The sequence below is a fragment of the Corylus avellana genome, chromosome 2 (assembly GCF_965113065.1).
Source record: "Corylus avellana chromosome 2, dhCorAvel1.hap1.2, whole genome shotgun sequence".
NCBI lineage: Eukaryota > Viridiplantae > Streptophyta > Magnoliopsida > Fagales > Betulaceae > Corylus > Corylus avellana.
Genome location: NC_142491.1, coordinates 6,517,151 through 6,583,157, shown reverse-complemented (window position 1 = coordinate 6,583,157; position 66,007 = coordinate 6,517,151). Strand labels below are relative to the sequence as shown.

Sequence of the window (66,007 nt, the reverse complement as noted above, 5' to 3'; positions counted from 1 at the left end):
CAACCCTGCCTTCCATGCCCGTACGAAACACATTGAAATCGACTTCCACTTTGTCCGCGATAAAGTCGCCTCTAACACCCTTGTTGTGCGTTTCATCTCTAGCAAAGACAACCTCGCTGACATCTTCACTAAACCCACCGCTTTCTCTCATTTCTCTCTCATGCGAACCAAGCTCAACGTCGTGTGCCACGTGTCTCGCTTGCGGGGGCGTAATGGAACCAACACATTCAACTCCACAAATCCTCCCAAGGCAACGTCCATATTCTCTAGAAGGCAAGTGTGTGACCTGCAAGAACACAATCCTCCCAAGGAATCTCAAGCAACGGCTACATCCAAAATAAGGCAATGAAATCCTACAATTATGGTAAACCCAATCAACCCAACGGCTAGTGCAAGAAAGGAAAACCAAAGCAACTGTCATTTAATTTTGTACAATACTTTCCTTTGTAAATCTCTCAAAGAATGTATATAAATTCATCATGTATCAATGAAAAGGCAAGCAAGCAATTACACAGAAAATACCTATTCTATATTTGTAACATTTCTTCATTAAAAATGTGATTTTCCAAACAATGTGTCAATCTACATGGTACTTACTGTATTAGTAAGTAAAACATGAATTGCCACATAGCAATTTACATGGTACTTATCATATTTACAAACAAACATCAAAATAGCATTTACCATTAGGGGTGAACAAAACCCGCCCAAACCCGCAATACCCAACCCATCTGACCTAACCCACCCTGCAAAGACCGAATTTTAGTGTTAAAATCGCGGATCCAGGTTGGGTACTTGATTACCCGTTCGGGGCAGGGTGGGTCTCGGGTATATTTTTTTACCAACCCGGGTACCCACCCCGCCCCACACCCTTTAACCCTAAAACATTAAAAACCCTAAGCCGCCGCACACTTCACTTTCTTCTTCTTTTTGGTTTTTTTTTTTTTCCTTCTTTCACTTCTCAAACCTTGCAGCCGCACACCTTCACTATCTTTCTTCTTTCTTTTCTTTTTTTCTTTTTTTCTTTTTTCTTCCTTCCTTTTCCACTTCTCATCTGGCCGCCGCACAGCTTTATATATAATATATATATATATTTTTTTTTTCTCTTCTTCTATCTTTCTTCACTTCCTTTTCTTCTTCTCTCTTTCTTTCTTCACTTTCTAACCTTGCCGCCGCTCAGTCAGCCCAACCTGCCCCGCAAAACCCGAGACCCGGCGGATTTTGTTTACTGTATCCGGGTCTCGGGTATGAAAAATCAGACCCACATGTTACGGGTCGGGTGTTCGAAATAGCCAATACCCAACCCAATCCGACCCCCGCCCACTTCTATTTATTCAAATTTCAAAGGAACCATGTGACTTGTGAGAGGCCCTATTTGGTCGATCTGCGTGGCCCGCAGCTTGGGTATTGGAGGCAGCCCAAACTTTTTCTTGATGCGGGCCAATCAATAAAAAACCCAAGTCACGGATGCCTCATTGACAATTGGATCAGGGTCGGGTAATCCAATTTGTTTGGGTATAGTCTTCCAGTTCCAGCTCCAGGGACTGAAAATCGACACTCAAAACTAGTCAAGAACAGTGGACGCGCCACCTTATAAAGGCCAGCAACGACGCCGTTCGGCACTATCTGTAAGGTTTTGCTCCCCAAGCTTTCAATTATATTTTCACTATTGTTGTTAAACAAAAGTTATTTTTTGAAATAGAGAAGTTAAGAGAAAAAAAAAAAAAAAAAAAATCAAAAGAAGGTGTTTTATTCAAATTCATTTCCCTTAATCCTCAAAAAAAGTGTCACTTTGACATGTTATGGCATAGATAAATATATAATATATGCTTGAATATTTGTTAATATGTATAAATATGTGTATTTTTCTCTTTTTGTATATTTAAGCATACACAATGGTGTAATGTGCTAATTGGGTTTTTCTAACTAATCGGTTTTGTCTTTGTAGGTGAGGTTTCTTGCTGTAAGTGTCTCCAAGTATTTGTAGTGACAAATTTTGTTCCTGTTTCATCTCCATGAAATTTGTGAGTTTCTTTCTGCATAGTTAACTTTAATAAACATACACATGTATATTTTTCTTTTTGTATATGTGCTATATGTATGTATGTGCATACACAATGGTGGAATAGGTTAATTGGGTTTTTCTAACTAATGGGTTTTATTTATCTTGATGAACAGAATTTTTTTAGGTAAAGTTTCTTGCTGTTAGAGTCTCTCAAGTATTTGCAGGGACGAATCCTGTTCATCTCTATGAAATTTGTGAGTTTTCTTCTGCACAATTAACGTTAATAAACATACATAAATACCTGTTTGTTGTGTCTGCTTGGTGTGTGTGAATAGATATACATAAGCATATGTATATATAAAGCTTTTATTTTGGGGAATTAATATGTTTCATCTTTTTGCAGACATGTTTGAGCAAAGGTGGGGGTTTCCAATTCCCACCGTGTCACATGCTCAACGTATGTGGGGTTAGGATCTTATTTGATTGTCCATTAGACCTTTCAGCGCTTACAATATTTTCTACTGTTCCCACTGGTTTTGATGTGGCGGTAGATGATCAAAAGGCGGCTTTGTTACAAATTTGTAGTACTTCGGATTCGGAATCTATGACCCAAAAAAGGCAGAAAATCGAGAAGCCCCTCAATGTAAATGATTTGATTTGTGCAGTGCCTTGGTACAAAACTGTTAGGAATTTGCACCTGTGGAATGTGTCCTTCATAGATATCGTATTAATCTCAAGCCCAATGGGTATGCTAGGATTACCGTTTCTTACTCAAATGAAGGGATTTTCTGCTAAGGTATGAAAGAATGAGGTTGTGATATTAATTTATCCTTTCGCAATAATATAGATAGATATGATTATATTAATTTTGGTTTGTAAATTTGCCAGATATACGTGACTGAGGTAACAGCTAGACTTGGGCAGCTTTTGATGGAGGATCTTGTGTCCATGCATATGGAGTTCAGGGAGTTTTATGGACCTGAGGGGTCTAATTTCCCTCACTGGATGGAGCGGGAAGAGCTTGACCTGCAGCCATCTGCACTGAGAGAAGTAGTTTTAGGCAAAGATGGGGCCGAGCTGGGTGGTTGGAAGCCATTGTACAGGTAACTGATGTTTCATTTGATAGTCTATAGAGATGTTTCTTGATAGAACTTTTTCAGTGGCATACTTGCTATCCATCCCTGTCTAGAATCACTAATTATGAATTTTCTAGTACCAAGTCATTGCTAAGCAAAGTGTTGATTGAAAGAGAGAACTTTTTGGTCAATTTTGAACCATGATAACAAAATTTGATTCTGAAACAAAATTCAGACTATCAGATAATTTTACTCTATTCTTTCCTGGTTTTCCATCTCTCATCTTGTAGTAATGTGCTTTACATAACCTTTTTATTTTATTTTTATAAGTAATAATGCATTAAAAGAGCGCAAAGAGGATGCTTTACATAACCTTTTGTACGCAGTAGCCATATCTTCTAGGCTCTTTTATTAGAAAAATGTGTTCTGAAGGTCAATTTCTTTTATTTATTTTTTAAAATTTTTGCTTGTGTGCAAATCATGTTGTATTGAGGAACGGTTAAACGGAAGCCAAGTTTGCTGGGATTAGAGCGTTGCAGTTAACTATCTTTTCGGTATGCTCTGTAGCATGTTCTTTTCCTAGAAGATTATATATATATATATATATATATATATATATATATATATATATATATATGGAGCTTAATTGGCATAGACACATGAAATATGCACAAAGTGGATATGATTGTTACCATAAATCAGGGCAATTCTATTCTCAACTATCAATCGAAGTTAAGATCCTGTATTTGAGGATGTAATAAGTGGACCTTCTCAGTGCAGCTGACGTGAAGGATTGCTTGCAGAAGGTTCAGACACTTAGATATGCTGAAGAGGTCTGCTACAATGGCACATTGGTCATAAAGGCATTCAGCTCTGGTTTAGAAATAGGCGCCTGTAATTGGTCCATAAATGGTCCAAAAAGAGACATTGCTTTTATTTCAAGCTCTATCTTTGCTCCTGCTCATGCGATGAGTTTCGATTACCGTGCTCTTCAAGGGAATGACATCATATTATATTCAGATTTTTCATCCCTTGATGCTGTGGAAGAGGTTGAGGATGATGATGGTTACTCTGTTCTAACAACTAACAGTTTGTCATCTCTCAGGTATTATCACTTCCATGATATTGACAGTTTTCTTGTAAGGTTCTATGCTTTTCACTGGATGCTGTATTTCAGCTATTATATTTTCAGATTTTATTTTTTTACAAGCTTACAGCTGTCTTATAAATGCTCAAATGGTAATATCGAAACTTTCTGCCTTTGTGATTAACTTCTGTAGCAATGATAATAAAATTTGGGAAGAGTCTGCCGAATCCATACTTAATTCTGATGAGCATTTAGAAGAAAGGGAGAAACTATCTTATCTGTGCTCCTGCGCTACAGATTCTCTTAAAGCTGGTGGCTCAGTCCTTATTTCCATCAATCGAGTTGGAGTTGTTCTACAACTTTTGGAGCAGATATCAGCTTCACTAGAATCTTTGAATCCGAAGGTAGATATTTACTCTTTTTGCTTTGGCTAATGTAATTTTTGGTTCCTCCAACTTTGAGTTCACTGTCAATGTAGTCCATGAAGTCCTTCGAGAATTTAATCCTTAAAGTTTTGATTTGTTGTCGATTTAACACTTTTGTTTAAACCTGTTAACAGATATGCTGTTAATTTTCACATGTTACTCATGTGTTCGTCATTTAGAGAAAAAGAAAATAATAATAATAAAAAAACTTTAAAAAGAAGAAAGAAGAAGAGAAAGGGAGGAAGGTGGAAAGATACCTTATTAGAGGAGGAATTAAACTGAAAAATAAAAAATAAAAAAAAATGGCCCCAGATCAAGAAATCCCAAAATTAAGCATGGTTCAAAATCAAGACTTGAAACAAACAAATTAAGGAAGAAAAAAAAAAAAAAAGCATCATCTCATGCGATGAAGATACATTCCATGACTATGAAGGAAAAGTAGAAGAAGAATCAAACCCAACTCAATCTCACTCTCTGAATGTCCTAGAATTATCTCCACAAGCATTTATCATGTCAAAATAGCATATGATTACAGGTTTCAGAAATTTCTAAAACAACTGACTCAAAAGTAATTGGGCTTGAAGAAGAAGATACTTTGTTTGCTGTATGGGAAGCCAACTGTATGATCGAGGCTGTAAACTGAAGCCTTTGCTACTTGCAAGCAGTGTCATTCCTTTGATGATTCAGCACCAAAGTAAGGTGAAGGAGATATAAAACTTCACTAATAACTAAAGAGGTATAATTGACAAAAGAAGTTATTACAGCAAAAACTAGAAGACTTAAATTTACTTCAGAAATAACCCTCTCCAATCAACCACAGTGAAATGTGCAATACTGATGTCAAAGCCTTGGCTTACTGCTTTAGTGGGACACACTTCTTAATTCGATAAACAGTTTGTTAACTCATCTTGTAGGTTCCTATATATGTTATTTCTTCTGTGGCTGAAGAACTCTTGGCATTCACAAATGTCATTCCAGAATGGCTATGCAAAGAGCGGCAAGAAAAGGTAAAACAGATTTTTGGCTTATTGTTTCCAGCTTGCTGAAGCTTATCTTGATGTACAAAATTCTAGAGTTAGGCATCATACTTACTATCTTGATTGGTGTCGCAGCTGTTTTCTGGTAAGCCATTATTTGCACATGTTGAGCTCATAAAAGAGAACAAGCTTCATGTGTTTCCTGCTGTTCATTCACCAAAACTGTTGTAAGATCTATCCTTCTTTCTTTTTTTCTCATTTAAATGCTTGCGATGAACTTCCTGGCTAGCAATTGTCAAAGTTTTCTCATTCACATTACTTTCAACGGTATTTTTTTTTTATCCTTGTTGTAGCCTAACAATTTCTTGGTATTGAATATCTTCACAAGATTTTATCAAACAAACTTGAATTTTTAGCTTGTATTATAATGTTTTTGTTCACCGCCTCAAAATTGTTTTCTCTAAAATTGTTGATATTATTACTATAATACTTCTTATAGCATATTATAAGCAACACTGAAATTACCTATAAGAGAATAAACATTTCAAACTATTTCCTTATGGTGTTACTTAAATTTGATTTGAAACCAAAACATACATGTTATTCTGGATGCTTCTTTGAAACTTTTTACAGCCTTAACTTCATATTTAATTGTTATAATGCTCATAGGTGTCAGTTTCTGGGATATGTTTGCTGGAAATGTAACAACATTAACCCAAAAACCCCTCAGAAACCTTATCTTCTAACTTGAAAAGGTGTGAAGTCGAGAGTCTTCCCTAATAAAATTCGAAGGTTAGAGAAAATTCCAATGACCTGTTTGCAGAGGTTTTGTGTGTGTTTTCTTTGTTTCTTTTTTTCCTCTTCTATATCTTCAGCCATCTGTCTGTCTTATTATCTATCTCTCTCTCTCTCTCTTCTCTCTCTCTCTCTCTCTCTCTCTCTCTCTCTCTATTTTTGTTCTACTCTTCCTGGTTCATCATTTTCTCTTTGTGGAACATTGTTTACACACCTTTTAGGTAACAACGCATCAAAAGACAAGATATACCTGTGATAAGAAAATAATCTGCAGTTAAACACTACTGAATGATCATGTTGGCCTTATTACCAACCTGTACCATATGTAATCTGTTTTCACTACTCAAAACTGACATTTTGTACATAGAACTAATTGGCAGGAACCATGCATTGTATTTTGTCCTCACTGGAGTCTGCGACTTGGTCCAGTTGTTCATTTACTTCGACGTTGGCTTGGGGATGCAAACTCTTTGCTTATTCTAGAGGTGCTAATTTATTTTAAGAATAATTTCACTGACTTGCATGCTTGCTTATCTAGTTATATTTCACCAAGATAATCAATTGCATGTTTTATTTGAAACTTATCACCATATGATATAATTGGGATGGCTTTATTAAAAAGCATAAGATGAATGTAAATATGCAGAGTGGACTGGATGCTGAGCTGGCACTCTTGCCTTTCCAGCCAATGGTAATGAAGGTTCTTCAATGCTCATTTCTCTCTGGAATAAAGTAAGAGTTACTTTTTTCCATCCTTTATTTGTGGTTCTGTGTTAATAAAATTGACATTACTTTGCTCAAATACACTCAGTTGCCTATCTCTTTTTGTCTCCTTGATCCTTCCTCTCTCTCTCTCACATTCTCTCATATATGCACTTCTTTTTTTTCTTTTTGTCGGTAAAATTCTTAAATCTGAAGACAGCCTACTAAGTAGTAAGCACACAACACCTGGTGCCACCTAAGGGATCAACCAGGTTTGAAGTCTAGAATGTTGAAATAACTCTGCACAATTGACCCTTCATATGTGTCCACGTTCTTCAAGAATTCTGACACAAGAACAGATCTCTTGAATGGAGTCTGTATTATTTGGATATGCGGATTTTTGTCATTAACAACATCGAGTGGAAGAAATATATTGTTTGGCCCTTGCACCACCAAACATAAGTTACTTGTGTAGCTGTTTGCATTTTAAAAATACGTCATCCTGATTGAATACTCATTATCGGCAAAAGGGCTATTAGGATAATGTTATCTTGCATTATTTTCCAAAAAGAAAAAAAGAAAAAGTGCTTCTGTACAAAAATTTGAAGTGCCATAAGACTCTTTTGCACCTAGCAAACTGTTCAGTTTTAAGGGCCAAAAGGTTTCTACTTTTTCTTAAAACACCACTGAACTTAATTGTTCAATTTACTACTTTATTTTGACCTTTATCTCCTTTTTGTAGATTGAGAAAAGTTCTGCCTTTGCTGAAGATATTGCAGCCAAAAATAACTCTGGTAATTTTTTCAACTTGTCGTGTTATGCCTGTATTTTTTGGGTTAATAGCATTTTTCCTATTTTCCAGTTAATAGCACTTTTCTACCTTGTACTTTCAAACATTTGCAATTTCTTCCCTAAAATAGAAAATACTGTAATAAAATCCATAATTTCAAATCAATTTAGTTAAAAGTAACCATATAGGGATCATGTGCTTATCACGTGAGCTCTTTCCCTTCCAAATCCATAAAAAAGAAAAAAAAAAAAAAAAAAAAAAAAAAAAGATGCTGGAAAAAATTCATTCAAAAAATAATGTCTTTAAGGATCCTTATCCTTAAAACAGTGTGGGGGACATTGCAGAACGATTTGAAATAAGGGGATGGATTGAAAAAAAATTTAGTTTAGGAAAGGTATCACAAATGTCCTGGTAGTTTATGGTATAAAATTTCTTAATTTGGAATGAGATTTTATTGAGCTAATTAGTTCTCTCTCCTTTTCTATGCTCCTTTATATAGTTGCCTGAGGATTTGAGGAAGCATATCAGTTTTACAAATGCGGATTCATTCTCAGTCTTTAACTATTCTGAAAATGAAACTTTACGTATACCAAGCTTGAAGGACAGTTCAGAACTAGAAATTGCAACAGACTTGGCTTTCCAGTTCCAGTGGAGAAGGTTGAAGCACGAAAACATGAACATAACAAGATTAGAGGGCGAGCTCTTCGTAGATCATGGCAAGCACCAGTTACTTTCTGAGAAAGAGCCTGCAAAGTCCTCCAAAAGTAGGCCACTTCTACACTGGGGTTCACCTGATTTGGAAGCACTTCTGAATACGTTATCAAAGATGGGCATTAATGCATCTATAGAACAAGGTGGGGGTAGTTGTGGATCACAAAAAACTTGTATAGTACATGTACATGATCCTAAGAAGGCTTTAATAGAAATCGGAACAACGGGGACTGTTATTAGTGCTGTTGATGAGAATTTGGCCTCCCTGATTTTTGAAGCCATCGATAGTGTTTTGGATGGCATTTAAAAGAACAGAATTTCTAGATCTTTTGTGGGATTGAGGAAAAGAAGATAGTGAAAATGAACAGAAATCATTTTTTTGGTCTGTATATGAATACCATTGTGCACAAGACTGTTGTAAATGGTTATTTATCAGTAAAATGATTCATTTAGTTGCATACTTTCTGCTGTTTCTTTTCTTTGTGGAATTGAATTTTTCTTGGAGACATGAATTATAAAGAAAAGCACATGTTTTGTTGAGTCTGAACTCTTTCCCCACGCATGGACAATTATGTGAAGGGAAGACATTTTATCATTTCAATCTTAAATGTGTTGGGTTAGGGTTGACTTATATAGTTCCATATTCATATTTCGATACGGCTACAACAACTTTTATTCCAATGATGCTTGGTATAAAACGAAGGTTGGTAGAATGATTCAGATTCTTGCTCCAAGCAAAGTCATCAAGAAGTTTTTGTAGTCTCCTGAAGTGTCACCAATAACTGCATTGTCGAGGCTGGTTTTGTACTTGTTGTAATACTCCCCTCTGATTTTCATTGTGTCGATTTCAGCTCGAGTAACAATTGCTCTTGTTAGAGAATCTTCATCTGTTCCAAGCCCAATAATGGAATTTCCTATTACCTGGTACAGTTCAAGCAACAGAGAATAGCATTAAAGATAGCTGCTAATTCCAAAACAGTCAAGAACTTTCTTCATATCAAGAAATCAAGGCTAACATTTGGATACCGGCCGCTTCAAAGATGAGCAGCATTAAAAACATAATTTTCAATCAAACTTCTATGGAAGTTCAAAGATCATGCTCCACTTCAATGACTATATTCAAAATAACAGCTAAGTTATTTGAAAGAGGAAAACTTCTGCTGAAGTCGCAGCCAAGGAACTTCACTTTCACTTTTTTAACATTTATTGAAGGAACTGATATTTGTATGACCTGTTATGGAAGCTGCAGAGTTTGGCTAGCTAACCCTAAATTTGAGTCGACATCCATCATACTTTCTGGTCAGAATCTATCTGCAGCCTCAAGCTGCCCAAAAGGTGGACACTTGAAGCCAATTTTAAACTGAGAAGCATGATTTTGATGGCCTGTTTCAGACACTTTCTATGGTGACTGGGGACTTTGTCCATTTGAATTCAATATTATGTGTCTTCAACCTTCAAAATCGTTGATTCGGCTTCTCACAAAAAGTCATGTTCAACATTCAAAGTAATCCTGGTACTAAATTGGGCATGATTCAAGAAAACCAGCATTAAAACTTCCAAAAAGGAAAACAAAGCTTTAGAAAAATGTTGTTACCATTTAGCTACCATCTCTTGCATTGAAAAGAAAACCTTGTCTATATGAAGAAGAAAACTTTGGAAATGATAACCAAAACAACATCTTGGTTGTTATAGAATTTAGGTAAGAGTTCTTCCTCTACCCATTATCTCTTATCTATAGCAAGTCAGGGATGAGAAACAGTATGGATGAAAGAATTTACCTCTGCAAAATGCTTCTCAGGGGAATCGATGCACCAAATTACCATTTTCAAAAGAGCCTCCAAATCTCCATTCACATAGCCCTTAATATCCTGTCAAGAAAATCTACAAATGATATTCTAAAAGAAATCAGAATAACAATATTTATAGATTAACCAATAGAAAATCTAAACCTGGTCAATGGGATTTCCATAGTTCTGCTTGTAACAGTCAAAAGTTGCTTTGACCTGAAAGACATTCCTTGTGCAGAGTATCCACACAACACTATCACAATCTAATTGCTTTGTTCTGATGGCTTCATGTAGTGTAGCTGCTTCTGATTTAGCAACTACCATATCCACCACTTCTCTGTCATACCTGTAGCAGCTCACTAGACCCACTAGAAGCTGCACAAAACTAACATTAAGAACCACAGACAGATTTCAAATTTCAGACTACTACTGCATGCAAATTGTGCAGCACAAAGCTAAACTAGTCAGTTTAGTATCAACCTGTTTAGGATTGCGTTAGGAAATCGAACTTTTATTTATAAAAAGAGTCTTAAAGAGCTTTTTAGAAAAAACCTCATTTTTAAGCTTCTTCCAAAACGCAGTTTTAGGCTTTTTTAGAGCAAAAGAGTCAAAGAGATGCTTTCTAAGTAATTTACTAAATGGATCCATTTTTGCTTGGCAAAAACTTTTTATGTATTAGAAACACTTTTTAAGCTTTTTAACACAATCTAAAATAGGCTCTAAGTTGATGCTTTACCATTTCGTCCAATGTTTGCATCTTATGTAAATGACTTGAGGTTGCTTTACCTTTCTGAGTGGCATATCAACAGCAGATGTAATATCCTCTTCAAGTGAGCAATCAAAGAGAGAACAGTAGGCCTGCCTGACAGCCATCAGATGGTGAGGAGATGATGCACATGCTATCTCAACTATCACTTCTAGGTGTTTGATTCCTTTCTTCTTTTCCTTCAATGCATCTTTTGCCAGTTTAGCATCCCTTTCTGGGGGATCTTGTGTCCACAAAATCACTGCTTTCTATTACACATCAGATGACTGAGTTGTCACATATAGACATATATATGCAATAACATATTTCCAGAGGCAAAGCCCATATAACAATAAGAAGTACTATGTAGTAAAATATGAATATTTTTTTCTACCATTCTCAATTAATTCTCTTTAGTTAAAAAGAAAATCCCAATTAATTGCTGATTCAGAAAAAAAAAAGTTATCCTCTACTTTGTCATTTAAACAAGTCCAAATATGCAGATATTTGCATAAATTGAAAACATGCAGACAAATTATATCCAAAAAGGGCAAGAGAAAACATACTGCAAAATCACCAGAGAGTTCAGAATGGAGACGATCAATGAGGGATTCATTGTAAAGCTGCTGATATCTGTCTTTAATTCTCCTCCTTTGGCTTGCATTCCTGCGGCCTAATACCCAAATTACAGCCTCCTCATCGGTTCCCAGTCCTGGATTCGTTTACAAATATACATCAAGAAACTGATCCATGAACAAAAACAAGAAAAGATGAATGCTCTCATTGAATTACAGCCATCTCACATTCTAGGAGGGAATAACAGGAAATCCATAAAGGAAATAGAAAATAAACTGATGCACAGACAACTAATTTACTAAATTCGAATACCCCATGAACAGAAATTCAAAAAATAGACAGAACATGCAAAAAAATCGTTATAAAATTACCATAATCCAATATCAGTGTTCTTAGTTAGTTGAGATTAAGGCTTCCTTGATTTGAATTCAAGTTGAGTCATCCCATATATATATACCATATACATTAAATTAACAAAAAAAAAATTAATTTTTCATGAGCAAAAATTTAAATTTTATTGGGAACTAGAAAATATAAAATAATAATTATCATGTCATATTGCTAGGAGAAATGACACCCACAAACACAACATAACGAAAAAATAATTTTTTTTTTTTTATATAGATAATCACATTTCAATCTCAGTCATCCCTGATGATCACTGCAACGAATACAAGCACAAATAGAAAAGCAAAAGATTAACCCTTGGGTTGGCTTGCGCGGTAAGTCACTTGGTTAGCATCCGGTCTAAAGTTCGACTACTCGAACACAAATAATTTCTTGGTGTCACGCTTGCAGACAGAGGGACCACTTTACACGGTGTCCTAAAGATCTAATCAAGGCGGAGCCCCAAATACCCCAGTTAAAAAAACACAAAAAAACAAAACAAAAGATCCCCAGAAATGAGTAACAAAAGGAGAACATCATATGGCACTCACTAACATTCAGACAGAGAGAAAGACACACCATCAAAAGCTTTGTTGAGCCTTTCACAATCTTGGTCTGCAGAAGGAAGCACATCAGGCACTCTCAACGTGCCCATTTTTTCCCTCTCTCTGTCGGACTCTTTCTCCGCAACTTTTAGATTATAATTCAGTTTAGTTTCCCTCCTCGTAGGCTGGAATAATGGACTTCTCATGCATCTTTTCATTGGACGAAACTACCCTTCATCTTTGATAGAAATCGTTTTGGAATTTATTTAACTCGTGGGGCTTATATATTGATATATTCCATTTATTATTTGCTTCTCCATGTTCATGATATTTTTCTTTGGAGCACTATTTTGCTGTATTTCTATCAACTCCCCTGCCTTTTGTTTTGTTTTCTTTGTTTTTGTTTTTGTTTTTTTTTTTTTTTTTTTAATTTCTCAACACACGACATGAATCGTAAGACTACTCTTCACACTTATTTTATAGTAATTGACTTGGTATTTTAAGTTTTTATTATTATTGTTATTATTATTATTTTTAAGTAGTTAATACGAGAAGTCATGACTTAAAACAATGTGAAGAGTACTATTACTATTAATTTCATTACAATTTACAACAATTATTCATGAATGACGAGTTTCTTTTCTTTCAACAAAATTTTCCTCCAAAATGTAATGAAGGAAATCAGTCTAGCAAATCATAAATTCTAAATGTAACGTCTAACATAAACACATCAGTTTCAATGCATGAATTAAATTTTCTATCTGCGTATGATTTATTTCCAGAGTAGGAAACGTCTAACATATATGGAAGGTCTTTTGGTTTTAGGTATTTATAAGTAGTAATAAATCTATAATATTTTGGAAATAAATCAAGTAGGAAACGTTTTTCTTATATAGGAATCTTATAAAAGTGTCATTCAGATTTCAGAGTAAGTGCCTCGCAATTTCGCAGGTTAAGGGGGTATTTTTAAACAAATTAAAACTGCAAAAAGTGTACGTCCTATATGCGGAAAAAAAAAAAAACAAAAACAAAAAAATTACAATTGGAAAATGTAAAAAAATGCACGTTTTTGCTCAACATGCAATTGGATGCATTTTTTAAAACACATAATTTTAAAGGCCGAATCATGTTTTATATAGTAAGAGAAGAATTGAGTTTTTAAAAACACTCTTTTACCAATTTTATTCAGATAACATGTTTAAACTTTATGTCCTACAAATGTTGAGTTGAAGAAATTCATGTCGAGCCGGACCTTTTTTGGGTAAATAAGAAAAACAAGAGCGGAGACATAGACATTTTAAGATATATAGTTCGGTCTTAGAGACCTATGACCCCACTAAGAAAGCCGGTTAGGGCTACATCTTTATCAATGAATGACTTGATTTGTTTGTGCCATAGATAACTATTTATAAGAAAAATGCTTTGTTGGGCTAGCTTAGAAAAAGGTTATCCAACCTTAGAAATTTGATTATAGACATCTCTCACTTTTTTTATGTTGTTTTACAATTATTATTGGATGAAATTTAAAGATAATTTATCTCAAATCAAATAATAATTTTAAAAGTCACGTTAGGGAGTGTGAGGAGTATCGTGCATAGCATTACTCAATTGTAGTACCTCTAGCAGCACAAGTGAACATGTGTACAACATTAACACTACTAGTTACTCCAATAACTGTAAAATGACAATTTGTGTTTGCGTGTCGGATTTAAATTATGTCAAGGCATAGATATATATATAAAACTATATATGTTAACTCCAATCTGACCCATTTAATTAAATGGATTAAACCCTTTAATCTTAATCTACTAATTTTGTCTCAAGTTTACAAGTCGTGTTAAAAATTGTCAATCTTAATTAACACTACTTGTTAGTTATTACTCCAATGGCCCTATAACATTCCAAACTAGTTAACCAAGAAATTAAAGGAAAAATGAACTTCTGTTTTTTAAGCCTTGATAAGACCTATAATTATAATGAACATATAATTATAAAGGGATCAAGACCCCCGGCTATTCCTTATATATATATATATATATATATATATATATATATATATATATATATATTAATGCACATGTCCAATATGCATTAACACATATATATTAGAAAAACAAACAAATCCACCAAGAACATGAAATGATAGCTCACTTATCTGTTCAACTTGAGGGAGAGAGAGAGAGAGACGGGTCAATGGCTGTGTATCACGCAGAGGCCACGGACTATAAGTTAGAAAACAAGACAGAATGTGGAAGATAGAAAACAGAGCATAAGAGGTGGATAACCATAGACGTGTGTAAAGTTTAGAAAAACAGAGGAAATCGTTTTTTTTTTTTTTTTTTTTTTAACAAGTAATAAATCAATCTCAAAGTATACAAAAGAAATTACCTAACTAGAAATAGAAAAACGACTATCAAAATTATCAAAACTAAGTGACAAAGGTGACACACAAGCCGCGGTCCAAAGATACAATGTATGGTAAAAAGATGATAAAAATATCCTCAAATGTCTTCTCCAAGTCCTCAAAGTCAGACTAAAACAGAATAAACAAAATGAACAAAATAAGTTCAAACTGAAACTAACTGAAAACTGAAGTTAAGCTAAGGTTTAATACACGTGCAGCCAACTCTAACTAACTCTGAGTTGTCTGATTGAGAAAGGAATGGGTTTTAAGGTTGATGATAGTACTCTAGTGGCCTTTTCTAGCAATCACTGAATATTTTATTTTTGGGTAACTTCATTTTAGAGTTCTGAATTACCACGCGATTTGACATATCCTGACCTTTGAAAGCTCTAAATTTAGACCCCTGAACTTTCAATTGCAATCAATTTGAATCCCTCCATCAATTTTTGATGTTAAAACCCCAAAAATGATAAAATTACCCTTCAATTTTCTTTTTATTAAAAAAATGAAGAAAAAAAAATGGTCACAAGGTGGCCCAACCGTGGGTCACCTTGTGATTTTTTTTTTTATAATAGTTTTTTTAAAAAAAAAAATTAAGGGCAAATTTGGGGTTCAAAGTGATTGACAAGTAGTGATTTTTGTTGTGATCACTGATTATTACGTGATTCAAATTCTAAGAATCTTAAACTATTGTTTTTGGCTGTTGGGAAAACCTTATTAACAAGATCATAAGAAAAATGAACTACAAAACTTGGTCTTAGGCAGCCTTGGTTCGTAGGTCCTAAGTTTCTGGTTTTTAAATTCTGGTTAGTTTTTGTCTATTGTAGGACATGTGTGTCCCCACCCCAATAATTTAGAGAATTGCTACAATTACATACGCGTACAAAGCCTTACGTACTGACATGGCAAGAAAAAAGACAAAAACAATTTAGGACCGGGCTGCCCATGTGTGGCCTGGGTCTGGCCAAGACCCAACCGTCTGAGCTCTTGGACTCCCCTGTTCTTCTCAACAGTTGTAACGTAAGTGTTCCGTAAGAAAGTTTATGTTTTTGTTTGCTTTCTATGATCAAAAGCTGTTTGGTTGTTGAGAATGTTAAATAGGAAGACAAACTACTTAGATTTCTCTTTCCGAACCCAAAACAGCCCCCTTTATCATCATCAACAACAAATTTCCCATCTTCTAAATACAACAATTCAAACTATCAACGTAAAATGGTTTCTGTCGGAAAATATTTTTAGGGAAATCATTTTTTCTAAAAATACTTTCTGTCAAGAACATTTTACGGTGTTTACCATGTGCACAAAATATAATTAATTAATTTTTTTTTTCCAATAAGGTCCCTGTCGGGACCTACCCGAGACCCACCGGGACTTGCCCGAGACCAGCCCAGGACTTGCCCGAGACCCGCAAGGGACTTGTTCGGGACTCCGCTGGGACTCACCCAAGACTAGACTAGGACCCACCCAAGACTTGTCCGGGACCTCACTGGGACCTGATCGAGACCTGCCTGTGACCCCGCCGGGACCCACCCAGGACTTCAACTAGACTTGATCGAGACACACCCAGGACCTCGCTGGGGCTTGCCCAGGACCCGCCAAGGATGCCGCCAGGAATTGCCAGGGACTTGCCCAGGACCCCGCCGAGACCTGCCCGGGACTTAACCGAGACCCACCCGAGACTTGACCGGACCAGCTCAAGACTTGCCCGGGACTTGCTGGGACCTCGCCGAGACTTGCCCGGGACTTGCTTGGGACCCCGCTGGGACCTGCCTGGAACTCGCCCGTGACTTGCCTGGGACCTACTTAAGACTTGACCGGGAACTGTCTGGGACTTGCCCGGGACCCCGTTGGGACCTGCCTGGGACCCACCCTTGACTTGCCCAGGACCTACCCGAGACTTGACCGAGACTCACCCAGGACCCCGCTAGGACTTGACTAGGACCCACCCTGGACTTGCCCAGGACCCCGTCGGGACCTGGCCGGGAGCCGCTCGGGACTTTATTGGAAAACGCCAAAAAATGTTTTCGAAATGACTTCCCTGGAAATATTTTCCGCCTGGACCTCCCCGGCTCTCAGTCAAGTCCTAGTTGGGTCCCGGTTGACTCCTGGTCAAATCCCAGCGAGTCCTGATCGAGTCCTGGGCAAGTCCTAGGCGGGTCCTGGTCAAGTCCTAGGCGGGTCCCGAGAAAGTCCCAGGGGGGTCTTGGTCAAGTCTTGGGCAGGTCCTGGCAGGGTCCCGATTATGTCTCGGTCAAGTCCCAGGCGGGTCCCGATCATGTCCCGAGCAGGTCCCGGGGAAGTCTTGTGCAGGTCCCAGGTCAAGTCCCGGGCGGGTCCCAAGGTGGTCCGATCATGTCCCGGTTAAGTCCCGGGGGGTCCCGGTGGGGTCTCGGGCAAGTCCTGGGCAGGTCCCGGTTGAGTCTTGGGCAGGTCTTGGGCAAGTCCCGAGCGGGTCCTGGGCAGGTCCAGGCGGGTCCCGTTTAAGTCTTGTCGGGTCCCGGGTAAGTCCTCGCAAGGTCCCGAGCGGGTCTTGGGCGAGTCCCGGTTAAGTCCCGAGCGGATTCTAGGTAAGTCTCAGCGAGGTTTTGGATAGGTTTTGGCAAGGTCCATTGATTTGAGAACCTTAAACCATTTTTCGAAAATTAAAGAAGAATTTTCGGTCAAAATGAAAATATTTTTCGTTGACCATTATTTTACGTCGATGTAAATACCGTAAAATGCGGAAATCATTTTCTAAAAACTATTTTACGTCGAAGTAAAAGGAGCCTAACAATATTTTCATTTGTTAAAACTTTTTTCGGTCACCGCAACAACCATGGACTTTCTAAGAACCCACCAAGCCGGATGAATTTTCCTCAGGGATGAATATGGTAAAAACAGAATTCGATTCTATGCAGAGCTATTCCCCTGAGTTTGCCACCATACAGACCAACACTCAACAGAAGGACTGATGATTACAATTGGAGAAAATGAAGATCTATGTCCTCCTAGTGTTCTTTCAAAATGTGATTTTTAAGATCAACATTGAATTTGTGATAAGATAACTATTTAATTTTGATCCAATATATCTATAGTAATTTTAAAAACCACATAAATTTTGTGAGGACACAAAGAGGACATGGGTCCTCTTATATTACTCTTTACAATAATACCTTATTCAATAATGTTGTTGGTCATCCACTTGTGTTCAGATTCGAGCTTTGTTCCACCTCTTGTTTATATATGCTTTTATGGGTAGCTCGAGACATATTGCCATAGGACCAGTGGCTGTGGTGTCTCTCCAGCTACTTGGGACTCTTCTACACATATACATGATGTATTGTCGCTTTCTTCATAAATTAAACGACACCCATTTAAGCATTTATTAATTAGGTTCACCATTTGATAGCAAGATTAACTAAAGTTTTCAACTTCATAAATTAAATAATGATAATAATAATAATAACAATAAAAAGGCCTACATTAATTAGAGAGGCTTTGAGGATGTCTTCACTGAATGCCCTTAAATATGATTCACGATTTTGAGCGCCGGCTTCAAGTAGTAATTCTCATTTACTTTTCCCTACTAGCTAGGATTATGTGTTTACTTTTCCTACTAGGAGTACTAAGTTTATTTTCTCTACTAGAAGTAGGTTTACTTTATTACAAGGATTTTTACTTTTCCCTACTAGCTAAGATTATGTTTACTTTTCCTACTAGGAGTACTAAGTTTACTTTCTCTACTAGGAGTATGTTTACTTTATTACAAGGATTTCTCTTCTATAAATAGGCTAGCTTATTATGTAAAATTTAATCATTCAATTATTATCAAATTAAAGAATTCACTCTCAAATACTCTGTAGGCGTTGCTCTTTGATTAATTACGTCATTGTTGCTTTATGACGATGTTCACGGAAGGCCTTGATGGTGATGCCTGTAAAGGGGTTCAAGGGGTAAGCCTTAAGCCAGTTCTAATATATATATATTTTTTTAATCGTAGCGTTCTACTTGTTGTCTGCACTTTGTACGTAGATTACTTCTTGTTTAGATCAATATGCATTGGGACACGAAAAAAGTTTGTGCCTTTCAATTTGTTAATTAGTTGATGTTTCATATTCAATGTCCGACTGCTTAATAAGATAAGATTGGACAGAACTAAGAATTTAACTTTAAAATAAAAATGACCAAATTGCATCAATTTTTTTTTTTTTTTTTTAAAAGGGCCATCATAATAAAGTTAATAAAAATAGACCATAAATAAGGTAAAACGTCTTTTTTAACAAATGTGTTTGACTCAATAAACATATACATTATCATTTCCTCGATAAAATGTGTTGCATTAATTTTTCCATTTTCTTTAGGGACACAAATTCATTTTCTCATAAATTGAGGAGAGTGAAAACTAAATTCCTAGGAATTCTATTGATATGTTTGTATGCTTATCAGGACATGGAATCTATGAGCAGACATTGATATCAATGCTAGGAAAATGGCATCCAGAGCAAAGGAAATCCCAACCTTTTCATAAAGGATGAACGTAACTTTGAACGGTGGGCTGATCACCGTGTCAGACTTCTCAAGCATGAATTCATGCGTTTTAAGGTTGTTTTCTTTTTTAACTTCTGCTATAATTTATTTAATTACCTAATTACTATAGTTAACATCTAATTAGGTTAGTGAAGTTTTTAATCATTATTGGTAAAGGATTGTATTTATTTTAGAATAAAGTCCTATTTTATATATATATATATATATATATATATATATATATATATATATATATATATATATATATATATCACATAGTGATTGAATCCAGTAATTTTCATTAACATTGCAAAAAATCTATCTAGGTTAACTTTAGCATTTTTTTTACCGCCGCTAAAACCCTAAAAAAAACCCGACAAAAATTTTCCGGTCGAAATAAAACCATTCGAAAAGTTAATATTAGCGTTTAGAGTGATCGTCAGTGAAAATTTGACAAATAACAATGTCTTTTTCTTGTTGTGACGGCATGGTGACCTAAAATGTGGTGAAAGCAAGAAAAATTATAGTTCTGAGATCTTAATTTTTTTTTTTTTTTTTTTTTTTGAGTGTCGTTAAAAATTGTTATTAAAAGGGTTTTGTACACATAATTATAATGAGATGTGGGTGATCACTTTGAATGATAATCAGAATGCTATGGTGCTTTGGACCATGCATCTATGGGAAGGGGATGCTCAATTGGCAAAGGATGCATTGAAGAAGGGGCCACAATCGTATGGTATCATCATAGAGATTGCATGCACCAGATCAGCAGATCAGCCGAGGAGCTCTTAGGAGCAAGGCAGGCCTACCATTCCCTCTTATATGGTATCAGAGCTAAAATGAGATCTGAGATCTTATATGATATTATGAGATCTTATATGGTATCCGAGCTAACAAGTTAACGACAATTGTTAGATCTTGGATCGCAATTTTTTTTAACTTCATTTTTCTCCTCTAATAATTTTTTTCTCTAATTTTAACATGCATCAGATAAAGAAAACAACGATCTGTTAGGAAATTAATCCTATTTTCCAAGACCCGTGAGATACAAAAATAAGAAGAATGCGGAATAACAAAAATAAGCAATCACACACGATACAAAGATTTAAGTGGTTCGGCTTAACAAGCCTACATCCACTGGCGGAGACGACTCGGAGAATATTCACTATCAAAAGATGCAGTACAAAAATAGTAGAGAGAAAATCATTCAGATCCCAAACCTCTAATACACCAAAATCTCACTATCACACAAGAGAGATTATTCCCAAAATAGAATACAAAAGACAAACGTACAAACTCTTCTTTTGCTGGAACAGATGGCGGCTGATCTCTATTTTCTTCTGTCACTCTGCAGCATCTTTTTCTTTTAATCACTTGTTTTTGGCTCCTCCAAAAATCGTCAAGAAGAAAACACCGTGGCAGCCCTTGTACCTCCTTCTCTCAAATGCTCTCTTTTTCTCCTCCCTTTGGTGCTCACAAATACTCACGTTTGGCACGCACCCAAAGGCTCATGCTACATGCCTTTTATAAGGCACTAAAGTCGGTGAAACAATCACATTCCAACTTGGAGAAATAAACTCAATAAGTGTCTGGCAAGGAATTCTTCTCCTACTCCAAGTAGGATATGTAAGACCAAAGAAAGTAAGAGGAAAAAGCAGTGGGGCTCACTCTAGATTCAAGTCACACTCAACACGATCTATATAAGATCTCAGGTCTCATAATGTGATGAGTATAAAATGCAGAATAATATAAAATGAAAGAAATAGATAAAGACACAAAGATTAAGGTGCATATTCCTTGATTATATGATCGAAGTATATAGCTCTATTTATAGAGCTTCACACGTGATTTGAAATATTTCAAATACACACATATCTATTAAATCAGGGTTAACAAATATTATCTAAATCCTTTGATTTAAGGAATACAGAATCAACATTTATTCCAAAGTGTTTAAATCCTTAACATACCATGATAACTGGTAATTTAACATGGTATCAGAGCCAAAGGTCCTGTGATCGAACCTTGACCCCGTCAATTCACCAAATTTAAATTAAATATTTCACGTTTTAAGCCTCATCTATTAAAAGAGAGTTTGAACGTACGTGAGGGGAGTGTTAAACTAATGATTAAGTGATTAAATTTACCTCTTCCTATCAAAATGGAGATGAATGTATTTTTTGTTTTGCTTCTAACTTTGTGGATGTTTTGTAAAATATCAACCAGAATCGTATGCTAGGGGAAATTGTGGATAAAGTTCAGCGATGATTACATTGGTTTTTGAGAACTACAAGTCGTTAGATGAATCTTTACCATCAGGGATGATGGATGTTTTGAAGCCTACTATTGGGATGGTAGCTCCTATTTTGGTGTCTGTCCCAAAGTTATACAGCCTTTTGCATGATATTTCAAGTGCTGAGGCAAAATCAAAATTATGCAGATATTTTCAGGTTTTAGAAACTAACTTATTCATGCTTACGCTTCCTTTTAATATCTTTCCATTCTTTTAATGAATTACTATTGATTGTATAGGCTACTACAAAAAAGAGGTCAAGAGGGTTCTTAATAGAAACAAATGAACTTATCTTGAGTAGTGACAGGAGCTCATTGATGGATCCTGTGACTATTTCAACTCCTTATCGCAAGATGAATTCTCTTATTTGTAATATCAGAAATGAAATTTTTACGGACATTGAAATCGATAATCAGCATGTGCTTCCAAGGTAAATGTTTTTCGTCATAACATTATCTAGTGTTTGAGTTCTCCTCAATTGCTCTTATACTTATGAGCAATTTTTCATTTGGCAGTTGTTACATCAGCCTTCCTTTCCTTTTTCTTTTTTTCATTGAAATCTTAATTCTTACTAGTATTCCATATTTTGACTTTTGTGCAGTTTTATAGACCTTCCAAATATTTCTTCAGCCATTTATGGGATCTCTGCCATAGATTGCGTGCTTTCCTTGTTGCACGTCCTCCTCCTAGCCTTTCACCTCTGGTTGCAAAACTTGTTATTGCCATAGCAGACTTCTAGACGGATCTTGCTTGCTGGAACATCAAGTAATTATTATCTTTCTTTAACACCATACTGATGATAAGCGTCAAAGTTTATGTCTCTATGTCAGATCTAGTCACTAATTAAGATTATTTTCAGTCCTATCAAAGGTGGGGTTGATGCAAAAGAGCTGTTTCAGGAATACATAAACATTTGAATTCAAGAATCGCGTGGGTTTTGCAAATTATACAAGGCATTTATTTTGGGTAGCATAGTTTTGTAATGGTGAACTCATGTTTGGTAGACTTTATTTGATTATTTTAAAGCAAATTCTTAGTTATTCACATGACAATTAGCTAGATATTTGATTATTTTCCTGGTAAATTGGTCAGGTGTCAGAAACCAACACTCAACAAGTGCTTTTGTTTAAGATATGTATGATCGGATGAAGGAGATGATGGATGAATATGAAGTCATTATTTTTCGCTAGCCATAATATATACATCATTTGGAGAAGGTATGTCCAACTAGGGTCTTCATTTCTTGGCTTTCTTGTTTTGTTTCATTTTGTTTTTGGCTTTCTCTTTTTTTTTTTTTTTTTTTTGAATAAAGGACTCATCTCATTCAAAAATTATCTGGGGAAATACAACATCTAGAGCATATAGCTCTAAATACCAAGAGCTAAAACAGCTCTAAACAATAAGAGCAGATTGCTCTAAAACAACTATATCATGAACAACCTCCGGGACTTCTTCCATCCAAATTTTATCAACCCCCGTAATTTCAGCTGCCCTTGCCAATCCATGAGCTGCTTCGTTTGCGGCACGGCGTACATGTTCCGTTCTCCAGCTCCTAAAACCCGGCAAAATAGCATGGATATCTTCAATAATTTGGCCAAAATTACACCAACTTGCCCCTCCTCTAATTGCTTGGACCACTGCTTTGGAATCACCTTCCAACATAATATTGTGGAGGCCCAAATCTCGACAAAATTCCACAGCGCAAAGAGCCCCCATCGCCTCCGCCACTATAGGGTCCGGACGTCCTTCGAAGGCAAAACATGCGGCTGCACACACTTGGCCCATGTAGTCCCGAACGATGATGCCCACACCATACCGCCTGGAAACTGGTTTCACAAGTTTTTGGCTTTCTCAAGTTTTGTTTATTGATCGATTATGGAAAGGCATGGCATGGAAGATATAAGCCTGAAGTTTTAAAAGATATCTATTTTTCTTTTCCCTTAATCTTCAAATCTAAACTTGAGGTTGCTTCTCCTTATATGTGTTTTTGTATCCTTATAAAAGGCTGTAGCAGATATTGAAAAGGCAATTGTTAAAGGCTTGGAGAGGCAGTATGCTGATGTGAAAAATCTAAAACGACACCTATTCAAATGTCTAGGTGATTCACAAATATTAAGGTCTAGATGTTTCACAAAGATTATGCAGAAATAAGATCTTACCTAACAATCAATAATCAACCAAATACAAATATGTAATGAAAATTAAGAACACAGATATTTGGTTACGAAGAGAAAACCATTTAAAGAACTCTCTAAATGTAAAACCTCTCTGGGGCAGCCAAACCTAGAAAATCAATCCACTATAAGAAGAATAAGGAATACAAGACGAATTACAAAACCTTTGCAATTTACTCTTCCTTGTACACGACAAGCGACCCACTTGACTTCTACCGCAGTAGCCCTTTCTAGAACATCTGGCACAATTCTTCTATAAGATTTCCTTTCATCGGAACTCCGATTGGCTTCACGTATTTAACCTTTTCTCAAACAAATGTAGAACAAAATCTCTCTATCTAAGCTCTCTAATTTTGCTCTCCAAAAAATACGTACAAATAAATGGCAAATTAGTTTGCTTAAATAGAAAATAAAACATAACAAAGCTGCCGTGTCCGGACATGGCTAATCTAGGGTCCGGACATGGCTAGGGTTACATATGCGTAACCTAGTGATGTCTGGACCTCCAAATCTTGTGTCCGGACATCTCAGAAAAATAACGCTTTCTGGAAATGAGGTCTGGACCCAGCTTCTGGCGGTTTAGACCTCTCCTTCAAAATCCAGTTTCTGGAAATCAGGTCCGGACCCAGATTCTAGCGGTCCGGACCTGCCCATCAAAACAGGCTTGCTGGTTTTTGTGTCCGGACTCGGCTTCTGGCAGTCCGGACATGCCCTTCAACAGGTATTCTCTGGAAATTGGGTCCGGACCTGGCTTCTGGGGGTCCGGACCTGACTTCTAGAATCTGTTTTCTGGACATGTTAAGATGCTTCATTTTCACCAACTTTACACGCAAACCGAATGAGCCAAAACATAACCTAACATGATGTTTTAACACCATTATTGATGGACAATCTGACATCTAAAATATATGGCCTCAAATATGTCCAAAAAATTGCCAAACGAAGTGCAACCTATGTGATCCCAGGCGAGCTGACTTTGCTTTCCTAATTTGTATCGCTGCACAGACCTAGTATTTTTCTTTTTCTGTTGGTAATTATAGCATATATATCATTTTCAATTGGCAAAATTTTAAATTCCATAAGAAGGATGCTGGAAATATTGAGGCCGTAAATAGAAACAAAGTTGAATTCGTGGAGTTTTTGCATCCCCAATTACAGAGATACCACTAGAGAAGATTGTTTCGGTAAAGTAACTGTGATGCTTAGAGCCAAATTTAGAAGTTACCTACATGCAATTGTGGAGAAACTTGCAGAGAATGTAAGTACCCATTGGAAGAACACAAGATCTTTTGTAAGAATTGTTAAAGAATTTTGTCAAAGTATAAATTTACTAAAAAGTATATGGTTAACTACGATTGGAGTTTGACAAATCAAAAACTTAAGTCCATAAATTAATGGTTTTCTGTGTGTGCAGACGAGATTGCAGCACGCAACAAAATTGAAGAATATTATTCAAGATTTAAGGGAAAATGTGGTAGAATCAGATGTACAAATTAGAATACAGCCTTTGAGGAATATGCTAATATGGACAATGGATCACCTCCATACCATCGTTGAACCTCACGTATTGATAGCAATATGCTAAGGTTTCTGGGACTGGATGGGACAGGTAAGACTATTTTTGGAGCATATATTTTAAAACTATTTTTGGAGCATATATTTTCAATTTTTTTTCTTGGTTTTTGAATTTGAGTTAGTTTTCATTCTCTCCTTTCTCCACAGGACATATTACGTTTTATAGAAAACAGGAGAGAGAGCAAGTCATATAAAGGCTTGAGATTTACAATTTCTGTAAGTTGCTATACATCCATTAAAATCTTATTAAATTTTAATTTCGAATTAGGTTGTGAAGCAATGAAGATTTTAAATCAAACCCTTTTCTATGTGACATTGATAAACTATATGCCAATTTGTCTTTGGCTGATCTGAGTATGATTCTGACAGCTAAACTGTTAGTAGTTCAAGAATATCTTTTTCCTAATCACCACTGTTGTTGAATACACAGATTTTGGATGATGTATTTGCAATGGAGATGCAGAAATTGCTTGAAAATGCGCTGCAAGAGAATGATTTGGAGCCGCCACCAAATATTAGGGAAGTGCACTCATTGCTCTATAAGAATGCATCTAACAACAATGACTGCTACTATTAATTCTATCTTTCTGTAAATACAAAATTGATTAGGGTGCTCAGTTTTGATTCTATACAGTGGAGAATAGATGAAAAACAGATTCATAGAAGACAACATAGTTAGAGAGAAGCCTGCACAACAAGTTTTGGTAATTTTGAATTACTTCTCTCATTTTTTTCACAGGTTAACCACCATAGCCTCTATGGTGATTTTTCTTTTCCTTTTGGAACATGTAAAATTTTGGGAACTTAATTGGTAGTTTCATAGGGTTTTTTTTGGTAGTGTTAGTTGTTTGGTGAAATATTGTAAAGGTTTTAGCATCAAATATTTTGCTGAAGTTATTATTTTCTTGTTGTTTCTTTAAATCGCATGTTATAAAGAATAATGTCAGCTTAATAGGCTGGATACCGATACAAAATAAATGCCTATGCCAAAAACGATGTCTCCCACCTGGAAAAGATTGCTATGTAACAAATGTTCCACTGTAAAATGCAAACCCCATTTGATGAAACCCAACAAATGTTGCAGAAAACATCGGAACATGGTCCCTAAAGGACAATGTTAATCCATATTCAGTGAATGCACATATTCGGTGGGACCCATCGACCACGTGTAGGGTTGGAAATCGTATCTGAAAATGAAGGAGCCATTGATATAGCGCAATCTCCTCCATGCATGGCTCTGCTCAACAGCAAGCCATAACAAGAAATTAGGAATTATGCTGGTTTAGAGGAATAGTGCTGCTTCCAATATGGGAATTTTTCATATTAGGATAAATTTGTTTTCATTCTCTTGCATATCTCTCATCCATATCCGTACAAGAGATGTGAAAATTTATTATTAAATCCATGAGACTCGCATAGTCACATATGAATTCTACATATTCAATGGTAGATTTGTAAGAGAGATTTGACAATAAATGTACAAGAGAATGACACCATGCAACACACTTCTCTTTATTTATTGAATCAATTACCATAGCTGAATGTGTATTATAACTCATAACTTGAATAAAAGCACATTCTAGTTCTTAGGATAATTATACTTTACTCCCTAAAGTTTGAGCCCACTTTACCCTTTAAACCGAACCACCCAGGGGCCAAATAAATAAATAAATAAACAAATATATATATATATATATATATAGGATTGGGATTTGGGGGTGGCCCAAGCCCAATTTAAAGAAATTGGAAAAATTTCACCCATTCAATTTAGAGAAAAAGTTCTGTCCCTTTCTTTTTCTTTTCGATCTTTTCGATCAGCTGCTGAGGATAACCTTTGTTTTTTTCTTTACTTAGGACAGATCATTTTGGTCATTGACAACTAATAAGTCTAGCAAATCATAAATTCTAAATATGTAACGTCTAACATAAACACATCAGTTTCAATGCATGAATTAAATTTTCTACCTGCCAGACGTAAATGTATGCATTGATTGCTTTGACTGGATACTCCACTATACATGGGAGGTCTTTTGGTTTTAGATATTAAGTAGGAATAAATTTATGATATTTTGGAAATAAATCAGATAGGAAACGTTTTTCTTATATAGGAATCTTATAAAAGTGTCATTCAGTAAGTTTGGCCTTGCAATTTCACAGGTTAAGTGGGTATTTTTAAACAAAACCGCAAAAAGTGTTCTACATGCAAAAAAATAAATAAATAAAAAAAGATTACAATTTGAAAATGTAAAAAAAAAAAAAACACTGTTTTGCTCAACATGCAATTCGATGCATTTTTAAAAACGCATTTAAATACCGAATCGTATTTTCATGTAATAAGGGATGAGTTGAGTTTTTAAAAACACTCTTTTACAAATTTTATTCACCTAACATGTTTCAATTCAACGATATGTCCTACAAATGTTTAGTTAAAGGCATTCATGTCGAGCTGGACCTTTTTTGGGTAAATAAGAAAAACAAGAGCAGAGACATAGACATTTTAGGATAGTTCGTTCTTAGAGACATGATGCAGCGTGACATTGTGGGATTCAAAGAATAACAGTAAGAAGAATGGATAAATATTTTTAGATCTTGAGTCTATCAAAGATTTGTACATGCACGAGTCTTCCTTATGAAATTCCAAACACTCCGATCTACATCAAGACCTATGACCCCACTAAGAAGAGCCGGTTAGGGGCTACATCTTTATCAATGAATGACTTGATTTATTTGTGCTATATATAACTATTTATAAGAAAAATGCTTTGTTGGGGTTGCTTAGAAAAGATTATCCAACCTTAGAAATTTGATTATAGACATCTCTCACTTTTTTTATGTTGTTTTTAAAATTATTATTGGATCAAAATTCAAAGATAATTTATCTCAGATCCAATAATAATTTTAAAAGTCACGTTAGGAAGTGTTAGAGTAACAGTATCATGTGTAGCATTACTCAATCGTAGTACCTCTAGCAGCACAAGTGAACATGTGTACAACATTAACGTACACTACTAGTTACTCCAATAACTGCAAAATGACAATTTGTGTTCACGTGTCGGGTTCAAATTGTGTCAAATTATAAATATAAGACTATATATGTTAGCTTCAATCTGACCCATTTAATTAAACAAATTAAACCCCTTAATCCTAATCCACTAATTTCGTCTTCTCATATTTACAAGTCATGTTAAAAAATTTCAACCTTCATTATAACTACTTGTTACTCCAATGGCCCTATAACTTTCCAAATTAACTAGTTAACAAAGAAAAAGGAAAAAATTAACTTCTTCTGTTTGTTTCCCCCTTTCTCGTGCTTGGATATTAAAGCTGAGCTACCTAAGATATTGCTATCTAATAACGCAGAAAGCATTCTTATATGAAATGTTTATCATATGGTGTAATGATCACGTACATTTATGACAATAAGATATTTGCAACATATATAGTATACTTGGACCTCTCCAATATAAAAATATATAGCTCTCCCTGCTGATATATATGTGTTGGGGTTGGGGATCAGTTTAATATTAAAAAAATTAACTCTTACAATTTAAAAGAAACTTTGTCCCAAAAAGAACAGAACTCTAGCCACGTACTAAAACATTTGCGAGAGACCTAATAAAATAGAAGTTATATATATGTTGAAACAATGCAAATATTAAATATATGTTATTTAAGTCTTAATTTTGTTTCATTTCCGTTTTAACCAATCCCGTTATTAACTTGGTAATGATTTAAGATGCTCAAAAATGCCGTTCTAACTAGTGAATGACGAAATTGACCTTTTGGGTTTATATAAATATGTCTAATTGGCTTTAGAAGTTCGTCATCCTAGCTAGCTCTGATTGCCTCATCAACACAAAAGAATATATATGGCTCTCCCTGATGAATTGGAAGCTCTCAACAAGGCTTTCTCAGGTTCTTTTAATTGTCTTCCGATCCTCCCTTTTACTCAAATTATTAAAAATTCCAACTTAATTTCTTCAATGAAAATATCTTATATATATAATCACACATCAAGTGTACATTGTTATCTTGATTTAAAGTGTAATTTTATGCCATAAACTTGGATTAATTAATCATATAAACTGATTCTTGTGATTTTTTAATAATTTTTTTGCCTCACATTAATTTCCAGTAATTCACTATTCAATTTTCCTTTTTGGCTAGGAATTGAATTACTATGCTGCTGCAATATTCTCTCTCTTTTTGTTTTTGGTTTTTATGCTGAATTTACTCAACAGCATACCATTGTAAATATTATAAGTTAACTTTTCTACATTTTTTTTTTCTTTGTTCCCCATTTTTTAACTCCTACGTCTTAGTTTGATGGGCCCCTTTGTAAAGCGGTTGGTCAAACTTTTCTATATTAATGGAACAGAACTAAGAATTTAAAATGACCAAATTGCATCAATTTATTTTTTAAAAAGGGCCATCATAATAAAGTTAACAAAAATAGACCCTAAATATGGAAAAAGGTCTTTTTTAACAAATGTGTTTAACATTACATTATCATTTCCTCCATAAAATGTGTTGCATTTTTCCATATTCTTTAGGGAAATGAATTCATAATTCTCTCTTAAATTGAAGCGAGGGAAAACTAATTCCTAAGAATTCTATGATATGTTTGTATGCTTACGCAGGACATGGAATCCACGAGCAAACGTTGATATCAATACTGGGAAAATGGCATCCGGAGCAAAGGAAATCCTTCCGGAAAGAAAATCCCAACCTCTTCATAGAGGATGAACGTAACTTTGAGCGGTGGGATGATCACCGTGTCAGGCTTCTCAAGCATGAATTCATGCGTTTTAAGGTTGTTTTCTTTTTTGACTTCTACTATATTTTATTTAATTACTTAATTGCTATAGTTATAAAGATCGACTTTTTAATCATTATTCGTAAAGGATTGTATTTATTTTAGAATAAAGTCCAGTTTTATATATATATATATATATATATATATATATATATATATATAACAATTAGTATTGTTAGAATAAAATAGTGATTGAATCCACTAATTTTCATTAACACTTCAAAAAATCTAGCTAGGTTAATTTTAACATTTTTTTACTGCCACTAAAACCAAAAAAAAAAAGGGGCAAAAATTTTCCGGTTGGAATAAAACCGTCCGAAAAGTTAATATCGGCGTTTAGAGTGATAATTGGTGAAAATTTGACAAATAAAAATGTCCTTTTCTTGTTGTGACATCATGGCGACCTAAAAATGCCACGAAAGCAAGAAAAATTATAGTGTCTAGATCTTAAAAGAAATTGTTTTTTTTTTTTTTTTTTGAGTGGTTAAAAATTGTTATTTAAAGAGTTTTGTACACATAATTATAATGAGACGTGGGTGATCACTTTGAATGATAATCAGAATGCTGTGGTGCTTTGGACCATGCATCCATGGGAAAGGGATGCTCGGTTGGCAAAGGAGGCATTGAAGAAGGGGCCACAATCGTATGGTATCATCATAGAGATTGCATGCACCAGATCAGCCGAGGAGCTCTTGGGAGCAAGGCGGGCCTACCATTCCCTCTTTGATCAATCAATGGAGGAAGATGTTGCTCAGCACATCAACGGCTGTGAACGTAAGGTGAGTATCATTAACTTAATTCATAACCTAGAAAGCTAGAAACCCAAAATTTACAAAGCTTTTCTGTGTTTGTTTGTTTTTACCGTTGCAAAACGTGCGGTTTGAAAAGATAGCGAGTTAAACTACTTTTTAAAAAACATACCCTTTTGTCTAATGCGCGAAATGCAAATTTTTTTCACGTTTTGAGCTTAAATGGCATATATATATCTGACTAATTTTGTGCTTTGAACAGCTCTTGGTTGCTCTTGTGAGTGCCTATAGGTATGAAGGATCAAAGCTTAGGGATGATGCAGCAAAATCTGAGGCCAAGACACTTTTTGATGCCATCACAAATGACAAGCCCATTGAAGACGATGAGGTAATAAGGATACTAACAACAAGGAGCAAGCCCCATCTCCAAGCAATATATAAGCACTACAAGGAGATTTCTGGCATGAATATTGAGGAGGTAATAAATTCTTTTTGTTTTTTTGTAAATTAGGAACTAAAAAACCCTAGGGGTTTAGCTCGGATTTCCATTGAGATAGATTGGTACATGTGTCCTATAACTGAAAATAAGAAACAGGTATCTTAATTTCAACAGGTTCAATTTCAATTGAAACCAGACCCTATATGAATCTAAACTGTTGATTATGTAGCACAACATTTTCGATATTAAATTCTTTTTGTTTTTGGTATCTTAATTATAAAATTCTTGACTTTATCAAGTTCAATGTTTTATTACTCATTTTGAATTTTTATCCATATGCAATTTTTCTTTAGGATCTTGATGCTGATTTGAGGCTAAAAGAGACTGTGCAATGCCTATGCACTCCCCAACAATATTTTAGCCAGGTAATATGAATTGTAACTAGATTATAAGGACAGGTTTGGCTTAGACTCAATTTCAGTTGAAACAAGATTCATCGGGATTAAGAGGGACACATGTCCTAATCCCAATGAGTCCTCTAGTTCTAACTGGAGTTTGACCCAAGCCGAATCCAAGCTATCCAGTTGTAAATTTACTCAATTGTCCTTCCAAATTCTTATTTATATTTTGTTTTCTTAAAAGGTCTTGGACATGGCTCTGCAAAAGGATGTAGACAAGAGTACCAAGAAAGCACTGACTCGAGTGATTGTAACCCGAGCTGACACAGATATGAAGGAGATCAAAGATGATTACCATAACCAATATGGGGTTTCTCTATCCAAGAAAGTTGAAGACACAGCTCATGGGAACTACAAAGATTTCTTGCTCACTTTGATTGCAAGAGGTGGATAATTGAGAAGATGGGATTTGAAAAAGGGTTTTCTGGGATGATATAAAGATTTATTGGGATATTACTATATCCTCTTCGGATTGATTCTTGATCTTTTTTTCATTTTGAGGCATGTGTTCTTGGGCTAGCTAGTATGAGTATTTTGTTAGCAAAACAAATTGTTAGCTACCATTTAATAATTTTCTTTTTATGGTTAGTTGATTGTCCACTTTGACACAATAATAAGACAGTTCAAATTTCTTAACTCTTCTACTACTTTAAACAGATCTGCTAAACCGCCGATTTTGGCAGCCCCTTTCTTGGCCAATGGGTCAGGTCATTCATTGGGCTCATTCCCAATAAATTCCAGGATTTTATTGCACTGTTTCAATTGTATTTGAGTTTTCGTTGGGCTGCCACACCCATCTTTTTTGCTCTTTCTTTGATGTACTAAATCTCTTTCCCCTTTCCCTTGTATTTGCTTAGGAAAAAACAAAAATTGTTAAGGCCTTAGATCATAGGTATATTTGCCATATCATGCACCTTTGTATAGATGCCCTTCTAGACAGAACTGGGGGGGCCGTAGGGCCATGCTCCCTCCCCCGGTTTTAAAAAATATCCTTTGTATATATATATATGGACTTAAAAATTAAAATGGACTCTCATTCATACTTTAACCCTTTAGATAAAAATTTTAATTCCGTCCCTTTGTCCAAAACAACCAAGTACTCCTTATGAAAAACACTTGACACAAATCAAGGTAAACATACATTGTCACACTCAATGAAAATTCAAGACAAGACTGCAAGGAAAGTAAAGACCCCAACAACAACAAAGGCCAACTGAGAACACCACCATTGATAACATAAAATTCTAAAAGGTTCCCCCATATATATATAGGAAAGAATGATCTCAATCAATCTTCCTTCCCTAGCAAAGTAAGGAGGAAGGCCTTGTAATCCCCTGAAGTTTCCTTGGCCACAGCATGATCAAGGGAAACACTGTTCCTCTGGTAGTAAAGCTCCTTGATGCCATTCAAATCTCTCTCTGCCCTTGTAACTATCACTCGAGTGAGTGCCTCCTCATCTGTTCCAACCCCTTTGATTGCATTGCGCACCAACTGCACCATCAAGGAAAACTATATATCACATGTTCTTCGATTCAATTTGAAGGAAAACTTTGTCAAAGAAATTTACCTTTTCAAAATACTTCTTTGGATCATTGATGCAGCGAATTGCAGTGCGCAATGCCTTTTGTAAATCACTATGAGGATCACCCGACAAATTCTTGGTGATGGAAGTGTCATGTTCATCTTTGTAGCGGTTGAAAATAGCCCTGAGCTGTGTCTTGCTCCTTGTGCTCAGGATCCTGGTGACTTCTTCATGATTAAATGCTTTGTCTTTGATAGCATCGTGAAGAATATCAGCTTCAGATTTTGATAATCTTTCATTTACCTCATGCCCATCATACCGATAAGCACTTACTAGGGCAACCAAGAGCTGTGACAATGACCAAAAACCACCAAGTCCAATGATTAATCATATATGATCATCAACTTGTAATAGTTAAAATTGAATCATCTTAACTTCATATATTGGGCATACTTAAAATTTAAGAGAACGTTTAGAGTGCTACAACTTTTACTATAATTCTTTACAAATTCGGGTGTCAGTCCACCGTTTATGAAAAATTAGTATCACCTAATATTACACATTTTAATGGTTAATGTGATAAGTGTCACGTAGACTGTTACGTCAGTTTGTAAAAGTGATATGTGTCATGTGACTATCACCAGAGATGGAAGTAGAGTTTAGTATGGATAGAGGCCAAGGGCCAATAAATTGTGTTGCTAGGGGCCGATATACCAAAAAAAAAAAAAAATTATAAATTTTTTTTTTCCCTTATGAGTTGAGCCCCCCCCCCCCCTTCAATTCCTCTGTCCCCAACTATCACGTTGCGTCAAACCACATTTTGTAAGAGACTTGTAATACCCATCACAATACTCTAAACTTTATTCTATGAACTCTCAACATTTTTTCTCTTAGACCAACTTGAGCTCTTATAAGTGTCCATCTGGTTTAGAGATTTCAATACGTGTTATTTGACCCAAAAAAAATATATATATAGCAATTTCAAAATGCAAGTATGAAAATATGATTTTTAAAAACGTAATCAAGCGTTTCGTAAAATCTTTAAAAAGCGCACCCCTTAGCTTGCCCGTTCCACGAAAAAATGATTTTTCTACATTTTCAAACCTATGTACTCCTAAACATGACACTTTTTTCTGCAATGTAGGTATTTTTTAGTATACTTTATATAAATCTCTCACAAAATGAGGGTGATAATTAATTAAGTTAAAATCAAGGGCAAGAAGCTAAACATATATGCATGCCTGGCGCAAATCCCCGGTGGTATGGGCAGCCACATCTTCTTCCAAGGAACGCTTGTAGCGGCTTTGGTAGGCTCGTCTCACCACCAAGAGCTCTTCAGGAGAAAGGATGCATGAAATTTCAATTATCACATGATAATTTGACTCAGCTTTCCTAACGGCTACATTTGCCAAAACTGCATCTCTATCTGCTGGATCCAATATCCACCGGTACACCGCTTTCTATCATCACAAAAATGTCCAAAACAATTGCAACAAATTTGTTAAATATGAAGGAAAATGTTAATTATATGAACAATTATTTAATTGTTTTCTCCAAACTAGATTCGAGGAAACTCAGCTATTAAACCGACATCTGTTTTTAAAGCATGTTAATACTTAGCAGACTAGCCGGATTAGATGAATTTTCTCCGACCCAATTAAAAAATAATAATAATAATAATAAAAATAATAAAAATAAAAATAAAATTGTATCCATGTGTTTCAATCACATGTTAACACGTGTCAAAAAGTTGTAAAATAGCATGATGATGTTACCTCAAAGTCTCCGGACAGCTCATTCTCAAGACGCTTGACAAGATCTTCTTCATAAAGCTCCTCATAAGCTTGCCTGATTTGCTTCCTTTGAGTTGCATTTCTATGTCCGAGTATCTTGATTATTGCCTTCTCATCAGTTCCCCATCCTAACAAGTCATCCACACACAAATTATAAATAAAGGAATACTAGAAGGGTCAATACTGTCTACTAGCACTATTCAATTAATTTGCCTTTTCATAAATAACATATAAGCAGCCATTCAGAAAGTTCACATAATCCAATCACAAAGTGCACTTAAGACTCGTCAAACGGCCACTATAGTCGTCAAAAGGTGTAGTTCGGGTGATCAAACTATCTCCAATGGCCACCCCGATCATTTATACGCCACTTCTTAGTTTGCAAGCCTTTTTTTCTCTACAGTCGGGCGACCCAAATCATAGTTATTGCATCCCGTGGAGTATCTAGGTATTGCTTCAAATCCAAATCCAAATTCACATAAACCCTAATATGTGTGTGTATTTCATAAGACAAAACTACACATATATATACAGCATATATATTATGATGCTATTAAAGGCATAAAGATACTTGATTATATATTCATTAGAGCCCATCAAAATATACATGTTCTATGCACTTAATACACAAAATGAAAAAGTAAACCAACTAGTAATCTCACTCAACAAATGGAAAAATAATTTACTAATTAATAATTAAATGAACAGAAAAATTAAATAGCAAACAATTAATTTAACCTTGACAAGCGTTTCGGAGAGCTTGTGCATCTTCGTGAACAGAAGCATCTTCAGCAACAATGATGGTTGCCATTGTTAATGTGAAGGAGATTTCTCTGTAACCCCACTATTTATGTTTTGAAATCAGTGCCAACTAAGGAAATTTCCTGCCTCCTTGTCTAATTAACTTAGGAATCAAACATGTGTTGGCACTTATTCATAGTACTTAATACCGTACGCTTTAGTTGGCTTTGGTTATGATATAACTAATATGTAGTGTACCTTTCTGGTTTTGCTTGGCACCATTATATTCTTTACCATAAACAGCCATTGATTAAATGAGTCTCTAACCTGGCCTATGTGAACTGGCTTGGCGTCGGATTCGTTGGGATTGAGACACATGTCTTTTGTGTCTTCTTGTGAGACGTGTCCTAATCTTAGCTGATCCAATTTCAATTGGAACTGGACTTAAGCCAAACTTAACCGGACTCGACTCAACTAGCAGTGTTGAGCAAATGAACAACTCATGATTATAAATAAAATGCAGAGTAATGTTAGAAATCACGTACACTTTAATCTTATGCTACTATCACACAATGCTGATGTGACATTATCAATCAGTCGTTGAATATATATATATATATATATATATATATATATATATATATATATATATATATATTTTTATCAAGAATTGGTCTAAGAAATAATCATAGTAAGATAATTGTGGAATAAAAATGTATTTATAACCGTACTCGTCAAATGCAAAGCCCTTTCGCGCTTCTTGGCTTGATGATCATTAAGATTGGTTAATTAAACATATGCACATGCTTGAATCAAGGACAATTAACTAAAACAAAACATGCTATGGAATTTTCAAGGCAAAGTGAAAACGTCGATCACCCCATATCTATCATCAATGTATCGATCAGTAAATGACTAAATTAACCTTGAAAAGCCTTCCGGAGAGCTTCTGCGTCATTTGGGATTGATATGTTTTCTGGAGCAATTAGGGTAGCCATCGATGCTTCTTTTCTCTCTAGTGAAAAAAGTTCTCTATAATTCACCTATTTATAATATCATTCATGCATGTTCCTTCAACACCTCAACAAGCTAAATGGCTAATTAATAATAATATCATGTATTTTATAATATCATGTCCAGATTAACTTAATCAAAATCTGACCTTCACCCACTTCCCTTTGTAAAGTACTAGTGCTTAGGTGTGCTTAAGTTGGCTTTAATTCATCTATAATTAATGTATTAGGTCTTGGCAATTTCTTGATAGGATAACGTTAGGGACCGTTTCTTTATTCTTTTTTTATTCTCCCAAATTGATGTGATTTTTGAAATTCCCATTGAATTTGTCCAACGGTGATTTTAAAGGTTACATCAATTTTAAAATGATTAAAAAATGGTCCATAGCATTACTCGGATACAATACTCTTGACAATTGGCCCTGCCTTAGTTAATTGGCCCCTAGTTAATTTTATCATAGATGCCAGGCCACCTCATTTTTCAAGAACAAAATTTTCCTTGCAAATTTTGGTAGCACAGTTTTTTCAATATTAGCATTCTATCCAATTTTAACATCTTAAATTTTTTTCGAAAATGTTAGATGAATCAATGAAGAACATTAAAGCATTAAGTAAATTGATAAAGAAAAAATACTAATTAATTAATTAATTAAAATATTCAGATCATCCACGTACATCTTTCTCGAACTTCCTTTCTTTTTTTTTTTCCTACCATTCCACAACTACCTGGCCACTTTCATCCCCTGCAGGCACGTAGCATAAAGATGGCTCTAGGTTGTTCAACTATATATATATATATATATATATACACTTCCAAGTTCTTTTTCTTTTGTTTTTATTTTTTTTAATCTTTGCTCAATTCTGATACTAAACATTTTAAAAGAGTAATTAATGCTCTAAAGAGGACTAGAATGCTCTCAAATATGATGTAGCTTTTAAAATTTCTATTGAATTTGTGATAATCATTACTGAATTTTAATCTAGAGAAATGCTTGGCTTCATTAAAAAGTTCATCTTTTGGCCATTTTAATCCTAGGTGGCATGACCCATTTTAAAATTAATAGATTTCTGAAAAATAGGCCATATATGCCACCTAGGATTAAAATGACCAAAATATGGACTTTTTAATGAAGCCAAGCATTTCTCTTTAATCTATTAGTGATTTTAAAAGTCACATTAACAAGTAAAACTAAATTTTCTCTTATATTTCTTTGATTTTATTATTATTATTATTATTAAAAATGTCGATAATAAAAACAACACTGCGCGTAGTTTAGAAAATACAAAGGTGTTTTTTTTCAGTTTTTTGTTAGTTAGAACAATAATATATAAACGTTAATTTTATGTGTCGACCCTCGGAGATTAAGAAAGACAAGGGATGATTCAAGCTTCTAAACCACCGCTTCATGAGATGTAATCTGGTTGATTAGATTTGGAACTCGAGCCGTTGAGATAAAAAACATGTCTTATAACATGGGACATAAAGAATATATGTTCTCAACATATCGATTCAATAGTTTCAATTAGAATCGAACCTGAGCCAAACACGAAAGAATACATTTAAAGTCAAGCCAAAAACAAACCTATATATATATACATGCAAAAGTTTACGTGAGTATATATATATACAGATTACCTTTGCAAGCCTTTTGGAGAGCTTCAGCATCTTCAACAGGAGAAAACTGGTCAGGAGCAATGAGGGTAGCCATTAATGTTAAGCTTTTGATGGATTTTCTTATGATCTAGAAGAGATGATAAATGTGAAGGAGTCCCTGTCAATGGCCCTCCTATTTATACTACCATATATGATATATGCTTAACATCAAAATTAACGCCGGGTCACGATGTTCATGTTTGGACTTTTCTTTCCATGTGAAGAACAGGCATTCATCAACACCCCTTCATCATTTTTTATTCCTTCCAATTATATATTATTAAAAATTAAACACGTTTCTGACACTTTTGTAATTATACCTTCAAAGTTTAAAAAGTTGCAATATTAAGTTTCCATGTTTTAAAAGTTTAAGGTTAAATTTAAAAGGTAAACCGGTTAAATGTCCTCTATACCCATGTAAAACTAATAAAAATATAAAATTATCCTTAACTAAAAATAATTAAAAAAAAAAAAAAAAAAAGAACCTGCGGCTTGGCTGTGGTCATGGGTCACCAGAAGTCACCATGCATTGCAATTTTTTTAACAAAAAAAAGAAATAAAAACATGAGTATTTTGGATATTTTAATGTTCTCCATTAGAATTTAACAAAACAATCTTAACAGATGAATGATATCGTAGACTTTTAAAACATTGGAACCCAATATTGCGACTTTTTAAACTTTAAAAATATGATCGCAAAAGTATCAAAACATCCGAGAATAAGTCATAAGTCATGAAGTTTTCTTAAAGAAAAAAGAAATCAAAGTATATATATGCATTGTACTTTTATTTTGGTAGAGAATTCGTAATCAATTTGCTAAGTGTTGGCATTTTCTGTTTGTGAGGTTTGGAATATGATCCTGTTACTACTTTAGCTTTATTTTACTTCACACTTTTTTTTTTAATTAATTAAAGAAAAAAAAGCTAGTACTATGCATTTGTTTATGTTGCTCAAAATCCAATATGATCTTTGAGTTCACATTTGATATATGATGAAGGAAATCAATTTATTATATAAACTGCATATTAATTATATATGTATATAGGACGTCCAATATATATTCACATTGTACTATGAATCAAGACAATCGTGCATATTTATTAGAATATTAATTCAATTATTAAATTGATATTTTTTTATCAATTTAAATTTTTGAGATAAGTGTTAATTAATTATACTGTTAATTCTGTTCACACTGAAAATAGTTGATTCGATGGCAAAATTAACTAATTAATTACATTTAGTTGTGAATCAACAACTCTACGGATGGATCGGAACAAGCAATAGAAATTAAGCATCAAAGCATTGTTTTTCCCAACATCGTAACGAGGAAAAGAAAATTGAAAGAGACAAGATGGTCTTGAGACCACCCAATGTCTTTTTCAAAGTATTATTTAAAAACTCACCGTTTTGAGCAGTCTGTTCTTTCTTTTCTTTTTTCTTTTTTAATTAATGTACTTTCGAAGGTCCTAGGTTTTATAATAAATGTCACAGTTTTAACCTAGGAAGGTATAGAGTGCTGAGTCATCACAATTTTATATGGTAGAAAATAAATAAAATGAATATATATATATACACCCACCTCTTTGTCCTCTTCTAAATCCAGACCACCAAAGAGATCGAGCCAGTAGGGAGATGTCACTTGGGTTGGTTTGAAATTAGTGACAAGAGACTTTTGTGATTAAGTGTCGGATTGGTGATAAGTCGTTGAAAAACCGACGGCCTTTGAGAGATTTGGGACACTTTCATACTCAAGTATTAGAGTGTTTGAAAGAATAAGTGAATAGAGAGACTTTGAGAGAGCGTAATGGATATAATTTTTTTTCATTTTTTTTTTTTTTTTCAAATAAGGGAAACCAAGGCACGGGAAAGCGTAATTAGGCATTTGATAAAGTTTTTTTTTCAAATTAAGTTATTAAAGTTTTTTTTTTTTTTTTTTTTTTGATGTAGGTTATTAAATTGGTATTTATTTTTAGAATATGTAATTCTTACATATATTTTTAATAGGATTAAGGGACATGCGATTATCACGTGCATATTAAAGATGCAAGTAAGAATCGTATGCTCTAAGAATATATGTTAATTTAATTTTTTTTTCAACCCAGTTTTTTTTTTAAAAAAAAAAAAAAATTGTCCTTAAACATTTAGGTTTGCTTAATTACAATGAAATTGGAATATTAATTAAAAATAAAAGGGGATCTTTGAAGATGATCATCCATAAAGGTTCATTTATGGTGCTTGATGACACACTTACACTACAACAAAACTGGGGATTTAGTGACATGTCTATAGTGTATGTGTTTTTTTTATTATTATTTTTTTTTTATTTTTATCAAATGGATTTAGTGACATGTCTACAATGTAGATTTTTTTCAAATGTCATCAATTGGTGACGTGTTAAACTTGGCACGTCACCAAAAAAAAAAAAAGTGACAACGTGTCAAAAACATCACGTCACCAATTCAAATTATTCAATTTCACACATCACTAAAGTCCTTTTCTAATCGCATGATTTTTGACCTGCCAATCACGTCGCTATTGATACGTCACCACCCCATTAGTGATGTTTTTGGGCCTTAACAAGTCACTAATGGGTAGTCATTAAAAATCAAATTTTTTGTATTGTTAATAATATTTTGAATAAGTAATGCTATATAGCACACCATCATTTCATCACTATTTCACTATGGTTATGTAGTCTTGTCAATTCACTCTTAGATTAGTCATCTTTAAAAGAAAATGAAAAAATAAAAATAATCAATGATGGATTGACAATGCAACGTCGGCATAGTGACACTACAAAAAAATGCTCAAATAGTGACACCTTAATAGTGTCACTATTTGAGCGTCATGTTTTTTTTTTTTTTTTTTCTAACCAAAAAAAGTCACTTTTTAAAAGGCAACGCCTAGAATGCGATGCTTCAACGTCATCAAAATATAGGGGGTCGCATGAGATAGTAGTGTGGTATATATCATTACTTATATTGAATTATTTTTTAACTCAATATCCTAACCAACTCAAATGGGAAGAAGCATCTTTTTCTTAATTGTGCAGCTAACATAAGAGACGAGGTTTTCTTTTTAAATTGGATTTGAGAAATTTATTTATTCTATTAAATTAATATTTGTCTCTAGAACACGTGATTATCACATATATTTTCTAAAAATGAATGAGTGAAATACATGTTACGTTAATCTTATTAAAAATATATATAAAAATCACGTTCTCTAAGAACAAATATCAATTTAGTAAATTAAACATTAGAGACATCAATCATTCAATTGTTTACAAACTCCATTAGTGAGATGGGTGTGAATAAGTGAAAAGAAAATTATTTGATAATCGTGGTTTCATCAATACAATTGGCCCAGCTGCTCGTTATATGCAGGCCGTATTTGGTGCTCTCTGCTTGGTGTTTTTTCGGCCTAATAATATTGGGTAGGTCAAAGGTTGGTAAAGCTGGTTTATGGATTTCATCACTTTTTTTTTTTTTTTTTTTAAAGGCGAAATCATGATTTTTTTTATTGGGGAAAGCCAAAACATGAACGAAGGCCAAGCTTAATTTTTACTAGCCAAAATATATATATATATATATATATATATAAGAAAATTTTCATACCGTATGCCCTAGAAGTATTGACTTTGTTTGATAAAAGAATTTCCCTTCTCTCTTTTGTTTCTTTTATCAAAACATAAAACGTTCAAAAACTACTTTCATTTTTATATTACATTGAAACGTTTTTTCAAATAAAAAATAAAAAGTATGTTCTAAAAAGCATGAACAAACGTGAGAATATCACTAGAAATTGGCTTAAAAACAAACATATAATTAGGAGTTCACAAAATTCTTACTGATCTTGGCTGAAGGCCTGAGACTGGTTGTATAATCGGATGTAGACAAATAAGGCAGAATTAGATTATAAATGGATTTGATCAAAAAATTTAAGTTATTGTCACAACAGCGACTCCATGGCCCAATGGATAAGGCGCTGGTCTACGAAACCAGAGATTCTGGGTTCGATCCCCAGTGGAGTCGTCTCCTTTTTTGTTTTTTTTTTTCCTTGCACCAAACAATCTGTAAAGTGTCACAGACTAATAGCCCAAAAAGAGCCTGAGAAAAAAAAAAAAAAGTGGGCCGAGCCCAAAAGAAAAACCACATTGAATAAAATATATATATTTTTGTTTTGATTTAATTAAAATATATATTTAAATGTTCCTCCTGCTGCAAAGTGTTCACTACATTTTTTTTTTTTTTGGAACCAAAGTGTTCACTACCTAATAATTAAAGTATGTAAACATTGAATACTCATATTTTACCCTATGATGTAGGTGCATCTATGCTTTATCATAAAAAGAAAAAGAACACTCCATCAGTCCATCATTATGAAGTATGATAATGTATTGAGGTGTAAAGCTTTCTAGTTCTCAAATTCTCTCCCGTTCAAGTAAAATAGTTATTTTATAGCTTAATTTAGATTTCACAGATTTAAAAGTATAAATATTGTCACATCATTTAAAATTTTAAAATAATTTAGATGCGACAAAACAAAATCTTAACCGTAAAATAGATTTTCTTATTTGAGGCTATACAAAATTAGAAGTTAACACTTACATAATTGCCAAGTGCCCTCAGTTTAAAAAATCCTCACCTCCCACCCCTTGAAGTTGTTTGGTAGCAATGACTTTTTAAAATTTTTGGAGAAAATGTAAATACATTAGGACAATTTTTTCTCCTAATTTAGTCTACAAAATTGTATTGTGTCTTTTAACTTAGACCACGTGAGAAACACTTCTTTTTTTTTTTCTTTTTTTTTAATAATAATAAAATATATTAAAAATGCTTGAATTTTTTATATTTTTCTCCAAACTAGGTCTAAAGAAATTGAATTTTATATAATATATTATATTTGTCTTTTGATATTTTTATAGAAAAATGTTACACAGAATCCTAAATGCTTACTATAAAGTACTGATTAAGTGATGAGACTGAAAATAATAGAAAATAATAAGCATAAAGTACATATGTCATTATGATTAGAATCACAATAGTCTCTTTTACTCTTTTTGTCTAATCTCTCACTTTCTTTTCCCATCAAGATTTCTATAACAATTTTCATTTGATTTGATTTTTTTAATCCTTCCGTGAAAAATGAGTAGAAAGGAAATATTTGAGGTTCACTAAGAAAAACACCCTTTTGGCCTCGGTCAATAGAATATGATCATTTTCGTTTCAAGTGAAAATATAGAAAATTTATTTCACGGTCAAGATTTTGTTTTGTTACATCATTCATTCAAAATTTTAAAATGACATAACAACATATATAACATTAAATTTGTAAAATATAATTTGGACCATAACATGAATCATTTCCATTTCATTTGAAATTGAGAGAATCATGATTATTGGATGGCCAATTTTTTTCATTTGAATTTGCTTAACTAAATGTTAAATCAATTATGATTGAGAAAAAAGAATATGAGTAATGCTACACACTGCACTTTTATTCTACTTTACTAATATGACATTGTTAATCAGTATTTGATTTCTAATCCAAGAGCTGATTGCAATATCATATGATTCATAATTTCATATCAACATTAAAAAAAAAAAAAAAAAAAAAAAAAAAAAAAAAAACAATTGTGTCAATATATAATATTTCTCAAAGAAAGAATAAAGGTAGGATTATAGGGTCTAAGCCAAAGTCAAAAGAAAAATCACGAGCATGGGCACAAAGGCACAATCACCCACATAAATAATCACAAAAAACCAACCCTAGTGTCCAAACAACTTGGATAAACATTGCACTCAACGCAGCACTCTCGGCCCACTATCGGCCCACCTGAGAGCGACCTCCAAAACCACCTCCACCACGATCGAGATCCACCCATGGGGCCCACCACCCAAATGAAACCCAAATGAAATGAAATTCAAATCTGTGTTCGCCCAATCACGTTTAAGCATTAGATCGCCTTCTCCTAACCACAAATTCAGATACGCATTAACACGTGTCGCACAGTCGACCAATCACGACGCACGTGACATCACGTGCTCGGTGGCCCCACCACTACCATTTTTTCTGACTCTGTGACTCTTTGGAAAACTCCATTTTACTGTGAAAAAACATCTTAGCTTGCCGTTTGAAAGAACAACAAATTTACAGAAAGTACAAGGCAAGTTCTTTGCCTGTTGTTGGTTGCCTGTGTTCGGTTTCTGTAGGCTCTGCACGTGGCTTTGGTCTGGAAATTTGATGCTATCTCTGTAATTTTCTTTCTGGGGGACTTGGCAAATGTGCAAGACAATCAACGTGCGAGGCTATGAATTGGGTATTGGAATAGAGATTTTCTCCGGGATTTTCAGCAATGTTTGATTGGAACGACGAAGAGGTAACCCAATTCTTTTTTTCTTTTTTCTTTTTTTTTTTTTAAAAAAAAAAAAAGAAAAAAGAAAATTTCAAAGTCCCAGATTTTTTATTTGTTTATCTATGCACATGTGTTGGTTCTTCTTGTGTGAGTGTTGAAATGACTGTATGTATGAGAATTTGAGCTTGAGATGTGAACTTTCTCTCTGGGTTATGTTCAGATTGTTGTGTTCTTGTTGTGGAATGGTCTCTTTCTTTTTTTTTTTTTTTTCTTTTTTTTTTTTTTTTTTAATTTTCCTAATATTTGTGAATTTGTGTGGTACTGCTGAAATAGATTTGGTTGTTGTTTGTTCAACGAATTAACACAAAGTTCTAAATGCGTTTATGTTCTATTAAAAAGTTCATTGTTTGCTAAAAGGAATTAGAAAATTTGCAGAATTATGCCCCTTTTAGCTACTGCCGAAAACTTTGAATAGTAAATAGTCAAGCAAAAATCCATTGGATTTTTTTTTTTTTTTTTTTTTCATTTTTAGATTTTTCTTTATATTTAGTAAAATTTTAAACGAAAGAATCCACATAGATGTTCACCAAATTAATAGGGCGAGAAGCCGAGAATAGCGTCAGAAACTAAAACATTAGGTGGTGCTGCTTGTTGAAGAGATTGAATGTGGGGAATGTTACAATGGTGTGAACTTGTCCGTCTCTTGGAAATAGAATCGCGATTTCACTTGACTTTAAGACAGTAATGAGTTTCTCTTAGGTTTAAATGGTATTTCAATGTGAAAAATAGGAGTTGAAGTTAGTTTGTATGGTGCAGGGAAGAGTCCTTTGATGGAGTGAAAGCGTCATGAAAGAACAAGGATTGGCTGGACTGGAGAAATAGAATTTCTGAAAGTGATATTCCAATAAAAAAAGAAATTTATTAATTATCAGAAGAAATCTCATATGGAATATTGCACTAAGTGGAATCATAGGGAACATATTGAGCTTTGGTGTTTTTAGGGACAAAAAGACTTGACCAAGACGCACCCGATGGTGTAATAGAATATTCTTGCATCAGTACTGACATCACTGTCTCCACAACCACTGCCATTCCTTAAGGAAGTTCATTGTATCTTCAGATCAGACTCTGAGGTTGTGTTTTTTCCTTCTTTCTTTGTTTATTTGATGGATTCCAAGGATTCAACACGTTGATCTAAGGGAAAAAGAGACAGGAAGAGAGGAGGGTCCTAAAAAGCAACTGGGAAGAGATAATGAACAGAAGAGGGGCGGGAAGAAAGGAGGGTGATATCTTCTTCTCCATTTACTTTTCCCTACAGTTTCCCAACTTGGTGTCTTTCCATTTTCCACAACAATGGCTTTAGCCATTTGTATGCTTTATTGCTTCCCACTATGTCTAACCTCCAAGCCTTTAACCCATCTTTTCTCGCATCAGTTTCATTGGGATTTGCAGCCACATCTGTCTCTTTTATCTCTTTACTATTGATTCACTTGTTGTGTTCTTAAGGCATTTGACATCTCTATGCCTAAGTTCAATACAGCAAATGCACATATAGGTCTCCATTGTATGCTCAAAAACTTCCCCCAAATTTCACACTAGAGCATATCTCTAGTTTTGATTGCATTAAAGATCTCTTCTATTTCCTATACATAAATTGCTTCCATGGCTGTCCATTGGTTATTCAAGATTCATGCCACTGTTTTCTTTCTTCCTGTTGTCTTTGGAAAATCTTACCTAATTTTGAATAAAGCTAGTGTCATCAGTTCTTCTAAGTAAAAAAGTTTATCACACCTTTATCCTGTTCGTCTGAATAACAAATTTCATCAAACCTTTATCCTGTTCATCCGAACGGCAAATTTTCCTTAAACCCCTCCATACAACCACTTTTACCCTAGACACCATCTATCTTCAATTTCTTATGTTGTTGAACAAAGTTCTCTAATACATGCTGATGAGGTTTATCATTAAAATGAATCCCAGATTAGCAATTTTCTGGTCTATCTAGCCACGGGGCACCATGGGGTCTTCCATAGGTTGGGGAGCATTGCGTCTAATGTGAAGCATACAGTAGGAGAGGAATGATAGGGTCTTCCAACTTCCAAGGCAAGGGCAAGTTGACAGGGTCATCATAATGAGTTTCATTGAGACCTTATTTGATTAGGACTTGGTTCATCTTTCTTTTGGAGTTTTGGTTCTTTTTCAGATTCATTGACATCCTCAATTTCAGGACAAGATTTGTTGTTATTCTTCTTCTATTTTCTTTCTTTTTACTTTCTTTAGTGGTTCCCTTTTGTATCTGTCCTATGTACTTATGCCCGTCTGGCGCTTATAAATTTATTTATGAAAAAAAAAAATGGAAAGTTACCTTCCAACAACCCAAATTCACCAAATGCTAATTTTTTTTTTTCCTGATACTTATACAGATAAGTTTGGCTTGAATCATGGTGAATATTAAGACTTTATTAATGTCCACAATGTTTTACAGAAATAATTCCATACGATATGTGAAATTGCTCTTCCGTTCCCTTAATATTAATTATTGTAAAAAGATCCAATTCTTCAGTTAATACTATTTTCTTTGGTTTTGCTAGGCTCTTCAGTTAATACTATCTTTATAAAATGTGTTTTCACCACCATAGTCAATGGCCCATGGGGATGATTTTTTAGTGCAGGGTCCTCTCTCACCTTGGTAGTAGCTTGGATCGTACTTTTTTAAGTATGCTTAAAAAGTGCTCCTTCAAACAGCATGCAATATCACACTTTTGAACCATGCCTTTCTGGAGGTTTTTGAATTTTGATCTTTGAAAACATAAACAACTTTTAACACCAGCCATGTTTTTTCAATGTCCAACTAAAAATTTGAGGTCCACATTTTTAGTTACGATTATTATTTAAGTTCCTGTTGGTACCCACTGAGAAAGATTAGAACTCCAGAGGGTTTTATGATACTTAATCTGAACCAATAGATAGGTTATAGAAAATCTTGCCCTAAAGATTTTTTTTATTATTAATATTTTATAAGTGAGAATGCCCTAAAGAAATTATTTTCTGAGAGACGCCAAAGGTGAAAGATGTGTTACTCTTGTATCTGGCATATATCGTAAAATACATTTGTCACTGAAAAATGAGATCATTGCAAAAACTGGGGCACCATCATCATCATTCCCATTTCGTACTAAAAGTCGAACTGCCACTTCACATGTAATCTTAAAAGTGACACTGTTGGTGTCATGACTCTTTTTAGATATAGCCCCATTTGGCATGATCGAGTTGCAGCTTCACTCGTCATGTAATACGAAGTGGACCTATTAATTCTAGATATGACAACACAGCATAAGTATTTTAGATCCTGTCACCATCTTCTACTTTGTTGGTCGTGAAGTATTGTATACTTATGCTCTAGTATAGCCTTTTGCTGCACTTTTTGTTTTTGCTTGCACAAATACAGCACTGCTCGCATAAAGTTTTGTTTACTCTTCAATTATTTATTCTATAAACTGCTCAAATAATTTGTATCTGTTTAGATGACATTGTTATTCTTGTCATGGTGATGCTTAAACTACGTATAATTTCAGCTTTCAAATATAATATGGGGTGAGGGTGCTGAGAGTGGTGACCATATTGTGCCTTATCCTGAGGCAAGTGAAGATTATCGCAACAAGAAAGAATGGAACCAAGACGCTGCTAACATCAAGCCTACTGAGCAGAGGACAGCGGGGTCTAAAATTGGTTTACATGGAAGGAAGCTGGAGAGCAGCTCTGACCTTGACAACAATGAAGATATTACTACTTCAGGATTTGGCATGGATTCGTGGCCTGATTTGTCCTTATCTAGTGCTGCCAAAACTGATCAGGATTCCATGGGTACTGAAGTATCTAACAACTTAACTGAAAGTAGCAAATATAATTCATCGAGAGGTAGTAAAAATATCAATTATTGGAATAAATTCTATGCGTGTGTGTGTGTACCCAACCGACAGACGGGGCATAGTTTGTAATTTGATCTTATCATTTCTAATGTAATTTATTTTGAAAGCAGGGACAGCTCAACATGATAAAGATGCTGAAATTTTTCAAAATACCCATGAAGGTAAAGAACAAGGTGATTTGGTTGACTATGACTGGGTTAACATTGGAAGCTTTGATGATCTCGATCGAATTTTTAGGTAATTGAAGATATCTGTTTCTTTCTTATCAAGACATTGTCTTGAAAATGTCCTGATAAGAGGATTTTTATTTTCCTCTCTTTTTTCTTTTCCGAACTTGACAAATGACCATGCTGCAGAAAATTATGTTACTAACGTTATCTAACAAAACGTGAGAATTTTCCAAATGTCATGGCCCCCTCATTTGCCTCAAATCATCCAAGTTCTTTAGCCGTAGAAATGAAAACAATAGAAGTTGAAATATAGAAATTAATGTGACAGTTTTTCTTGCTTGGATTCTTTTTTTCTTCCAAAAAGTGGAACTATTGTTAAAAGTTCATTCAACTGATTCAATATCGATTTTTTTTTTTTTTCAATTTTATAATTGGTGTTTTCTGTTTCTTGGAGTTTGTAACATAATGGCTTAAGCTAAAAGTGCAACTGATCAATAAAAACATTTGACGGAAGAGCATGGAGAGCTTGGTTAACTGTGAAAAGATTCATAATGTTCCTTTACTTATTTTTCCTTTATTATTTTCCTCTTTCACTTGTATTCTATCCATCTGACTCAATATCCTCACAAGTGATGATTTTGCAGCAATGAAGACCCAATTTTTGGCAATGTGAGTCTTGGTGGTGCTGATGAGCTATGGTCTTCTTCTAAAGATGTAGCTAACTGCCCAGTAAAAATCTTCCCCACATCTGCGGATTCACCAAGTCTGGTGTCAGGAGAACTAAGGAATGCATCTGAGCAATTGGAAAATAAAACAGAATATTTGCAACACGATGACCTGTCATTTACTATTGACCACGGGGAAATCAATGATCTGGCACTTCATGATATGCAGAATGCACATGCAATCTCAGGTCATATGGAATATGCTGGAGGTAAAAGTAAGCCTATTGATAAGGAGCAGGTAATACAAGTTATTTTGCAGTGCAAAATGCTTTTCACTTAAACAAGTGAACCATAGAAATCACATTACTTTTGTTTGTCTCTTGCAGACAGATATCAACATGGTGGGGAAAATCTCTGCAACAACCTCTCGCCCAGCTGTTGAAAATGTTGTGAACACCAATGAGTTTATAAATAAGGTAAAGTTTCTTTTGAACTTCCAATTCAGCCTCATAATAGTATAGTACTTAACACCTAATCGAGCCTGCAATCCGCATTCAAGATTACTACTCAATTAATGTTCTCATAGGGTGGGCCTGCAAAATAATGTCAACTGACAATAGGCTTCCTAGTGAATATATTATATCATTTATGCTGCTTTACTAAATGTATTATCCAAGTGTTTTCTGAAACTAAGTGGAGATCTAGCATGGTGATTATAGTCGTCGAATTAGGTCCAAAGTTTCCTTTAGTTTGAATAAAAATCTGCATCTTCATGTAGCTTCAGCCAAATATGTGCTATATGATGATATTGCACGTTTGAGAAAGAACTGTTACCTGACTTAGTAGAATTTGGGTATTTGTGCAGTTTGAAAACATTCTGATGTAAAACAACCTAGAGTAGGCTGCCAAGTGCATGATGTTCATGATGTAGAGTGCCTGAAGTAGAGTCTTCATTTGGTTTCTTGTTAAGACTGGAAAAGTGCTATTAATTAGTACAGTAGGAACAGTAGTGCAATTTAGCTTGTAATATCCCCATGCTGGATTTTTTTTTTTTTTGTGGCTCAAACTAATTATTTCCATCTTAGGAAGGTGTATTCCTAATGTATAAGAATCGTGTTTTAATGCATGTCTTTATTTTTTTTTCTTTCTGCATGCCTGACATCATACGTTTTGATGACTGCAAGTTTTGTTTACATTTATGTTACTCAGATTAATTTCCAATTCTGTAATCCTTTTTTACCCGAAATGTCTGTCTACTGTTCTCATTTCTTATTCATATAACAGGCTTCTAAGCAAACAAAATTGTCGAAAGGTCGGAAAAAGCCAGAGGCGAAGAGTGAGCAGAAGACATTGCCACATTTGTATGGTACCTGGTCTCCATCAGGAAACTCGTCTAGACAATTTGAGAACCAAGTGGCTTCCTCCATGCTACAGTCTCCTCCCTCTTCAATGCTCAATCAACAGAGGCAGATTCCAGGACCCAGGTCTTTGCAATACCAGCATGTTGCCAATCCATTTGTGGCTCCAGCAGCATACGGGAATGTCACAAATACATATCCTACCATGCCTGTGCTTGCCCACATTCAGTCTGCTGAGCGTAAGCATCAACCTTTGCTTTCTGCTTATGAAGGTTCTCCAGGTGGTGCAAATCCTGTTAGCAAGTCAGTGAAAACTCCTGTGCAACGTCTGACCATGACACCTCAAGAAAAAATTGAAAAACTAAGGAGGCGGCAACAAATGCAGGCAATGTTTGCCATTCAGAAACAACAGAAACAATTCAGTAATCAAGTCCCATCTAGCAGTCATGCCATCACTCAAATAGGTCCCACAGATAGCCAAAATCAGCACTTTGAGGAGGCTGATCTTGAAGTTGAAGATATAAACGCTCTTCCTCCTCTGGATCCTAACTCACCTATCGAACAAGATGATTCCAATACAGTCCCTGTGGCAATTGATGATTATTCAGTGGAGGACACAATACTTTACAGGCTTCAAGATATTATTTCAAAGGTATGCTTGACTTGCAAGGGGATTGGTTTCCTCACAGAGTAAGTTGGACTAGTTACAAACTTATGATAACAATGTTTTGCTACAGTTGGACATGAAATTAAGACTTTGTATACGGGATAGCTTGTTCCGGTTGGCTCAAAGTGCAATGCAAAGGCATTATGCTAGTGATACAAGCAGTACCAACAAAAGTAGCAGGGATGAACATGAAGTCCTTGCAAAAGAAGAAATCAATAGTTGTAACAGGTTAGTACACCTAATACAGTTATCATGGTCTATATCTTCAAATTGGACACCTCTTTTTCCTTTTCTATACATAGAAACAGTTCAATTTAACTATCATGTACTTATGTTGTTGATGATTTTTTTAAAAAAAAAAAAAAAAAAAACAAAACAAAACAAAACAAAAAAACTAAAACTAAATTGGCTTATGAAATAAATATTATGAACCAAAGAATTCGATTTAGTGAACGTTACTGCTGCATTACTAACTAGGGTCAAAAGGAAAGGTAGACATCTGATGGAAAGGTGGTTGGTAATTTGACTTTGCTAAGAATGAGAAAAACTGTATATTCGCTAAGAGAAACTGTATATTCTTATTTCTCCCACTTTTGTTTTTCATTTGAATCTTTATTTCCCTTTATAGATAATTAGAATGATGATTACATAATGAAATTATTTAAGTCCTGATAAGATATCCTGATAACTCACCTACAGACAATGAGAAGTCTTGCCAATTTGCAGTTAATGAGAACTATTGGTATCTTGCATGCTCCTACCCCCATTGTTTATTAAAAACAATCATATTCTCATACTCATTCTATGTACCTCACCAATCCACATTTTAGGTGACATTTTTTATGGCCGGGTAGAAGAATTAGTCTTTTGATTACCTTATTAGAATGGAGAGAAAGTGATTGATATTGGAAGAAAATAAATGTACCAGTTTTAACTAAAACTATGGGCAAGATTTGTTAGATAATACAAAATTATTATTCAAGAAAGAGAAATTGAAAGAGAGCCATAGGCTTTATGTGCGTGTGTGAGTTTGGAGAGAGAGGGAGAGATGACTTATATGACCCATCAGTTATGTGCCCAAAAGTCAAGAAGCCTTGAGGCAGGAGACAAGCTTAGTCAGTATAAAAGTACAAGTTTGAATGATATTTACAAGAACACTTTAAGACGTTTTTTTAACTCGTTTTTTGTAGAAGTTGAATGTGACATATTCTGTACCTGGTTCCCCCACCAGTTTTCTGAAATAAACGCTTTAATGAATTCATTAATTGATTCCATCGTCTGCATCCTATGGTTCTTGCTCAAACACCTATTCTAAACTTTTGGTGAATCACATCTCTTTATTTACACTTGAGAGTTAAAATCTCCATTAAGTTTATGTTATTTGAGCATTGAAGAAGGTATTTGATAGAGAAGGTCCCACACTGGCTACTCGTGGACCCTAATACTTGTTCATGTACTAGTTGAATCTCTCCACCTTTTAGCTTAAATTCTTGGGTTGGATGCTCTAGAACAAAATTAGAGCCCAGTTTGTTTGTTACTGGACTCCATGTGCTTGGCTCATTTGCATCCATGTTTCTATATCTGTTGGATTACCACGTGGGATAAAGTGCTAGAGAAGGTACCATACTGGTGAGGTTATACCTTTGTACAAGTTCATTTACTAACTGGGCCTCTCCACCTTCCAGCTTAAGCTTTTTGGGTTGAATGCTTAAGAGTATCAACATTGCAGATTAGTTATGGTGTAGTTACAACCTTTTTGTGTTAGATGCCAAACTTATAATTATTTTGATATTTTCCTTACCTGAACCATATGGTATTGCAGGTATTCAGGGATGCCTGAGATAGAAACAGAGACCAATCCCATAGACCGAACTGTGGCTCATTTGCTCTTTCATAGGCCTTTGGAGTCGCCAGGAAAACATCCCGATACCCCTGAATCACCTATTTCCGCAAAGCTTCCGTGCGAACGCAAAGCAGCAGGCTTAGCGAACTTGCCAATGGGGTACTTGCTAGAGAGTTCAAAGAGTAAACATAACTTTCCTCACCAGGGATCTAACAATTCTTGCCCATTGGCTGAGTCCCAACATGCCGATCAGTTTAAAAGCAGTCCTTGCATAGACACTTCAGAGAACGCTTCAAACAATGAGCCTGCAGATGGTGGAGCTATGGAGGTTGAAGCCTCTAAATGAATGGAGATATTTTTCAGAATTCTATTAGGGTAATTCCTTCCTTCATCTCTTCCACACCTATTGATATGCTTTCCATGCATAAATATATGGATTTACTGGTAACCCCTCGGTTTTCTTTTATTGTCAGCCTTTGGGATCTTTATCAAGTTTGGATTGTGGAACCTCAAACATCATTATAATGGAAGACCCTAGAAAAATTGTGCCCGTGCATGTTTCAAGTAGTATGTTCAATATAACTATGTATCTCTGTTTGAAGGTTGACTGGTCTGTATCCTTATGGTGATGAATGTTGAGTGTGTGATTTAATATGTAATATGTCTGATGCGTGAAAGAGCGGTACTACTTAATATCTTTAAGTCTTGGCAGATACATACATGCCAATTATGTGACTTTGGCCACTAACTAATATTCTGAAAACTTCATTAAGAAATTGTTGTGCTGTATGCTTATCATAAACATAGTCTCTTATGATAAGATCTTGATTTTGTTAGGATTCTGAATATATGACTGGTTTTGGAGATTCTTTTTTTTGTAGTTTCACCCTGGTATTACTTAAAGTTCAATTAATATTTTAGGCTTATCCTTGGTCCAGGAAAGTATTCAAACAAAATTTGAATAACACCATTGCATTTCTTCCAAGTTGAAGACCATAACATGCTTTGTTCATATTGAGTTGCTTCTATATCTTCTGTGGCTCACACATTTTGCTTGTATATTCTTTTTTTCTTTATTGTGGTTGTGAATCGCTGTGACATAACTAGGGCAAATGCATGCTGGTTAGTTCTGCAAAATTATATGGAATGTCTTTTGATAGCATGCCACTTACAGTTGTCAGAAAGCATTATCTTTTGTTGATGGCTAGAAAAGAACTGCTTCATTTGGAAGCCAATAAGGCTTCGGTTCTTGTGCCAATTGATACCAATAAACTTTTAATACTGAAAGAAGCGTTCATAACATATGATATAAGTGATCAAGCTCATTCAAATTTCAGCTGTAAAAGGTTCAAAAATTCTTAACACATGTGAGGTAAAACCTCATAGCAAGTCATCAATTGAATTGATATAGGTTTGTAGAAAAAAAAAGAGTAAAGGACTAGTTTTCAGAGTCACGTAATTCTAGTTGTATAACCGTCTCTGGATTAATAAAGTCTTGTAAAAAAAATGATTAGTTAATTTTTTTGTCACATTATCTCAATTCTATAGTAATTTCAGATTAATAAAGGCTTGTAAAAATAAAAATAATTAATTAATTTTTACTGTTATAGTATCTCAGTCGTATAATACTAGTAATAGTCTTTTGATCAATTAAGAGCTTGCAAAAAAACAAAATCAAAAAATCAATACTTAATTTTCACTGCAATTTTAGCTCAGTGAGATTATTAATTAGATTGGGTTTATATATTTTCCTACATGCTGCATAGCATTTGCATGTGGGAATTAGCTTGTTTGATTTGGTATAATTATTTAAAATAGAGCAATATTACAAACTCAACTCTTATACAACCCATGTACAACTAGGGTGATGTGTTGTGTTTATAAATCATTGGATCAACCTGTATTCAAAATGGTCAATAAATCCAATGGTTTATGGATATTCCTCATCAACCCAGTTGTACTGGAATTGTATAAGAGTTGAGTTTTTAGATTTACTCTTCCAACTGAAATGGAAAAGAGCCATTTTATAATCAATATTTTATTTTACAAATCTGATGGTATACATGATGTCACGTAATAAATATGTTGTCATGTTATTTAAAAACACTTCCATTTCACTTGAGAAGATCCTATTCCAGTTCGGTATGCTAAAATACGATACTTTGTCATTTTAAATTTTTAAATGATGTAGCATCATGTGCACAATTAGATGTTATCGAATTTAAACTATAAAATAGAGTGAAATGGAGATGATCCATATTCCCAATCCTTAAACTTAATATAAACGCAATAAATAAAGAGAGGAGAGGAGACAAACCCAGTTGTTATGATACTAAAGAGAGGAGTAATATTTTTTCACTCATTTTACATCAGCTGAAGTGAATGACTGACATGAGAAGCCACTAAAACACGTCATGACAGTCCATGTGAAGAGTAATACTCTTTAGAAGAAAAGGGAAGTCGATTTGACTTTAATCATCACTTTTCAGCCGACTCTGTGATAGTTGATCTGATGGTAAGCACTTTGCCTGATGGTAAGCACTTTGTCGTGAGTATCCTGAATCAGTTCAGGCCGTAACATCTGTCTCTCACCGACATTGTCTTAGTACAAGGGCGACTGACACTTTCGTCCATAAAGTGCTTTATATGGCAACATTCCAATAGTTGTCTGGTAGTTGTTGTTATAGGCGAACTCAATCAAAGGAAAGTATTGAATCCAACTACTACCCTTGAAGTCCATCACACAAGCCGCTCCGACTGACCTCCAACATTTGGTTAGTCCGCTTCGACTCACCATCCGTCTGTGGGTGAAAAGTGGTCATAAACTTCAGTTCCGTCCCCATCTCCTTTTGTAGACTCTATCAAAATCTCGAAGTGAATCAAAAGTCTCTATTCGAAACGATTGCTGATGGTACTCCATGTAGCCGGATTATATTCTAGACATATAGTCTTGCCACCTTGTCCATCGGGTTCCTTAACCTTCATAGGAATGAAGTGAGCACTCTTAGTGAGACGGTCGACAACTACCCAAATGGAATCTTCTCCAGTGGGCACCTTGGGTAACCTCAAAATAAAATCCATGGCAATCTCATCCCACTTCCACTTGGGTACCATCAGTGGCTTGAGCGTCCCTGCCAATTGCTGATGTTATGCCTTCACTTGTTGGGAGGTTGGATATTGCTCCACATATTTCGCAATGTCCCGCTTCATATTATTCCACCAATATGACCCCTTCACTTCCTTGTACATTTTAGTACTTCTTGGATGTACAATGTACGGGGAATGATGAGTCTCGCTCATAATCTCCTTCCTCAATCTTCCACCCTCCGGCACACACACTTGTTTGAAATTGGTGAGCAACTCATCGTCCTTAAGGCAAAACTCATGTGCCTTCCTTTCTCCTAGCAATTACTTGATCTTGGTGCACTCAGGGTCCTCCAATTGAGCGGCTTTAATCCTTGCAAGCAACTCTTATTGAACCACTAGGTTCGACAAGTGTGCAGGCACACCTTCCTCAACTACCTCCAGTCTCATCCTAGAGAATTCCAAAACCAGCTGGGGTTGGGAAATTCTAAGGGCAGTAAGCTCCATCGTTGATTTCCTACTCAACGTGTCCACTACTATGTTAGCCTTACCAGGATGATAGTTGATCTCACAATCATAATCCTTTATTAGCTCCAGCCACCCCCTATGCCTCATGTTGAGCTCCTTCTGAGTAAAGAGGTACTTCAGGCTCTTGTGATCCGTGTAGATCTCGCACTTCTCGCCATACAAGTAGTGCCTCCAGATTTTCAAGGCAAACACAACTGCTGCTAGCTCCAGGTCATGTGTAGGGCAATTTTTCTCATAAGCCTTTAGTTGGCATGAAGCAGAGGCAATAACATTGTCGTTCTGCATTAGTATGCACCCTAATCCCTTCTTAGAGGCATCACTATACACCACGAAATTACTAGATCCTGTAGGTAAAGCCAACACATGAGCAGTTATCAAGCACTTCTTCAACTCTTGAAAACTCTTCTTGCACTCGTCCATCCAAACATAGCGAGCGTTCTTCTTAGTCAATGCGGTGAGTGGCCTTGACAGCTTCGAGAATCCCTCAATGAAGCGTTTGTAGTAACCAGCGAGTCATAAAAAACTCCGAATCTCAAATACGTTGATTGGCCTTGTCCATTCTACAACCGCCTTAACCTTCTCCTGGTCAATTGCTACCCCTTCCCCAGAAATCACGTGTCCTAAGAAAGACACGTTATCCAGCCAAAACTCGCACTTCTCGAGTTTAGCATAGAGCTGCTTCTTTCGAAGCCTCTCTAATGGCTTCCGTAGATGCTCCTCATGCTCTTCATGCTCCTCAGGCATCTTTGAGTGGATCAAGAAGTCGTCAATAAAGACCACAGTAAACTAGTCCAAGTAGTCATGAAAGACTCTGTTCATCATGTCCATAAAGATAGCTAGCGCGTTAGTCAGTCTGAAAGACATGACCAAAAACTCGCAATGTCCGTAACGAGTCCTGAAGGTTGTCTTTGGAATGTCTTCTTCCTTCACCCTCACTTGGTAATAACCTAAGCGCAAATCAATTATAAAGAACACACACGCTCCTTGTAGCTGATCTAGCAGGTCGTCAATCCTTGGCAACAGGTTGAATATATGTTCTAGTGAACGTAGTATCAGCTCTTTATCCTTTTGCTTTGGACTACCCATCACGGTATAAGTCTTACCCGAGCCTATTTGGCCATAAGCAAATATACAAACCTGCCAAAACAAGATTCAACATTAGATTAATTCAATTCAATATAAAAGGCAAAACAAACTTTTGTAACATGTAATATGCAACCAAACAAAGCTAAAATTTTAGCCTAAAGTTACTTTATATCCATCAAGTGTGTTATGCGTCAGATCTGATATTTCTTCAAAAACATCTTTCTGAAGAGCTTTATCATCAAAAACTCTATCAAAAATAAAAGAATGTTTCTGCCCTGTTGATATTAGGTACATTAAATAATACAATTAGATTTTTGTACTAAACAAGCTTGTAATGTTAAACAAAATAAATACATTAAATTTGAAATTTCATTGGGATCGCGTAACACTTTGTACCAAGTCAATGCCCCGGTGAAATGACGTTGTTAGGATGCTTTTACAGACATAGCATACATCAGTAATGTGATAATCATAACATGTATTGAGCGTGTCATACAACAAATGAGTTTATCCATGTGCAAGCAACGAGCCTCATTTCATTTCCAAAAGTCGAATACATTTTTATATTTTTGTTTATTTTTGTCCTAAATAATATGGATTGATAGCTTTACTCTTGCTTTGATTTTGGTGGTGATGAGTTTTACTATTTCACCTTTGAGATCTCGACGAAACCTTATCTTAGTCTAAATTAAAGAAATATTAAAAGTCATCACCAACAAAATGAAAGAAAGAATAAAACATTCAATCTATATTATTATAAGTAATTGTGTAATGCAATAGTCATTATGTTTTATGAAATCATTTATATGTCATCATCGATATCTTAACAATTGTTTTTTACCGAGGTGATATCAAGAAAATTAGAGCTCACTGTAAAGAGCTACACGATTGAGATAATGCAACAAAGTATGATTTTTCAACTATATCTAATGCAACAGTATGATTTTCTTTTCTTTTTTCAAGTCAACTTGTAGGCGTGTGCCTTATTAATTTTTTTTTTTTTAATTTAATCTATTAAATTAATATTTGTCTTTGTCGCATGTGATTTTTATATGCACACTTTTTTTAAATGTATATGAGATTTTTTTTTTTTTTTTTTTTGAATAAAAGACCAACATATCTCATAGATCAAACCAAATGTTTCTCAAACAATACAAGTTCATGGATACAGCTGGGATAACCATCCATCCACAACTGATCTGAATCTAAAGAAAAAGCATGCTTAGTTAGACAATGAGCAACATTATTTGCACTACGATTTACATGACAAATGCTCCATGAGTGAATCAAATCTAAACAGATTTTGGCTTCATTAACAACTTGGCCATATCTACCCAAGCAAATTCCTCCCTGCTTTAAGGCTTGCACAATTTCAAGGGAATCCCCCTCAAAAAGGACAAATTGAAAGCCCAATGAGACAACTACCTCAATCATTTTCCATGCTGAAATGGCTTCTGCAATACCAGGATCCATTATGAAAGGTTTAGTAGCACAAAAAGAAGCAATCACCTGACCACCAGAATTTCGGGCTACAAGCCCCATGCCCATCTTCTGTTCTCGCTTACAAATAGCAGCATCCCAATTGATCTTGATTACATCCAATGGTGGAGGAGTCCAGCTTATGCAACTAATGACTTGTGGAGAACGAATAGAGCCACTTAGACGAACCTATTCTGCAGAATGGAAGGCCTGCAATTGATCTCTTGCAAGAATGAAAATTCTGGAGGGTGAAATCAGATCCCCACCAAAGACAAAGGAGTTTCTCCTTAACCAAATTTGCCTAGCCACTGCAGCAAATAACTGAATCTCTTCAACCTCTAACCTAAGCAAAAGGCTTTCAAGAATATGTATAAAAGACCCAGGAACAAAAGAACACTTGTGGAATTTTTTAGAGCATTCAATCCAAACATCCATTGCAGAAGGACAACTCCAGATAGCATGCTCCAAAGTTTCAACTTCCAGAGAACAAATGGGGCACAAGGAATCAGATACAATTCCTTTCTTGAACAGATTCAACTTAGTAGGTAAAATGTCATTACAAGCCTTCCACAAAAACATCTTAACAACATGAGTACCTTGAATATTCCAAATTTGATTCCATAATCTATCTAAATTAGCAGATGAAGAACACATACCCTTCTCAGAAAACGATTTCTCCTTGGCAAGATGATAAGCGCTCCTAACTGAGAAATAGCCATTAGCAGTACCTAGCCAAACTAATTTGTCAGATTGGCTACGGGGGCAAATAGGCATACCACATATCAAACCAGCTTCTGCTACCGAAAACACCTCTTGAATAAGAGGTATTTCCACCAGTTAGTATTCATGTCAATAAGCAAGTCAACAGTAGCATTTTGAGCAAGAATGTTAACAGGAGACTGGACTAAAAAAGATGAAGGAGAGGGAATCCAACGATCATTCCAGATTTGAATAGAGTGCCCATCACCCACCCTCCAAAACATGCCTAGCTTAAGCAATTTCTTAGCATTCCATATACATCTCCAAGCATAAGAAGGCTTGTATCCCAGATTAGAGTTCAGAAAATCATCTTTGGGAAAATATTTTTCCTTCATAATAGTAGCAGCCAACCCAGTAGGATTATGTAAAAATCTCCAACCTTGTTTAGCCAATAAAGCTAGATTAAAGCACTCAAGGTCTCTATAACCAAGTCCACCTTTCTGTTTAGATCTTCCCATTCTATCCCAACTCATCCAAGCCATCTTAGAACCATTAGCTTTATGCCCCCACCAGAAACTAGACATCATAAAATTAATGCTAGAACACAAAGCCTTTGGGAGTTGAAAAACACTCATAGTGTAAGTAGGGATAGCTTGGACAACAGCTTTCAACAATACCTCCTTACCAGCCTGAGACAAAAACTTCTCCTTCCACCCACTAATCTTAGCCCATACCTTACCTTGCAAGCTAGAGAAAGTGCTAATTTTTGAACGGCCAATGAAAGCTGGTAAACCCAAGTACTTCTCATAATGATGAGTGGAATTCACCCCTGCCACAACAAGGATATGAGCTTTGGCATCAGGATTTGTGTTGCGACTAAAGAATAGGGAAGTCTTATCCTTGTTAAGTTTCTGACCAGAAGCTTGCTCATAGAGTAGTAAAATATCATGTAGTTTCAGCCATTCAAAGATACTAGCTTTGCAGAACAACAGGCAATCATCAGCAAACAATAAATGAGAGATAGAAGTACCACCCCGAGACACAGTAATCCCATGAATACTTTTATTCTCTTCAGCCGTCCTAAGCAGAGAAGTAAGGCCTTCAGCACACAAAATACAGAAATAAGGTGAAAGAGGATCACCTTGACGAATACCCCTAGAAGGCACAATTGGTCCATAAGGCTGACCATTAACAAGAACAGAATAAGAAACTGTTTTGACACACTTCATAGACCAAGCAATCCATTTCTCAGCAAAACCAAGTTTCCTCATAATAGTCTCCAAAAAGTCCCACTCAATTCTGTCATAAGCCTTGGACATATCCAATTTCAAAGCCATATAGCCTGTCTTACCCTTCAACCTTCCATCCATAGTATGAAGGGCTTCAAAAGCAACAAGAATGTTGTCTGTAATTAGCCTTCCAGGAACAAACGCACTCTGATTTTGGGAGATGATAAGGGGCAAAACCTTCTTCAACCTATTGGCAAGAACCTTAGCAATAATCTTGTAAACAACGTTACAAAGACTAATTGGGCGGAATTGAGAAAGGTTTTCAGGTTGCTTAACTTTAGGAATAAGAGCAATAAGGGTGGAATTGAGATCAGAATCCAATACATCCAGATGCATAAAATTAAAAACAACTTGACAAACCTCATGCTTTACAACATCCCAAGACTTCTGGTAAAAACAAGCTCCAAACCCATCTGGACCAGGAGATTTCAAGGGTTGCATTTGAAACAAGGCTTGCTCAATTTCTGCACAAGTGCAATCCCTAGTAAGCATAACATTCATCTCCTCAGTGACCTTCATCTGCACTCCCCCTAAGCATTCCTCCAAATTAGAAACCAAACCTGTCGAGAACAAAGTCTTGTAGAAGTCAACAAAAGCAGAACCAATATCACTAGGTCTAGTCCAAACACGACCAGAATCATCTGAAACTTTACTGATAAAATTTTTCTTCCTCCTGTGGCTGGCCCACGAGTGGAAAAAGGGAGTATTACGGTCCCCAAGCTGGTACCAGTGCTGCTTAGAACGCTGCCTCCATTTAATGTCCTCCTGCTCCAGAATAAGATCAATTTCTGATTGTAGATGATTGATGACCTCCTTATTATCTCTACCCTCTGCAAACTGCAATTCTTCCAATAGCAGAGTTTTTTGCTGAAGGCGACGAGTATTGCAACCAAACTTTCTAGCACTCCAACGTGAGAATGCTGATTTACAATTCAACAACTTTTGATTAACAGAAGACATAGGATTAGTAGACCCAACACCCCAAGCAGCTTCAAGAACTGAAGAGTACTCCTCATCTACTAACCAATTAGCCTCAAACTTAAAATTCTTCTTGTAACTCAACCTCTCTTCTGCAGAATGCAAGAAAGAAATCAATAAAGGCTTATGGTCAGAAGATCTAGCCGCCAACACATGTACAACAACATCCTTATGTAAAAAACTCCATTCTGTATTGGCCAATACACGATCCAAACGTGCCTTTATAAAAGCGTCATCGTCCCTCCCATTGGACCAGGTGAACTTGGAACCTTGAAAACCCAGATCATTAAGATTACAATCAACCAGTGCTCTTCAGAACATAGACATCTGACCCTCCCTCCTTATAAGACCACCAAACTTCTCATTAAAAGTAGTAATCTCATTAAAATCTCCAAAACATAGCCAAGGAACTGGCTGGAAATCTTTTAGATGTTGAAGAAGAGCCCAGGATTCAAACCTTTTTGCACATTCAGGGTGTCCATAAAATCCAGTAATCTTCCATGAAACTCCTACGTGGGATTGATGTACAATAGCATTAATATGTCTTCTTGAATAATTCTGAATTTCAAGAGCACATTCCTCTGTCCAAAGAAGGGCCAAACCACCACTACGACTAATAGGATCCACAACAAACACCCCCGCATACCCACACTTCACTCTTAAACCTTCCATCCCTGCCTGCTTACTCTTTGTTTCCATAAGAAACAAAATAGAGGGTTTCTTTTCCTTCACTAGTTGGCGAAGGTCACGAACTGCTCGTGGGTTCCCAAGCCCACGGCAATTCCAACTTAAAATGATCATGGAACCTGACGGGGCTGTAAAACAGCCGCCGCCACTTTATAATCAGAAGAACCCAATAAGGGCTCCTTTCCCTTAGCTTTCTTCTTAACACCAACATCACCCACAGAACTCCCCAATAGCAGTTTATTCTTCCTCTTACCCAAACTCTTACTTACAGAGAGAGGGTTTTGAAAGGAGACACCTCTTGCCTTCCTCTTGAATTTAATAACAGAGCTTCCACCTTGAACCTCAACGACAACCTTACCAGAAAGAGAAGAAGTTTCCACTGATCGAGAACCTTCAAAGACATCCATGGTTTCACCCACCACATGAGAAGAAACCAAAGAGGAGACCTTAACATTTTCATCTTTAACAGGGGACTCACTATGCTTCGCATCACTAGAGGATTTGTTAAAGTCCAAAGCTTGCTGAGAAATTAGAGCCCCCCTATCAGAATGGGCCACATCACCAATGCCATCCATACCTTTATTTCCACCAGCGACATCTGTGAAAGGAAAAACTCATTTATCTTTAGTCATGTCAGCAACAACATTTGCCACGTGGCGTGTCTCCGAACCCTCACTACCAACTGGTTCATTTAAAAAACAGGGCCGTTGTTGAGTACCAAGAAGATTGTAACTGCCCATCTGCGGAGATCTGGCCTGAGAACTATCACCACCATGATGGAATCCCTCTGAACTAGCCCCAGTCCATGCATTACCACCAGCTTTATCAAAACCACCACCTCCACTACGACGCTTTAAATCATCAGCACGTAACCAAATACCCCATTCTTTAACAGCAGTTGAAGAACTGGATCGCAGGTACTGCTTAACAGGACAGCCCTTTGAACTATGCACAATGCGCCCACAATTAAAACAGAATAAAGGGATTTTCTCATACCTGAAGCTAACCCAGACATGCTTCCCCTCTAACTGCAGGGAACGGCCACGCTCTAGAGGCTTTGTGATGTCAATAACCACACGAATCCGAAGACACCTACCCCAACCTTCACCATCACCGGCAACATCCACATCCTCTAGAACTTCCATGGATTCTCCTATCCTAGAGCCTACTCCCTTAGTCATGCAAAGAAGAGGCATATCATGCACTTGAATCCAAATTAGAGAGAAAGAGAAGTCCATTTGAGAAGGAGGAATTTCCCTGTCAAAATCTTTAAGAACAAGAATCTAACGATCAAAACTCCAGGGCCTTCCTTCCATAACTCTACGCTTATCATCAACATTCGAAAATTCAAAAAGCCACAGATTATCTTGTAATTCCTTAAAAATGACACTTCCTACTACACGCCATAATCTAGACAGCAAAGTCTTGAAAGCCTCCTTGTTAACTGTACGATCAATTCTCAGACAACCCACCAGACAATTGACTCCCTTACGACGAAGATCAGCGATCTCCCCTTCAGAAATAGAAATACCTGACTTCTCACCATCTAACAGAGAAACCCTACCACACAACCTTTCTAATTCCTCCGCCATCACCAACCACCCACTGAAAACAGAAACCTCCTACTCCGGCAACCAGAAGGAGACAGTTCCCTTGTCATTAGAGGAAACTCAGAGAGTTTTCTAGACGAGGACCTTGCTTTCCCCCCCCCCCCCCCCCCCCCCCCCCCCCCCAAACTCCTTTCCTTCATCAATTAGAGAGAGAAATAAAAAATGTAAATAACATTATTTTATTCAAATGTATATGAGATTTACATACTATTTTAATCATATTAAAAATGAATGTTTCATATTTACATACTTTTTAAAAATGAATAGATTGAATTTAAAAAAATAATAATAATAATAATAATCTTTGTTTTTACAGATCTATTTATTTATTTGTTTTTTTTTTTATTTTTTTAATTGAAGTTTCGGTAAACTTGTGGCCCTTGTGGGCAAACTTGTGCAATGAGTTTGAGCGGGCCTGGCTTACTTGTGTTTCTTTGGGCTTGTCGGTAAACTTGTGCAATGAGTTTGGGCGGGCCTGGCTTACTTGTGTTTCTTTGGGCTTGTCGGCAAACTTGTGCAATGAGTTTGGGCGGGCCTGACTTACTTGTGTTTCTTTGGGCAACTTATGCAATGAGTTTGGGCGGGCTTGGCTTACTTGTGTTTCTTTGGGCAACTTGTGCAATGAGTTTGGGCGGGCCTGGTTTACTTGTGTTTCTTTGGGCTTGTCGGTAAACTTGTTCAATGAGTGTAATGAGTTTGGGCGGGTCTGGCTTACTTGTGTTTCTTTGGGCTTGTCGGTAAACTTGTGCAATGAGTTTGGGCGGGCCTGACTTACTTGTGTTTCTTTGGGCTTGTTGGAAACCCGTTTCTTTGGGCTGGTTGGAAAGT

General features: G+C 35.4%; 5 protein-coding genes, 1 non-coding gene and 1 pseudogene across 10 annotated transcripts; 5 read left to right on the top strand and 2 right to left on the bottom strand.

Annotated features, from left to right (window-relative positions):
- The first annotated feature begins 1,109 nt into the window (after nt 1–1,109).
- On the top strand, nt 1,110–9,017 carry LOC132180087 (integrator complex subunit). The gene is made up of 13 exons (XM_059592938.2): nt 1,110–1,628; nt 1,949–2,024; nt 2,179–2,259; nt 2,409–2,801; nt 2,894–3,108; nt 3,857–4,186; nt 4,362–4,572; nt 5,508–5,600; nt 5,706–5,797; nt 6,733–6,850; nt 7,012–7,097; nt 7,810–7,861; nt 8,357–9,017. Exons 3-13 carry the CDS (start codon nt 2,251–2,253, stop codon nt 8,873–8,875), a joined length of 2,118 nt encoding a protein of 705 aa, XP_059448921.2. The 5' UTR covers nt 1,110–1,628; nt 1,949–2,024; nt 2,179–2,250; the 3' UTR covers nt 8,876–9,017.
- Nucleotides 9,018–9,236: 219 nt separating this feature from the next.
- Nucleotides 9,237–12,725, bottom strand: ANNAT3 (annexin 3). Of its 2 annotated transcripts, XM_088513850.1 has the most exons (7): nt 12,627–12,718; nt 11,953–11,966; nt 11,667–11,812; nt 11,142–11,369; nt 10,518–10,730; nt 10,347–10,436; nt 9,237–9,489 (listed from the first exon to the last, which is right to left on the bottom strand). In XM_088513850.1, the coding sequence occupies exons 1-7, from the start codon at nt 12,716–12,718 to the stop codon at nt 9,286–9,288; spliced, it is 987 nt and encodes a 328-aa protein (XP_088369976.1). In that variant the 3' UTR covers nt 9,237–9,285. The 2 variants fall into 2 exon arrangements, with proteins under 2 accessions (XP_088369976.1, XP_059448933.2); XM_059592950.2 differs by lacking the exon at nt 11,953–11,966 and having other exon boundaries at nt 12,643–12,725.
- A 6,171-nt stretch (nt 12,726–18,896) lies between these two features.
- On the top strand, nt 18,897–26,137 carry LOC148587261 (uncharacterized; annotated as a pseudogene).
- A 3,292-nt stretch (nt 26,138–29,429) lies between these two features.
- On the top strand, nt 29,430–32,416 carry ANNAT4 (annexin 4). The gene is made up of 6 exons (XM_059579094.2): nt 29,430–29,475; nt 30,201–30,373; nt 30,937–31,155; nt 31,388–31,603; nt 31,918–31,989; nt 32,207–32,416. Exons 1-6 carry the CDS (start codon nt 29,430–29,432, stop codon nt 32,414–32,416), a joined length of 936 nt encoding a protein of 311 aa, XP_059435077.2.
- Nucleotides 32,417–33,062: 646 nt separating this feature from the next.
- LOC132166371 (annexin-like protein RJ4) lies at nt 33,063–38,849 on the bottom strand. Of its 4 annotated transcripts, XM_088513371.1 has the most exons (6): nt 38,728–38,849; nt 36,076–36,168; nt 35,320–35,465; nt 34,786–35,004; nt 33,590–33,892; nt 33,063–33,513 (listed from the first exon to the last, which is right to left on the bottom strand). In XM_088513371.1, the coding sequence occupies exons 1-6, from the start codon at nt 38,798–38,800 to the stop codon at nt 33,310–33,312; spliced, it is 1,038 nt and encodes a 345-aa protein (XP_088369497.1). In that variant the 5' UTR covers nt 38,801–38,849; the 3' UTR covers nt 33,063–33,309. The 4 variants fall into 4 exon arrangements, with proteins under 4 accessions (XP_088369497.1, XP_059433160.2, XP_088369498.1 ...); XM_059577177.2 differs by lacking the exon at nt 36,076–36,168; XM_088513372.1 differs by lacking the exons at nt 36,076–36,168; nt 38,728–38,849 and adding an exon at nt 37,004–37,091.
- Nucleotides 38,850–42,710: 3,861 nt separating this feature from the next.
- Nucleotides 42,711–42,783, top strand: TRNAR-ACG (transfer RNA arginine (anticodon ACG)). Its single transcript has one exon. It is a non-coding gene; the product is annotated as a tRNA-Arg (tRNA).
- A 2,067-nt stretch (nt 42,784–44,850) lies between these two features.
- On the top strand, nt 44,851–54,605 carry LOC132163958 (agglutinin-like protein). Its single transcript, XM_059574349.2, has 9 exons — nt 44,851–45,131; nt 48,683–49,025; nt 49,147–49,273; nt 49,851–50,169; nt 50,258–50,347; nt 51,156–51,881; nt 51,967–52,124; nt 53,719–54,114; nt 54,213–54,605. Exons 1-8 carry the CDS (start codon nt 45,108–45,110, stop codon nt 54,083–54,085), a joined length of 2,154 nt encoding a protein of 717 aa, XP_059430332.2. The 5' UTR covers nt 44,851–45,107; the 3' UTR covers nt 54,086–54,114; nt 54,213–54,605.
- The last annotated feature ends 11,402 nt before the right edge of the window (nt 54,606–66,007 follow it).

Bases quoted from the DNA above. Each gene is read 5' to 3' on its own strand.
- LOC132180087 (XM_059592938.2), top strand. The intron at 2,802-2,893 runs GTATGAAAGAAT...TAAATTTGCCAG, and splicing joins TGAAGGGATTTTCTGCTAAG to ATATACGTGACTGAGGTAAC. The intron at 7,098-7,809 runs GTAAGAGTTACT...TCCTTTTTGTAG, and splicing joins TCATTTCTCTCTGGAATAAA to ATTGAGAAAAGTTCTGCCTT.
- ANNAT3 (XM_088513850.1), bottom strand. From the start codon at position 12,718: ATGGGCACGTTGAGAGTGCCTGATGTGCTTCCTTCTGCAGACCAAGAT. The intron at 10,731-11,141 runs GTAAAGCAACCT...AGTTTTGTGCAG, and splicing joins TTGATATGCCACTCAGAAAG to CTTCTAGTGGGTCTAGTGAG. The intron at 9,490-10,346 runs GTAAATTCTTTC...GAACTGTACCAG, and splicing joins CTGAGAAGCATTTTGCAGAG to GTAATAGGAAATTCCATTAT.
- ANNAT4 (XM_059579094.2), top strand. From the start codon at position 29,430: ATGGCTCTCCCTGATGAATTGGAAGCTCTCAACAAGGCTTTCTCAG. The intron at 29,476-30,200 runs GTTCTTTTAATT...ATGCTTACGCAG, and splicing joins TCTCAACAAGGCTTTCTCAG to GACATGGAATCCACGAGCAA. The intron at 31,604-31,917 runs GTAATAAATTCT...ATTTTTCTTTAG, and splicing joins CTGGCATGAATATTGAGGAG to GATCTTGATGCTGATTTGAG.
- LOC132166371 (XM_088513371.1), bottom strand. From the start codon at position 38,800: ATGGCTACCCTCATTGCTCCTGACCAGTTTTCTCCTGTTGAAGATGCT. The intron at 36,169-38,727 runs GTAATCTGTATA...GGGGTTACAGAG, and splicing joins TCTCCAAAAGGCTTGCAAAG to AAATCTCCTTCACATTAACA. The intron at 33,893-34,785 runs GCATGCATATAT...TCATTGTCACAG, and splicing joins CCACCGGGGATTTGCGCCAG to CTCTTGGTTGCCCTAGTAAG.
- LOC132163958 (XM_059574349.2), top strand. From the start codon at position 45,108: ATGTTTGATTGGAACGACGAAGAG. The intron at 50,348-51,155 runs GTAAAGTTTCTT...TTCATATAACAG, and splicing joins CCAATGAGTTTATAAATAAG to GCTTCTAAGCAAACAAAATT. The intron at 51,882-51,966 runs GTATGCTTGACT...GTTTTGCTACAG, and splicing joins TTCAAGATATTATTTCAAAG to TTGGACATGAAATTAAGACT.